This window comes from Glycine max, chromosome 11 (assembly GCF_000004515.6).
Source record: "Glycine max cultivar Williams 82 chromosome 11, Glycine_max_v4.0, whole genome shotgun sequence".
In the NCBI taxonomy this organism is placed as follows: Eukaryota; Viridiplantae; Streptophyta; class Magnoliopsida; order Fabales; family Fabaceae; genus Glycine; species Glycine max.
In genome coordinates, this window is record NC_038247.2 from 31,201,568 (window position 1) to 31,273,656 (window position 72,089).

Here is a 72,089-nt window from a genome sequence, read left to right on the forward strand (position 1 = left end):
TATGAATTCATCACTCCACTACTACTCATATGCTTATAACAATAAGGTTAAATCTAATAACCTTATTATTTACCTTATTATATATCTACATATATTTTTTTTTTGTTTTTAACTAATTCTTTTTGTATAACCAATTGAACATGTTTCTTTATGGAGGTCATCTTTAAACTATCTAATTTCTGTTGGATGTACTGAAGTTCTTGAATATTTTGTAATCTTATTAACTCATGTATTCTTTTGTTTGATATTTGTTATGAATTTATTCATTTACATAAGTTGATACTTAAATATATGATTACTTTTTTATTATTAGATCGTTTAACTCTTATATTTTTTATTGTTCTGATGAATTTCTTATGTAAGTTTCCTTATAATTATAATTAGAATAATACTTCTTTAGAAATATGCTTCATTAAATTTCTCAGTTATTTTTATTATTCATATATATAATGAAAAAATAATTAACCATTCATTTAACAATTTAATTATATAGAACTGTAACTCTTTTTATTATTTTTAAACAAAATGTTCAGTTCAAACTTTATGAATAAAAAAAAAAGTTGTTAAGAAACAAGCTATTTAGTTTTTTACAAAAGATTAATTTTCTGTAACTAAGTGCTGCAAATGAATTTTCGTTATTCTTAAAAATTCAAATATATATATATATATATATATATATATATATATATATATATATATATATATATATATATATATATATATAATATTAAAATGTTATCTTTTATCAACAATCAATATTAAAATTTATTTTTCTTTTAAATACTTTTGTTATGTCTTAGACATTTATACCCATGCGTAGTGACACTAGTATTTTCAAAAAAAAAAAAAGGCGTGTAAATATTGCCCATGGGATGGACAACTCAACATATACGTAAATATACAAGACTTAATTAAGTTTTTCATACTTGGAATATAGATCATTTTTATATTATTACTTAACATTCATTTTTTTCAATCAAGTACCTAAAAAAATTTTGAGTTTCATTTTACTACCTACCGTTAGTCGCTTTTCGTTAAGCGATGACATGACACACGAAGTGTCATGTCATCACACCTTGTCACGGACACCTCATTGTCACGCCATCACCTTCGATGACATGGCAATGACGTGTTAGTAACAAGACGTGATGACGTGACACTTCGTTTATCATAACATCGTTTAACGAAAGGCGATTGACAGGAGGTAATAAAATGAAATAAAATTTTTTTTTTGAGGTACTTGATTAAAAAAATGAATTTTCATGTAGTAATATGAAAATAGTCTATTTTTTCAAGAATGAAAAAATTATTTAAACCATATATAATTAGTGTTTTGCGGTCTATGATTAATGTATACATATAAGGTGTTATGTCTTCCCTCACTCTTCCTTCATTATTCTTAGATTCTCTGTTAGTTTTGTCCAAATATTAAATATATGCATCTTAACTCTTTAATTTCACCATTAATATTATCTTATTAATTAAGTTCAGTTGATTAAACATGATAAATTGATGTGAGTTATTATAAATTTCAAATAGTATTTTTTATTCCTATCAATAAAAAATATCTTATTAATTTAATTTATATTCTTATTTTGAATGAAGAATTATCTTAAAAAAATAAATAGGATAGAGTAAATTACATATATGTTCATCAAGTTATTTTATTTAATTTTTAGTTTTTTGACAAGCTAACAAATATTTGATCAAATAAAAGTGTTTGAGAAACGATGTTTCTTATTAACTTATAAGATTTATTTTTAAACATAAATTTTATGATTACCATTTTTATTTTTATTTTTAATAAAATAATAAAATTTATCATTTATTATTTTATCTAAAATTAAATTATTTATTTTGATAAAACTCCTCCTTATTATTTGTTAATTAAAAAATTGTTTTTCATTGACTTGATTAAATTTTTCAAACTTGGGAAATAAAACGTTTCCCAATTACTACCTAAAACTCCTCCTTATCATTTGTTAATTAAAAAATAAGTTTTCATTGACTTGATTAAATTTTTCAAACCTGGAAAATAAAATGTTTTCCAATTATTACCTAAAAATTCATTTTTTGTCCAATAACTATCTTGAAAATTTTTCAGCTTCACTTTAACACCTGTTGTTAGTCATCTTCCATTAAGAACAACTTATATTTTAGGTATAAAAACTTAATTAAGCTAATATATAAAAATACTTTAAAATTTTCGGTAATGTTAAAGAATCACGCAGCTTCTATAAATCATAATATGGATGACTTGTTACAAGAGACAGGAAAAGGGAAGACAGATAACGAAGTTGCTCCGTTTTCATCTGTGAGTGTTCGTACACAAACTTGTAGATAGGTTGCTCCCTAATTTGTATAAAGATTCGTTTATGTTCCTTGGCGAAAGGAGATCAGTTGAACCCTTGAACTATTTCTTACATATGATGTCCTCTACACTCTAAAGGCGTGGGTACCTACTTTGCTAATTGCTATTGGCGTTACAGGGTTAGCTTGGGCGAAAACAAAACCATGTATTTGCTTTGCTATTCGTGTAATTTCAATAATGTTAAGATTTATCAACAGTTTTGTTTGTCATTTATACACTTCCATGCATTTTCTTTTCAGCTGTATCAGTTTTATAGCTTTGCAAGAGAGGAACATTCTCTGTGGTTGGTGGTGATTGCTGGCCAGGGACATCTTCGTCCACATTCTCTTCGGTTGCTTTTCCCCACATTACTGTATAAAATCCGATCGATATTACTGTGGCTCCCACTAGACTGCAAAATGATCAATGCAACTACATCATAAGATTGCATAACCCGGCCACGGATATTTCGACATAACTAATGTCTAAAATCTAGGACCCCACATGCATACACAAACATAAGGACTCTAATGAAATGAAATATAAGTAACATAACAAAATATTTAAATTAATGATATATTTATCTTTTTAAATCAACTTTTTAAGTTTTTTCAAATATATGAATTGTACAAAGGTGACTGACAAAAGTGTGTAAGTCAACAAAAATAATTTTAAAATTAAACACCTAATAAGAAGGTGTCAAACAAGTGTAGGGCGTGTTGGTGTCAGAAACATGTCCAACATGGCAAACGAGAGATGTCCGTACTTCATAGGTAAAGATCATAGGTATTTAAAGTGCAAACTATAATAAATCATTAAAGGGATATAATGAATATAGGCAACCGATTGAAATTATCTGTTTTGGATAGTTTTGAAATTATTGTTGCAGCTCTGTAGAGAAGCTTAGCTTAGTTGCTTTGGAAATTAAATATGGGGGATTGGGGACGGAATACAGACTGTGATTAGAAATGTTTGAAGCAGAGTGAGTCTCATGAAAATCATGTTATTTTTCTAAAGGAAAACTTCATCATTTGTTTTTGTTTCACAAAGCACATCCCATAGTTTTTCAAGTATCTGGAACTGCTACCAAAATTACGGTCACATGGCTGCATTTTGCTTGCAATTTTTATTAATCATGACCGCAACCGCAAGTTAAAACCAAATACAAATGTCAATTTGTTTGGTTAGCTTTATGTGCATGAGCATGTGTGTTACCAAGTTTATAGGAAAAAGGCATATCGAGAATTGAATACAATCACAACCATACCTTCCAAGGTGGAGTGTATCACCCAGGAACATGACTCCCAAGGCAACAGCTATGGCAATTGAGAGTGGCTTGAACATTGCCACATAGACAGGACCCTTTATACGTAGTACCCATGTGTGAACTGCGTTGTTCACAAATGAACCAAAAATTCCCTAAAAATATCGAATGCACTTTAGAATAATTAGCATATACTATAGAACAAAGATCAGAGTTTCTGCGTGCAATGCATCTTACAGAGCAAACTATTGAAGCCAATGCTGTATCTAGTCCTATTTTCCAAGCTCCTGCATTTGTCTCTGTAAATATAGCTACAATTGCAGCCATGATGCTTACACATAAATTGTAAAAGAAGATCACAGTTAGTTCATTGGGGTACACCTTCATGATTTGCACCTGCAGAGCAGAATTAAATTAGAAAAAAAAATGTTTTGAGAAGTAGCTGTTGAAACTTTGTATATAAACCTAACATAAAAATTTGTACCTGTACAATGTACCATAATGGAACCAGAATATACTCTGCTGTCAGTAGAAGGCCACCAATTGCCCAACTTCGATCTACCGAATTCAGAGTGTTAATTGGTTGATGAAGTGACAAGGAAGGTGTATGAACAATGATGATTGGTGGTCCTTTGTAGAAGGTCACTACGAATGCTCCAGTTATTGATACTATGGTACCCAATACCTTGGCTTGACAAGTTGTATTTCTTACAATCACCTTTTCCATCCTAAAATAGATCAAGAGAAAATAAGACTACATAATAGAATAACAGAAAACATACAAAGCTATGAAGCACAAACTCTGACGCCGGATATTTTGACTTGACAAATGTCTAAAATATAGGAATGAAGACACCACATACACAGACAGAAATTCTAATTAAATGAAATATGAGTAACATACAACAAAATATCTACATGATAGTATATTCATTTTTTTAAAACAACTTTCTATATTTTTATAAGTATATTAGTTGTGTAAAGGTGACAACTTAACTATTCAAATCAACAAAAGTAATTTTTGAATCAGCCATCTCATAAGAAGTGTTGAACAAGTGTGTGTCCCGGTGTGTCAGTGTCGTATCTAACATGACAACACTTCAAATAAAAGAGGTATTTGTGCTTCATAGCTTACGAGTAGTCTGAACCCACTTCCACAATTCTAAACATAGCCACTCATATTTTAAGAAAGGGGAGGATTAGGAACCTGAAAATGATGGCAAGCAAAAAAGTAAAAGCGGGCACCAAGTTGCTTATCGCCGAGGAGAGAGTGGGGGAACTGAAACTGATGCCTGTGTATCCCACGATCTGAGAAGCACACCTGAAAATCAGAGTTCAGACCAAAGGAATTGCTAGATTGTGGGTTAATTAAGGTTGAATTTATTTAAACCTAAAAAAAATAACTTTAAAATAAATATTTATATAATAAATATTTTTTTAAGGAACAGATATAATTTGTTTCTTAAAATAAAAAGAATTATTTTTTTAAGCAAAAATAATTTAGACAAATATACTAAAAAAATAAAAAATAAAATTATTTATTTTATGAAAATAAATATTTATTTCAACAAATAAATTTAAAGAAACTGGTTCAGGAATAGTCTCTGAATTCTGATGTATGTACCCTATTAGCCCGAGAAGACCAATTTTGCGTAGTAGGGGGAAACTGAGCGGAGGAAGCACTCTTGATCTGCACCTGGAGCACATATAGAAAATAAAAACATGACATTCATGATTCATATCTTACTTTTTTTCATAATTAAGCTAATAATTATCTGTCAACTACTCAACCACGTACCTTTGGGAGATAAAGGGTCCAGGAATGAGAACAATAGCAGCAACAGCATAAGCATAAACAACAAAGACATGGTAACTCATCCCTCTCAAGGTAGCTGCTTTGAACAGAGTATTCAAGGCTACGTTGAGGCATTCCATGGTCACCATGGCCCCAAAAGGAACCAAATCCTTGTACAAGAAGACCCTTTTTGCCATACCTCTCTTCTTCAGATCTCACACAAAGCAAAGCAAAGCCTGATCTTTCCGTGTGGCCAAATACTCACAACTCGACAAGCAGTGGAGCCATGAGAACGCCCAATTTGCTCGCGTCGCTTTCGAGATAATGCAATTTGAAGTCATTTTGCATTGTTATTGGCGCTTTTTTTTTTTTAAGTCATGGTAAGGTAGTGGTAGGAAGTTATTTTTTTATCAAAAATAAAATAGTAACCAATCTTTTGGCAAAATCACTAAATTGGGTCCCTTTTACAAATTTATTACTAAAATAGGTCTGTTTTATAATTATTTATCAAGGGCGTCTATTTTTTTATTATAAAGCGCTTACCTGAGTAGCGCGTTCCACAAGAAGATGACACGTGGCGTGACGTGACAAGTTGACAGGGGACGATGAGACGGGGGGAAGTGGTGGCTTGCTAGGCGCGACCACTAGTGGTGTCCTGGCACGACCACTAGTGGTGGTCTGTCAGGCACGTCCACTAGTGGTGGGCAGCCAGACACTTCCCTCTTCCCTATAATCATTGAGATGAACTGAGTTGAATCTAACTTGTTGCTGTTATATGCATTAGTGTTGAAGCGCTTTATACCGGTTAAAAATTTTGCTCAAAATTAATAAATATTTTTTATCTTTGATACTTTATAGCATTAATTAATATTTATTTTGTTGCTGATAATAATGATTATATTTTATAGGTGCATAAACAAATTGACACGGACTATAAAATGAAATAGTAATTTTGTTTATATTTTTTGTGTGATAATTAGTAATTTTTTGTAACTTAATAATTTAATTTTTGGTTATAATTATGCTATATTTGTTTGTTGATGATAATAATTATTTATTGTAGTAGTTTTTATGTCCAACACATTATTATTATTATTAGTTAAGCTCATAATTATTGATGTTGTTGGTATATTTTTTTAATAGCCAAAATTTACATAGACATTAAAAATAAATGCCGATTGTTATGCGTCATGAGTGTGCAAAGTAGGAAATTGTTGTGACAGTAATTTAATTTATTTTGAGTAATTTGTTGTTGTTAATTTATTTTAGGTTAATAATTTATGTTATGTTAATATATTTTTTATATTATTGTTTGTTGACGACATTAATTATTTATTGTAGGTATATTTTGAAAAATGAGTTCAATTATTACACTCGTCTATTTAAATGGTAAGATATACGAAATTGATAATGATATCACATTTGAAGGTCCTAAAAAAGCTATTCAAATAAAGCGTGGTATTAGTTTTGAGAGGTTTAAAAAAAGGATACACGACAAGGTAAAATTACAAAAACATGTAATGAAAAATGAAACGATTTCGTAATGAAAAATGAAACAGAGGAGAGGAAAATGGGTTTTATAGGGAAGAGGGAAGTGTCTTGCTTCCCACCACTAGTGGACGCGCCTGACAGGCTACCACTAGTGGTCGCGCCTGGCAGGCCAACACTACTGGTCGCGCCTGTCCCATCGTCCCTTGTCAACTTGTCACGTCACGCCACGTGTCGTCTTCTTGTGGAACGCGCCCCTCAAATAAGCGCTTTGTAGTAAAAAAATAGATTCCCTTGATAAATAATTATGAAACAGACTCATTCTGGTAATAAATTTGTAAAAGGGACCCAATTTAGTGATTTTGCCACCAATCTTTATGAGAAACTTAAAATAAGATAAATATTTTTCTTTTTATATAATTTATTTTATATTTAATGATTAATTAAAATTTAAACACTAACCACTTAGTTAAAAAAACATAAATCCCAACCAATTGTGTCAACATTGATTGTTATTGGCGCTTTAATTGAGTGACGTAGAAGGCAAGGAGAGTATTACAATAATGCTGACTACTAGCTTAACAATTATTATTCGAAAGCCAAATATAAAAATGCAGGAGGATAAGGAAATGATGTCAAACGAATCTTCAGAGCAATAATTAATGAATGAATATCTCGGAGTGGGATGAGTTATTATTAAATGTGTGACTGGTGATGGGCATGCAATTTTCATTTTATTTTTTAAATATCCACGGTCACCTCTTGCGTGTAATTAAATTTATTATTTTAATGAGCAAGCAACTTTGTTTAGAATTTAAAAACCATGCCATTTAAATAATACTTTTTCTGAGTTCATTACATAAATATATTTAAATAATATTTCTTGTGACTCCAATAATTGTTTACTAAGTGGAGAGGCATTTTGAATTTCAGTGATTTAGTTTAATTAAATTACCTAATAAAAAAACTTCAAAAAAATTTACTTGATAAAAATAACATAATTATAATTTCTTTATAAATGATTTATCCAAACAACTTATTTCACTCAAAAAAATTATAATTTCCTTAAAAAAATGAATTGCCCAATTTTAATATTCAATCCAAAGACTTAGGAAAATAAGCAACAAAGATTGGTCTCCCACTTAGGGATGACAACAAGACGGATTTGTTTATCCTCATTCTGAGTCACCCCAAACCATGGGACATGTGGGTTTATAAAAGGCGGGGTGAAAAAATAAAACTAAATCCCATTTCTGGTCTTATCCGATTTGGAAAAATTCGTGGGAAATTTATCTCACTTTTTTAAAAATTATTTATTCGGATTTCATTACATGGGACAAGTTTAGGTTTGAAAAAATAAAACTAAGTCCCATTCCTTTCAGGTCTTATACGGAAAATCTATCTCACTTTTTTAAATTATTTATTCATATACTTTAAATAAATCATACATTAAAGTATTAATTACATTTTAATTCAATCAATATTATATATATATATATATATATATATATATATATATATATAATTTGATAAAGCATAAATAACATAAACATATTTAAGAGTTAATTTATTTTTTTTGTTAAAGGAATAATTTTTAATTTAGTATTATAATTATAATGCCATTTTTTAAATTATAAAAAATAAAATATAAAAAGTTACATAATTATATATATATATATATATATATATATATATATATATATATATATATATAGGGGAGTGAGTATAAGGAAAGACATACCCAAACCCGATTTCATTTTCCCAAGTCGGGAAAAATTCGACCCCATCCTCGATCCAAACAGGTTTTACTCATCAAAATTGGGACCGGGTGAAATGAGTACCAACAGGTTCAACTTTTATTGCTATGCCCACTCCCATTGTGGTATCCTAGATTTTAGAGCATGAAGATTTCATGAGGATGTCGATTGCATTATTCTAATATTTTTATTCAGGTATCTGCATGTCTACAATATCTCACATTTCAAAAAAGGCCAAAATCGTAATCACCAACTTTCTTCCCCCAACCTAGAAACCAGCAGAATAAATAGAGTAAATGATGAATATTTAAATGAAGCGTAAATTGTATTTTGCTGATTCCTTCCCCATCCTCTGCTTCTCTAATATTGTGTATGTGAAGCCTTTATCTCATTGACTAGTGCAGATCATATAGCACCGCAATCTCATAATGAACTAGGTTTAATACCACTTAAAAAAATAAGCTGAGGCCACTAGGAGTAATTTAAATAACTTTCACCAAAACTTTTTATGCCTTCAGGTCATCCGACATTGTAGAAGGTATACAATGTGTGGTTAGGATGTCTAAGGTTGCAGCCTTAGCAATAGTGGTGAACCCACGTGTATCCCAGGGTGGACAGGTGCATTCCCTTAATAAAAAAAGAGGCTTATGGCTTTTATGTTAGTGATGATGATTGGTGCACCCTCTAAATAAATTTTTGTCTTTTTCTATCCTTCTTCCACAAGTTTTTTATTTTTCTTTCATTATTTTAAATTATTTGTCTCTTCCACTTCTACTTTCACATTTTCTAGTGGGCTGTTCCGCTTTTACTTTAAACTTTTCCACATGTTTGCGTAGAGGAGTTAGAAAAATAGAAAGCTCATGAGCTTATAAGGGTTATACGAGGTTGTAACTCTGCAAGTCTACAAGAGTAAGGAAAATCACAACAACTCAACAAGTAAAGAAAGATTTAGGTACCAAATTACCGATAATTGTTATAACTTATAAGCATGTCTCTCAGTCTTTGGTTATGTGTTTTTTCACAAATCTTTTTCTTTTTTTTCCCCTTAAGTTTGATATATAAATAATATAATTATATATTAATTATGTTTGATGAATTTATACATTTTTAATTTTTATGGATATTTTAAATTTAAATTATTAATTTCTTTTAAATTGTAAATAGATCATGGATACATTTTTGAAGAGGAAATTACCATCAAATGAGCAACAATCTTCATCAAAATCTTGTGAATCAAGTCTCCAACAACAACAAATTGAAATTAATTTGGAAGACTTGCCATTAGATCCAGGAAAACGAATTAAAATTTCAGCATATCATCCTAATGATCGAGATAAGATACGAAGAGCATATTTACAAAGAGGACCATGTCAACCTACTCAACATAATTTTCCCCAAAGAAAAATTGGAAAGTCTTTAAGAAGATTTTGTCCTTCTTGGTTTAATGAATTTGGCAACTGGTTGGAGTATAGCATAGAAAAAGATGTTGCATTTTGCTTGTGTTGTTATCTTTTTAGGCATGATTTTGGAAAGCAATCAGGTGGTGATACATTTGTGATAGAGGGATTAACAAATTGGAATAAGAAAGAAAGACTTTCATCTCATGTTGGAGGTCCTAATAGGGCTCATAACATTGCTTGGAGGAAGTGTCAAGATTGAATGAATCAAAATCAACATATTGAAGTTGTTATATCTAAGCAATCTGAACAAGTTCGTGACTTGTATCGAAGGCATTTGACAATGTCGATTGATTGTATTCGTTTTCTATTAAAGCAAGGATTAGCTTTCCGTGGTCATGATAAATCAACCAATTCTGCTAACCAAGGTAATTTCCTGGAACTTCATAGATTTCTTGCTGAACACAATGAATCAATAAATCATGTTGTGTTGGAAAATGCTCCTGAAAATCATCAATTAATTGCTTCAAAAATCCAAAAAGATATTGTTAATGCTGCTGCATTAGAAACCACTAATGCTATTATTACTGATCTTGGAGATGAATTAGTTGCTATCATTGTTGATGAAGCACATGACATATCAAACAAGGAGCAAATGGATATTGCTTTGCGTTATGCTAACAAAAAGGGAAGTATTGTTGAGCGTTTTTTTGGTATGGTTCATGTTAAAGATACTACAGCTTTATCATTGAAAATGGCAATTGATGAATTGTTTTGTAAACATGGGCTTAGTATATCAAGAATTCATGGACAAGGTTACGATGGTGCTAGCAACATGCAAGGGGAATTTTCTGGTCTTAAAAGTTTGATCTTAAAGGAGAATTCATCTGCTTTTTATGTACATTGTTTTGATCATCAATTACAACTCACATTAGTTGCTGTTGCAAAAAATCACATTCAAGTTGCCTCTCTTTTTAATTTGGTGTCCACTTTATTAAATGTTGTTGGGGGATCTTGCATATGACATGACATGGTTCGTGAAAAACAAATAAATTATGTTAGAGAGGCATTGGGAAAAGGAGAAATTCCTAGTTGACAAGGTTTGAATCAAGAAACTAGACTTAAACGAGCTGTTGATACTCGTTGGGGTTCACATTATGCAACTTTGATCAATTTGATATTGATGTATTCTTCTATAATTGATGTTCTTGAAATTATAAAAGAAGATGGATCAAATGCAGATCAAAGAGCTAAAGCAAATGGTCTTTTACATTTGCTAGAAGATTTTGATTTTGCATTCACATTGCATTTGATGAAAAATGTCTTGGGTATTTCAAATGAATTATCACAGGCATTGCAAAGGAAAGATCAAGACATCATCAATGCTATGAACTTGGTTAACATCACAAAGCTACGGTTGCAAATTATGAGGGATAATGGATGGGAGTTTTTATTGCAAGAAGTAAATTCATTTTGTGATAAGCATTTCATTAACATTCCTAATATGGAAGACATATTTTTTTCTAAGGGGAGATCACAACGTGGAGCTAAAGCTCAAGCTATCACAACTGAGCATCATTATCATGTTGAATTGTTTTATACTGTTGTGGACATGCAACTTCAAGAACTTAATGATCGTTTTATAGAGACAAATACTCAGTTGCTTTTTTTGCATGGATTGTTTGAATCCAACCAATTTATTCTCTGCTTTTGATAAGGCAAGGCTAATTGAATTTGCAAAGTTTTATCCATGTGAATTCTCTGCAATTAATTTAGTGATGCTTGATAATCAACTTGAGACTTACATCATTGATATGCGTAGCAATGTAGAATTTTCATCTTTGAAAGGAATCAAAAATCTTTCAGAGAAGTTGGTTGAAATTGGAAGACATATTGTTTATCCATTAGTTTACCTTCATTTGAAGTTAGCAATGATTTTGCCTGTTGCCACATCAACTGTGGAAAGAGCCTTTTCTGCCATGAAAATTGTGAAAAATAGATTGCGTAATCGGTTGGGAGATACATGGATGAATGATTGTCTAGTGACTTATATTGAGAAAGATGTGTTCAATAAGATTGACAATGAACTAATAATTCAACGATTTCAAAACATGAAATCACGTAGAGGACAACTATAAGGTATGTAATTTATTTGAATAAATACATTAAAATTTTATGATTTTGGTACTTATGTCTTTATCTTCATATGCATAATGATAATTATTATTAATTTATATTATTTGAAAAGTAAATTGCCCTCATTGACTCGGGGTCTTAGATCCGCCACTACTTAGCAGTGCTGGTCTTCAACACTACAATTTGCAGAAAAAAGTTATTCAAAATTTCAAAACAACATTCATATAAATTCATAGAATAGCAATAAATTTATAGTACAAACTTACTTATTTGATAGATTTAATTTGAAATAGGCAAGAAAAGGATACAATTTATAATAAATATGTCCAATTCTAAAAAGATTAGGGGAAAAAACACATAAGAATTTTTTAAATCTCCGTTCCCTCTTTTGACTTTTGAGTAGTTTCACAAGATTTTCATATATGCAACGTTCAGAAAGAAAACAACAAAGCACAACTTAAACAATACAAATCTTGATATTAAATATTAATTCACAATAATAATACCTTCTTATTTATAATAGTTGTGAAACTTGTTAGTAACCATATGTTTGAAAGCCACCTTAATTACGATCACCCCTAGTCTACCTTAGTTGCTGCCTTAATTGCAGCTTCAAAGGCGGTGTGTTTAGTCCCAAATTAACTAGAGATGAGGTTTAAATAGAGCTAATAAAGCTTAAGTAGTCATTACCTTACAAACCAATATTTTGAGGGGTTGAGTTAGGCCTTAAGCCCAAATTCTAAGACCATAAAAACTTAGAACAATTTTTTTTTCCAAACTTAAGGACATATTTCTATTTAACATGAGAGACACAGAAAAGAATGAACCGATTGGAATAGGTCAATGAGAGAAAACCTGTTGGTATTCCAGATCAAAATTTAGATAATCATCATCGCAGCTCTCAACCATGTTGTCCAAGCTCTTCAGATTCTTCACAGGTTTACCATTGAAAGCAAGAACCTAGACACACAAAGAACAAAACTTAATGGACACTTCAATAATACAAAAAGTTAATATCTACGTAATATTCTCTTACCAGAGTGTTAACTATCTCCTCATATCCAATATCGATGTCAGACACAAGAACCTAACGACATAGCAAATTTTAAGCACGAGCACGTCTTATTCTGGTGATAAAATGGTAATAGACAAGCTAAAAAATTTGGGGGGAAATCAATGCAGAAACCTGAGAAACAACAACAAGTTGCTCATCAACAGACTATGCCCTAGAATGTAGATGTTTGTCCAGAAGCTTAACTGAAGCATCAAATTCATAATCTTTACCATACTGGATATATAAAAAAAATCAGAATTAAAATTAGTAATAAATGGAAATTTCTTTGATTTTATCATCAGTTTCACATTCTTACATGCAATACATACAGCCAAATATGTAATGCATTTATAATAAAGATCTAATTGCTAAACAATAATAACATTCACTATTTCTAAATTTACACATTGGATAAAATAAAAACAGATATTGAATTGGGGATGCAACCTTCAAATATGGGCTGAAGCCAGACAGATCAACCTTAAATGAAATAAATATTCAGGTACAAGTTAGACCAAAGTAGAATGCCTTTAGGATTTACTACACATAAAATGCTCTAACACAAATAAAAGGATCATGCCATCACTCACCCTTCCAATAAACAAAAGGGCCCCTCCTCCTGCCTGGGCCATTAAGTCATGATAAACGTGTACAAATTGGTTCAGGTAAACCCAATAACTTGACCCAAACCGATCAGTTTGGGTTGGGTTTTTCTTTTTTGAGTTAAACTCAAACCAACCCAGACAAACCTTAGCATGTTTCATTTGGGTAATGGGTTTAAAATTTCAAACCCACAAACCAGTCAACCCAACCCAATGGTACTGTTAGGAATCTTACTCTAACAAAGATGATTATCACACACACAAAATCGGTGCAGTAGGCAAATCAGAGTCAAAGAGAAAGAAGTGAAAAAAGATTGAGAGAATTATCTAGAAATGGAAAGAACAAATGTACACAAGTGTACCCAAAGGAGCATTCTCCTTTCACACTGGATATTCCCAGTTGTATATGTAAGTTTTTACAAAAGATCCTCCCATCTCAGTATTTAGAGGCTATTTATAATAGAGAACCCCCACACTAAGCCTACTAACTCTTCTAACTGCCCCTTTTTAAAACTAATTTCCCTTTTTATTCTTCCTTCTATAATACACTTGTAATTTTTTGAGGAATTGATTTTCATGCCTAGCAGGTACGTAATTTAAAAAAAAACCGCCTACTCAATATTCACCCTCAGCGTCTCTGTTTCAGCTAAAGAGAGTACCGGAGTTTGCATTTTTGTCCACATGTGTTTCATGACAAGACAACTATTAATGTGTGTATATTACAGTGTTATCAAACCCAGGATAGTAGCTTCCATGAAAACGCTATAGCAAGACAGCGGATGGCAGGATGACCACTTTTCTGAAAATTTTTATACAATTTTATAATACATACAATATACACATATATCCTCAAATGATAAGAATTATTAAAAATTCATGACATTCATAGTGATCAATAAAAAAAGTCATATGATAGGTGTCTTAAACAAAGGCAGAGGAATTGAGGAAGCAGGTCACCAGTGACAGAGGCAGAAGGTCTCACTGGAGACAGACATGGAGCAAGTGTCACAGAGAGAGAATAGACAAGAGTAGAAGCAGGATTCTCCTCTTTTTTTGCTATGCTTTTTGCCAGAAATCCCTAAAATACCCCCCCAAAAAAAGCCCAAATATCTAAGGAGGGTTTTCATGGAATCTCAGCAGCATAGCCCTATCATGCTGTGATCCACCATCCATGCTATTTCCACTGCAAAAGTAGTCGCGGAAAGTGCAATATCAAAGCACTTCGTGACAACATGCACTGTAGCGGCAAGGAGCCTCTGTGTCCATGCTGCGATGGCGCTGCACTGCTATCATGGGATATTGAAAAATCAGGTATATTATTTAAATTTCTAGAGTTTTTTTGGCTCTATAGTCTATACCTCTATAAGACAACTATGAAACCACTATGCATGTATTATGTATACAAGACTCCTGGATTTAACATCTCTCCGTGTATTTTTGTGTGTGTGTGTGTGTGTTGCTCATCAGTAATTAAATAGCTTTAATTGTTTTTAAATGTTAGAATCATTGTTAATGGTGTGAAACTGAATTTGGAATGCTAAAACAAAGTGTTTTAGAAATTTTTTGAACAATGTTTTAAAAATGATCATGGACACAACTCAACCCTCATCATTTGAATCAGCTACACAAGTGTTGAGATGTGACTAGCATCATCTACCTTGTGGCATGATATAAAATGTGCCATCTTGTCAAACCTATCCACCACCATAAAGATAGAGTTTACACCCCTTTGGGTCCTAGGAAGCCCAAGGGCAAAGTCCATACTAATATTTACCTAGGGTGTGCAAATGCAATGGGTAAGGGTGTGTATAGCCCATGAGGTATCACCTTAGACTTGGCTTGTAAACAAGCCACACACCTAGTGCAATACCTATGGACATCTTTTTTCATATGGGGCTAAAGGAATTTTTCCTTGAGGAAGACAAGAGTCTTATCAATTCCAAAATGCCCCATTAGCCCACCTTCATGGCTCTCTTTGACCAACAACTTTCTAATGGATCCTTGGGGTATACAAAGCCTTCCCTCCTTGAACAAATACCCCTTACCAAGAGGAACACTTTAATCAGAGAGAAATCCTCAGAATGCTCCTCAAGGATTCGGTGGAGAAAATCTCCCAATCCTCCACTTCATAGCTTCTCTGAGGTAATCTTGATTTCTAAACCCTTCTCCTAGTTAGTTTGAGTTCCTCTTAGTGTCTCATGTGTGTTGGGTACTATAATAAGGTGTTTTTATACTTCCTTTGAAAAACCTTGGAGAATGAGACATTGTAAAAGTTATCTTTTTATAACATTGATGTTATTTTTGTGACCTTCAATGAACCCCGGTCACATTGACGTGATTGGAATTTCAATATGATGTTTCCTTTTTGTAGAATCCAAAACACCCCTCAGCCCTTTATGTTTGACAAGGGTATTTGACTTTGAATGTTGTCATTACCTTGTTTCTGAAATCCATATTAAATTTCCTTCAATTTGACATATAGAACCTTGCGTTTGGACTAACGAGCGTGAACAAGAGAGACCTTTGAGCGACGCAAAGACGAACCGAAGGAGAGCTCACGATAGGTGAGGGGAGTTTATTATAATTTACCATTTTTGATACCATAGTTGGAGTCAGGGAACCTAATTATAGGGATGTATGTCTGTCCCTGTTGCATGCTGGTTTTCAAGAAAACAATATTTTTGACTAATGGGGTGCGATATATCTATTATTGATGAATAACATTATTGTTTTTATTAGACTTGTGTTGTTTGAAGACCTGGGGAGTGTGAATCTCAGGCATGAACTACATATGTATATGCAGAGTGCGACTTCTGATGATATTTCTATTGATGACATTAATTGATATGAGGTGACGTTGATGTTTATGATAATATTGATATGAGGTGATGTTGTTATTATTGACTATGTTAACATAAGTTGATGTTGTTATTGATGACTATGTTAACAATAGTTGATGTTGTTATTGATGATTGTGTTAATATGAGATGATGTTGTTGTTGTTGTTAATGTCATTAAGATGAGATGATGTTGATGTTGAAGATGATATTGAGATGAAATGTGGATGATGTTAAAAATGCATTGTGATGATGTATGTTGTGTATATACATAGGGGGTGCATTAACCTTGTTGGATGTCCTCGGTGGGGAAATAGAGTGGTTAAAGAGTTTTAAGCATCTCTGGAAGGGGATGACTTAGAATCTTTAATTATCCACGGTCAGTGCATTGATGGTGTCCATGTTTTATACGTTGTGTGATGTGTATGTTCATGGGGGGTGCAGTGACCTTGTTGGATATCCATGGTGGGGGAAATAAAGTGGTTAAAGAGTTTTAAGCATCTCTGGAGGGGGAAGGCTTAAAATCTTTAATTATCCACGGTCATGCATTTGATGGTGCCCATGTTTCATACATCATATGACATGGAAATAGTATAAACTTTGTCAGTAAGTACTTGTAGTTTCTCGTGAGGAGGAATACTTGTACTAGGGGGTATGTCACTCGGTTTGGAACTTCCTTGAGACTCAGGTTGATCACCGTGGGGGGGGGGGGGGGGAGTTGCCTATGCACGACAGGGTGATGCAATCCTACCTTCCAAGGGCATTGGATAGAAGACTCCAAGAAGATTGGGCCAAAGATGTAAGAGAAGGCCCTAGGGTTCTCATGAGCCTTAGGGTAGATTTCGGGCCCATGGGCTAAGTATGAGCCCACTTATCTTTGTACATTAAGGTTTCATTAATTTTGGGCCTTGAATTCTAGATACATTTGTTCATGTATTCTTGTCATTCTTAGCCTATCTTTTGAATTTTGAGTCTAATTCATGCATGTTATTTAGTTCATAACATGTTCTAAATCAATTCCTAGAAGTAGTCTTGTTGTTGAACTCGTTTTTTTTTTTTTGTTTTCTAAGTTTCCTACTGATGCCTATGATGAAGTTGAGTTGTGGCTGGATTTGTCAATAAAAATAAGTCTTAATCTCTCTTGAATTGTGTTATTCAAGATAATTGAGCATAAGCAAATACAAATTGTAATTATCCAAGCCTTAAGCAACATAAACACTACTCTTAATTTCTAGGTTGAAATCGTTGGTGCTGACAGCTTGAACATATGAACTTGTATAAATTACTGGGAATTGGTCACTACGTTTTTTGAGCTGAAATTTTTACTGAATTTTCTACTCATCTGGACCAAAATTATGAAAAAAGAACCAAGAGATTTGGATTAAATGAAAAAATAAGAAAAATCACACAAGTTGGCTGAAAAATCAGTGTCCAGGGAAAAAAAAGTGAAAGGGAAGTGTGCTTGTTGTTTTGACTCAAAATTTGTTCTATAATTGGTGCCTATTTTATACCAATCCTAGTTCTGAAATTTCAACTGAAAATTATTTTGAAAACAAGTGCCAAAACTAGAGGTTTCTTGAGTCTTTTCTTTTTTAGTTTTTCTACTCTACTCTAGAGCCATTCTAGGTTTCTCTTTGAGTCCTAGCTTGCTTTTGTGTGCTTTTTATTGCTTTAATTGTTGAATAATCCTTGAAAAATTGTCTTGTTAAAACTCTATTGATTTAGCTTTCATTTCCTTTTTTTTTTGTCTTTGGTTATTGCTTGTCTCTTTGTTTCCTTGCTTATGAGTAGCCATATAGGGAATTGGAAAGGAGGATTGGTGTCATACCTTGAAGAATTTGAGTCAAGAAGTAAGGGGCCAACCACCTTAAGAGCTATTGGACTAAGAAATACTCCAAATTGAGTGAAACACCAAAGAGAGAATAGCCTCCACAATTGAGGACTTTTTTTTTTTTGTAATTTTGTAATTGACAATTTGTTTTGTTTCAAATTTTGTAACAAAAAGGCCTTTCATTGGAAGTAAGTTGGGATCCTCCAATAGGTCATCCTACTTCCATTTGTGTGTAATAATTTTAGGCAATTTTCCTTTAGGATAGTGAGTGTTTTGTTGGGAGCCTTAAATGAGGTCATCCAAACACTCTTAGGATCCGCCTAGTTTGCATTTCTTGAACTTTAATTTCTTGCTTACTTTCATATCTTATTTCCTTTACCCTCCATTGTCAAACCGCCTAGATAGCTTGCCTTTTACCAATTATTTTTTACCTTATCTTTCACACCTCTTTTAGTGTTTATTTTGGCTACTTTCAACCATAGTTTCTTTTACCTTTTGTTTTCAAACCGCTAACAAGAAAGAACCATAACTTAGGAACCAACATGAGTCTTCATTCTTCATCTAGTGTTAATGGTGAGGGTTCTACTCCTAAGGACCCCTTGTATAATATATTAGATGAGTTGAGATCCCTTAAGTTGTGGTAAGAAAAACAAGAGAGAAAAGAAAAAGGAAAAAAAGAGTGGAAGAAATAAGTCAAGATAAAAGAGAAAATAGGAGAGGAAGAAAGAAGAAAAATAATGAAAGAAATGAAAAGAGAAAAACATGCCTCCTATAGTAGTCATGACTCTTGCAAGAGTTTAAGTGATGAACTTAGCTACTATTATAGAGGGCGCCATAGTTCACATACTAAACATCACTCCTAAAGAAGAGAAAAGGATAGAAGGCCTCAAGAGGTTAACATTAGCCTCCTATATTTCCATGGAAAAGATAATTTTGAGGCCTACTTAGATTGGGAAATGAAGGTTGAACAACTCTTTGCTTGCCATCATATTAGCGAAGAGAGAAAAGTTCCATTGGCTACCCTTAGCTTTCAAGGGTATGCCCTCTATTGGTGGACTTCCCTTGTTAGGGAACGAAGGATTCATGAGGATCCTCCAGTAGAGTATTGGAATGATCTTAAGAGTGCCCTTAGGAAGAGGCACATTCCCTCCTACTATGAAAGGGAGCTTATGGACAAGCTCCAAAGGCTTAGACAAGGGAGTATGAGTGTTGAAGAATATAAACAACAAATGTAACTACTCCTTTTAAGAGCTGGACTTAGAGAGGAGGAAATAACAAGCATAGCTAGGTTCCTTAGTGGGCTTAATATGGAAGTGAGGGACAATGTTGAACTCCTTCCATATAGGGACCTAGATGAGCTAGTCCAACTTTGTATAAGAGTGGAGCAACAACTTAAAAGAAAGTCTTCTTCAAAATCTTATGGCTTTCACTCTTATCCAAGGAAAGACCAAGCCCAATGAATTTTGGGGGTTGCACCTTCAAAACCCAAGGAAGATAAGGGTAAGACCATAAAGAAATACACCCCTAAGACTAGTTCCCAAGAAAGGACTAGCAACATTAAATGCTTCAAATGTCTTGGGAGAGGTCACATTGCCTCTCAATGCCCCACAAAGAAAACCATGATCATGAGGGGTCAAGACATTTATAGTAGTCAAGAGGAGACTACTTCTTGCCCTTCCTCTAGTGGAAGTGAAGAGTCAAGTGAGGAAGTCTACCCCCTGAAGAAGGTGACCTCTTAATGGTTAGAAGGCTCATTGGAGGTCAATCTTGCGATCTATCTCAATCCCAAAGAGAGAACATCTTTCATGCAAGATGCAAAATTTTAGATAAAACTTGTTCTCTCATTGTGGATAGTGGATCTTGTTGCAATTGTTGTAGCACAAGATTAGTTTCCAAGTTGAACCTCATTATCATTCCCCACCCAAAACCTTATAAACTTCAATGACTCAATGAGCAAGGGAAATGATAGTTAACCAACAAGTGAAGGTACCTTTCTCCATTGGGACATATAAGGATGAAGTTAATTGTGATATAGTTCCCATGGAGGCAGGACATATTCTTTTAGGAAGGCCATGACAATTTGATAGAAAGATCATTTACAATGGCCTAACTAATCAAATTAACCTCACCCATCTTGGCACTAAATTTGTGTTGCATCCTCAAACACCTTCACAGGTGGCCAAAGATCAACTAACTATGAAAGATAAGAAGGACGAGGAAGAAAAACTAGAAAAATAAAAGAAAAAGAAGGATAGTAAAAAGGATTCCTCCAAGAAGATTGTTAAGAAGGAAAATCATTTTGCAACAAAAGGTGATATTAAAAGGGCACTCCTTCTTAAACAATCTTTCTACTTTCTCCAATCAAGGGAAACATCCCTTAGCACCGCCATACCTCTTGAGCTTGAGGTTATTCCTCAAGTAAAGGAGTTGTTGGATGAGGGTTTGGCTCGCAAGAGCTTAAATCCTTGTGATTTTTTGGTGTCTAAAAGAGATATTATTAGGCATCAAATCCCTATGATAGGTGGTATGATGAATGTGTTGAGTGGTGCAACACTCTTTTATAAAATCACTCATGCACCCAACATCTTCATGATTTGTATACATAGGGACTCATTAGGTAGGTTTGTTCTTATTTTTTGTTTCAATGCAAACCTAGGTGCTCATGTGGGATACCTTAGGTTTGTCGTAATTTTTTGTAGGAATAATCAACATGAAAATAAAGAAAAAGGTATGTTTTATTCCAATACTTTCCTTAACTTTTTAAATAGTGATCAAGGGCTTCCCATGGACCCTAAGAGAATAAAGGTCATTTCTGAGTGGGCTACTCCACCAAGTATAAGGGAAATTTGGGACTTCAATATCTTAACAAACTTTTACAAAAGGTTTGTCCCATATTTTCTATACTTGTAGCACCACTTATTGAGTTGGTGAGGAACTATATTCTCTCATGGGATGATGGCCAAGAAAGGGGTTTTCAGTCCTTACCGTACTCTAACATACCCAACATCACTAATACATATGTTTTTATTCTTTTTACAAGTGTTGAGGAAAGAATCCATGAGTTTTAAGAACCTCTGGATTTGAGGTCAAATCCTTTTCATGGTGTAAGCTCCATTGGAGCTTGTAGGCCTATGATCTTCTTCATCAATGGATTCCTTTGCTTCTTGGAAGATGAATGGAAGCGAAATGGAGAAGGATGAGAGAGAGGAGACGCCACTTCAAGGAGAAGATGAGTCTAGAAGAAGCTAACCACCATAGGAGGCCATGGATAAGAGCTTGGAGAAAGAAAAGAGATGAATGAAGGGAGAGGGAGAGAAGAGCACAAAATTTTGTGCTCTAAGAGAGCTCTAAAATCTGAAGTTTAATCTTCAAATGATCAAAGTTGGAAAAATTCACACACACAACCTCTATTTATAGCCTAAGTGTCACACAAAATTGGAGGGAAATTTGAATTTCTATTCAAATTTCACTTGAATTTGAAATTGAATTTGTGGAGCCAAATTTTGGAGCCAAAATTTCACTAATTATGATTAGTGAATTTTAGATATGGTTCAGCCCACTAATCTAAGATCAAGTCCAAGATTCTCCACTAAGTGTGCTTAGGTGTCATGAGGCATTTAAAGCATGAAGGACATGCACAAAGTGTGACTATATGATGTGACAATGGGGTGTAGCAAGAAAATGCTACACCCCCTCTAAAATTTAATTGGATGGGCTTCTCCCAATTCAATTAAATTTATTTCTCAACACACACATCAAATATTCACTTAATGCATGTGAAATTACAAAATTACCCCTAATACAAAAACTAGTCTAGGTGCCCTAAAATACAAGGGCTGGAAAATCCTACATTCCTAGGGTACCCTACCTACATTATGGGGCCCTAAATACAAGGCCCAAAATTAATGAAACCTTAATTTAATATGTACAGAGATAAGTGGGCTCATACTTAGCCCATGGGCCCGAAATCTACCCTAAGGCTCATGAGAACCCTAGGGCCTTCTCTTGCATCTTTGGCCCAATCTTCTTGGAGTCTGCTATCCAATGCCCTTGGGGGGTAGGATTGCATCATAGGGTGACCTCGACACTTACTGCCTAGTTTTCCTAAGTGAGAGTGTCGTGTGGACACGCTTAGGCTATTTTCTTGGGGATGGTACCACATTGCATTTGAGAGTTGAGATCAGGTGCATGTATCATACTGAGCATGATTGATTGGAACTGTGAACTGATGATGACTATTTGTTGAGTGTGTGTTGGACTAGTGAATGTTTGTGTAAGCTCATGATATTTGTTAATGTTTTCTTACTAATTGTGGTTATTTGATTTATACATTAATTTTCTTTTATAATAAACTCACCCCTCGCAATTTTTGTACCGTGTGGTTGGTACCTATGATGCTCGCGAACCTTCGTTCGTGGGAGCAAAATGACAGCAGTAGAGGACAAGAAGTGAGATTCTTCTGGGGAGCCACCGAGCTGACATGATGACGTTGGGATTATTTTGGGAAAAAGTTGTGTTTTCTTAATCACAAATTTACTTTTTGTTGTTTTGAAGATGTAAATCACAAATTTAATTATATGTATGAACAAATTTAGTTTTCATTATGTGTATGATGTGTACTGAGTTACTATTCATATATATATATATATATATATATATATATATATATATATATATATATATATATATATATATTCACTTAAGTAATGGTGCATTGTTTGGTGAATGTATGTCGAGAAAAAAAAATACTTTCATTTTTCATAAGCAAATTAACAGAGTTTTTCATCTAAAAATTAATTTTTTTTTCGCGGTTTAGAGTGGTGTTATCGTAGCAATGAGGCGGATCGTTACACCCACAGCTAGCATAAATGAGAGAGTAGTACTCATCACAAACATACAATTCTCTTAGGTTATCAAATCCTAAAATTTGAGCTCCAAGAGAAGAAAGCAATGTGTGTCTCCTAGAAAGAGCATATGCAACCACACTGGTCTTTCCTTTTTTGTATTTGATAACATATGGAAATTGATCTAGGAACTCTACCCATTTTTCATGCCTCTTGTTTAACTTGCATTGCCCTCTAATGTACTTAAGTGATTCATGATCACTATGAATAACAAACTTCTTGGAAACAAGGTAATGTTCCCAAGTTTGGAAGGCTCTAACTAAGGCATAAAGCTCCTTATCATATGTGGGGTAGTTGAGAGCGGAACCACGAAGTTTCTCAATAAAGTAAGCAATAGGGTGTCCACCCTGCAACAACACAGCTCCCACACCTACACCAGATGTGACACCCTCTACCTTGACATATATATAAATAAATAAAATATATAAAAATATATTGGTAAACAAAATCACATGGGTAAAAGGTTCACATTCACTTCAATTACCAAATAAAACTTATTAAAAACAAATTCGACTCAAAATAAGGCCGTCAAAATTTACAAAAATATTTTGTTAAATCAGTGAGGTGAAATAAAATAGACTAACATCAAAAAATTAATATAAAAACTTATATCCCAACGTCACATCTTATCAGAGCGTTGTGTCCCGACGTCCTTTAGCACAATATTCCTTAAAGCAGTTCACCTAGTCATCTGCTCCCCCGAACACAAAGTTCAAGATCATCACAGGATCCAAACACAAACAGCAAACCAGGAGTGAGTTATCACATTCCTAACTAATAGAGAAAACAAGACAACTAGATATACATATCATATAAACCAAATAAAACTTACTTACACGTAATTCACGTAATTCCACCACTTTGTCATCCAAAGTTCACTTTTCATCCATCAATCACACTTTTCAATCATCAATCACATTACACAAGAATCACACACTCTGATCAAGACATAATAACACCTCAATTTCATAATAAACAATTAGCAAGCGCATGAGACAATTATGCTAAGACTCAAGCCTATATGCAATGTGGTACCATGTTAGTGAAAAACCACTCTGGGGCGCTTAGGAGTACATAACAAGACACACCACACAATGGGTTTGTCAGGTCACTCTCACTAAGTAAGATCATAGGGAGACCAGTCAGGGTCACGATGTTTTGCGAGAATGCTCCAACCATATGGGATCAGCATAGGCTTAAAGGAGCACTCAAACCCGGTGACCCCCAAGGCCTACACTCCGAAGAGTCCGTCAGGGCCTCTCCCTCCTGATTCAGGTCCAACCCCTAAAATCATTTTAGTACACAGACACTACTCGTGAATTATACAATACCCATGACCTCACACTCGTGTGTTAAACACGTACAACATATTGTGCTACAATTTAACACTGGTTCCTAAATAGGAAACCTACACTTTCTCTTTAACAATGGTTCCTAATTACGAAACCTACACTTTCTCTTTAACACTGCGCATTTACACTTTTCTTAAGATAACACTAGTCGGGTTATTGTACAATTCACAGCTTACAACACAAATAATGTCACATCAAGAGTTAATCACACACTTATTTACAACCAAAACTCATTCACAATTTCACATCTCATAATGTCACAATCCACCATCACATGTTTTCACGTATCTCACAATTCAACACATGTTCTACTTTACACTTTTACTCAATCTCAATAACAATATTATAATCTCAAGGCAATATATTATTCCATAATTCATCACATGTTTCATTTATAAACACTGCTAACGAATTATACAATACCACGACCTCACACTCATGTTTCAAACATGTTTAACACAATTGCGCTACAATTTAACACCGGTTCCTAAATAGGAAACCTACACTTTCTCTTTAACACTGCGCATAAACACTGGTCGGGTTATTGTATAATTCATAGCTCACAATATAATTAATGTAACATCAAGTGTTAAACACATCCACTTATTCACAATCGAATATCATGTCCCAGTGTTGTTAAATGGCGGCCATGGCGGTTTTTCGTGGCGGATTTTCAAAAAACGCCACCGAATAGCGGTGGCGTTGCGGGTTTGGGATGGCGGCCGCCATAGTCATGGCGGTCGTGGCGGGGTGGCGGAAATGGCGGAAATGGCGGAATTTGTTTGGTTTTTGTCCGCGGTAGGAGTTGGGCCGACCCGACCCAACCCTACCCGGTTATTCATTAAATAAAAGACTCCAAAAGCTTGCCTTCAGAACAGACTACCTGCGTCCCTCCAAAAGCTTACCTTCAGAACCTCCTCTGCCTGCGTAACTCCCGCACCCGCCGCACCCATCCGCCGCTGCGACACCACCCCTTCCCGCAGTTTGCACGCGCACGCATCGCGATGAGCCCTAACAACGCACGAACGGCAGCGATGAGCTCCGACGACAAGCCCCGGCAACGCACGAACAAGACGAAGAAGACGCGCGAAGGAAGAAGACGAAGTCACGAAGAAGAAGACGCGGGTCAGACCTGATCTTTTTTTTAATTTTGTTTTGGGCTTTTTGCTGTTTGACACCCCATTTTTCTGTCTACAACTTTTTTTCCTTTTGCTATTTGACACCCCTTTTTACTGTTAACAGTCCTTTTTTTTTTCGTATTTGACACAACAAATTTTTTTTTTCTGTTCAGTCCTCTTTTAAATGGATGAACCATCATCCGATGCTGCTACTGCAAGTGCAACGAGGAAAAATAAGGCAGACCCAGGCTGGAAATATTGCCATTCACTAGTGGAAGGGGATACAAACACCATTGTTTGTAATTTCTGTGGAAAAATCACTAAGGGAGGAATAACCCGAGCCAAACAACACCTGATTGGGAAGTCGGGCGACGTTGCAGCTTGCAAGAAAACTCCCCCAAATGTAGTCGAAGAGTTGAAGGAATATATGGCTACAAAAAAAAGTGGGACCACTTACAGTACTTCTGGCAGTGGTAATATGGCAAATATAAGAGACTTTGAATTTGGTGAACCGATTGGATGTGATGGAAGTGAAGAAGATGAGTTTGCAGACTCTTTTAATGCTGCTGCAAGTGCAAAGACAAAGTGTGGGACTAAAAAAGGACCAATGGACAAATTTTGTAAGAATCTAGAAAATGCAATCAATCGGAGAAAAATGGAGATGCTGAGGCAAATGAACATAATAGAGTCAATGGATAAGAATGAAGTATTGAAGGTGCATCAACATATTGCTCGCTTTTGGTACCAAGCAGGTTTGTCATTCAACCTCATTAAATTGAAAAGCTTTGAGAACATGGTTGCAGCCATTGGTCAATATGGGCCACATTTGCCCATTCCTAGCTATCATGACATCAGAGTTCCACTCTTGAAGAAGGAAGTTGAATATACTGAAAATTTGATGAAAGGCCATAGGGAGCAATGGGTCAAGTATGGTTGTACTATTATGTCCGATGCATGGACTGATCGGAAACAAAGATGCATCATTAATTTTTTTATTAACTCTCAAGCTGGTACCATGTTTTTGAAGTCTGTTGATGGCTCTGATTTTGTAAAAACAGGTGAAAAGCTTTTTGAGTTGCTTGATGCCATTGTGGAGGAAGTTGGAGAAGAGAATGTTGTTCAAGTTGTAACCGATAATGGGAGCAACTATGTTTTAGCGGGTAAGTTGTTGGAGGAGAAAAGGAAACATATTTATTGGACTCCTTGTGCAGCTCATTGTATTGATTTGATGCTTGAAGATATTGGGAAGCTTCCCTTGATAAGGAAGACAATTAGAAGGGCAACTAATCTAGTTGGGTTTATCTATGCCCATTCTAGTACCTTAAGTTTGTTGAGAAATTTTACAAACAATAGGGAATTGGTGAGACATGCTATTACTAGATTTGCCACTTCTTATCTAACCTTGGAAAGGCTTCACAAAGAGAAAGCCAATATTAGAAAAATGTTTACTTCTGATGAATGGACCTTGAACAAGCTATCTAAGGAGCCTAAGGGAAAAGAAGCTGCAAAGGTAGTGCTCATGCCTTCTTTTTGGAATAGTGTGGTTTACACTCTTAAAGTCATGGCTCCACTTGTGAAAGTGCTTCGTCTTGTGGATGGTGAAAGGAAACCAGCCATGGGCTATATTTATGAAGCAATGGACAAGGCAAAAGAAACAATTATCAAGTCTTTCAACAACAATGAAAGCAAGTACAAAGATGTGTTTGCAATCATTGATAAAAGATGGAATTGTCAGCTTCATAGGCCATTGCATGCAGCTGCCCACTTCTTAAATCCAGAGTTCTTTTATGACAACATTGACTTGGAGTTTGATTTTGAGGTCACCAATGGTTTGTTTGAGTGCATTAAGAAGTTGATTCCACAATTTGATGTGCAACAGAACATTCTAACCGAGTTGCATCTTTACAAGATTGGTGCTGACCACTTTGGTTCCGACTTTGCAATGGCTCAAAGGAAAACCCATTCTCCTAGTAAGAAACTTTTATCATACTATTTTTTTATGTATTAGTGTTATAATTCAGAATTCTAAGTTATGATCTTGGTTGGTAATTGGTATTGCAGCATATTGGTGGCGAATGTTTGGGTCACAAACTCCAAATTTGCAGAAGCTAGCTATTAAGATTTTGAGTTTGACTTGCAGTGCTTCAAGATGTGAAAGAAATTGGAGTGTGTTTGAGCAAGTAATTGTGACAAAACTCTAACTATACTTTTTAATTTTATTTAATTTTGATGATCAAGTTTTAGTTGGAGTATATTTGAGATTGAAATCAACATTTATTTGTTATGTTGTATATTCATTCCAAAAAAAGAAATAGGCTTTAGCACAAGAGGTTGCATGATTTGGTGTTTGTCAAATACAACCAACAATTGAAGCAAAGATATAATGCAAGAGATGAAATTGATCCAATTTCTCTTAATGATATGGATGCATGCAATGAATGGCTCGTGGGAGAGATGGATCAAGATGATGATAATGATGCTGGAAATGATTTGGTATTTGAAGATGATGATGCTCTAAATTGGGCAACTGTGTATCAGGCTTCGGGGGTTGGAGAGTGTAGGATGTATACTAGGCGGAAAAAGCAAAAAACAAGTGTTGCTGCTGCCCAAAGTTTTAAAAAACAGGCAATGGTTGTTGGATCTTCATCAAGGAAGCAAAAAGCAGTCCAAGAAAATGATGAGGATCTAGATGTTGAGGAGAATATTGATGTTGAATCTGAAGAAGAAGAAATCATGGTCAATTTTGAGGCGTCTGATGGGGAAGAGGGAAAGGGAGATGCTCCATTACCATATGATAACAACGAAGATGATTATGTTGGGATTGGAGAAGATGATTAGAGCCTCAACCTTCACTTTGCACTTTGCATTATGTTTTTATCATTTTCTTATTTTGAACTCTTTAATGAGTTTATTTGGTGTTGGTACTTGATTATTGTATGAACTCATGAAACTTTTTTAGTTTATTTGAATGCAATCCTTTGTTTTTTTCAATTTCAATGAGTATATATATATATATATATATATATATATATATATATATATATATATATATATATATATATATATATATATATATATATATATATATATATATATATGTTTTTTTTTTGTCCGCCATGACATCCGCCATTTTCCGCTACGCCATCCGCCATATTTTTATGGCGGATTTTTGACTTTCCGCCATGAACCGCCATCCGCCATTAACAACATTGTCATGTCCACACTTTAACATCTCATAACATCACATCAACCATCTCATAACATTCCTAATGATATTCATAAGGTACAACATACACATGTTCATCAAATTTAACCATAATATTCTCAAACTCCAACACTTAATAATTTTTGGAATCATACTATAACACTCTACAATATTATTTACATAAATTATTAATATAAATAACTACCTCTATATATATAAACTAACATACATCATATTGAATCACAAACTACAAAGTAAGCTTTCAATGCACAAATTCTAAATAATTATATGAACACTTTGGTCAATTTCAATTATGATATTAATTTTTTAAATTATATAAAAACCTAAAAAGCAAGAAAAGAGAAAATACAAAATCAATATCTCTCTCTAAATTTCTCCTTACTTTATTTCATCAATTCATATTAATTAGAAAAAAAATACTTGATTTATAGGGTTCACGCTCAACACAATAGCATATCAATTTCACAACAATTGGTCTGTCAAACATATATAATTCACTGTAATAATTATAAGGATAAAATGAAAATTGCAAAAACACCCAAAAACTCATTCCAATTGATATCTCTAATGATCCCTACACATGTTCTCACTAATTCCCAATTGTGAATAACTCATCCCTTACCTCTGAGCGGACTCACGTGTCTACAGCCAGCGATAGCAGCATCTCTAGCGGTTCCCTAAGATTCCTTCAGTTATTCCTCCGACAGTTCCGATAGAATTCCCAAACGTCAGTGAGACGGAGAAGAGATTGAAACCTCCACTTGTACTGTCTTCATGCGATTCCTTTTTCTCCCACCACGAATATTATCTCGCAAATCCCAACGGTGGAAGTGTGCACAATTGAATTTCGAGCAACATATCCAAATTTCATAAAAATCAAACGGTTAAAGAAACCGGGATCATAGTTTTACCGAGACAGTTTTGGGTTTCTGCGGGAAATTAAAAGGCTACAATGCTAAGGGTTTTACTATAAGATAAGACATGATTTTGAAATTCTCAACGGTGAAAATTCTCGGAATTGGGTTGTGAACCCGGTGTTTAAATTTCACGACGATCCAACGGTGAATGAGTCCCAGATCGTCGTTTTTCTGAGACAGGTTTAGTGAGCTGTGGGGAAAAGAAAGGGTTTTGAGAGGAGAAGGGGAAAAACGAAAATGAGAGGCAGAAGAGGTTAAGGAGTCAGTCTGAAAAACCTAGCATGTTGCTATTTATAGCTATGGGCATTTACGACCTATTATTTACTCTATTTATTTATTTTTATTATTTTTACTAAAAAACTTTTTAAATTTATTTATGAAAAAAATGGGATGTTACACCAGAGGCATCACACTCTAGCTCAAAAGTTTTAGAAAAGTCAGGGAGAGCTAGAACGAGTGTCTTGGTGAGCTTTTCTTTGAGCAAAACAAAGGTTTGCTCTTGTCTCTCACCCCATGTGAATGCCACATTCTTCTTCACCAACTCATTGAGTGGCGAAACAAGTGTAGAGAAATTAGGAACAAACCTTCTACAGAAACTAGCCAACCCATGAAATATCCTAATATCTCCTACACTTTTTGGGGTAGGCTACTCTTGGATGGCCTTGATTTTCTCAGGGTCCACATGGACCCCATTTTTGCTAACCACAAAACCTAAGAAGACTACACTATCAGCACAAAAGGTGCATTTATTTATATCAGCAAAGAGAGTGTGTTTCCTATGAACCAAAAGAACTTGCCTTAGATGTCCTAAGTGATCATCTAGGTCCCTACTATAGACTAAGATATCATCAAAATAAAAAACTACAGACCTACCTATGAACTCCCTTAGGACATGTTTCATTAGCCTCATGAAGGTGTTTGGTGCATTAGTGAGCCCAAAAGACATCACTAGTCACTTATACAACCCAAACTTGGTCTTGAAAGCGGTTTTCCACTCATCACCTTATTTCATCCTTATTTGGTGATAACCACTTTTAAGATCAATTTTGGAAAATATATTTGCACCATGCAACTCATCAAGCATATCATCAAGCCTAGGAATAAGGTGTCTATACTTCACAATTATGTTATTGATGGCCCTACAATCTGTACACATTCTCCACTTACCATCCTTCTTGGGTACCAACAACACATGCACAACACAAGGACTTAGGCTCTCTTGGACCCAACCCTTCTCCAAAAATTCCTTAACTTGAGATTCAATCTCCTTGGTCTCTTGAGGATTAGTCCTATAAGTTGGCCTATTAGGAAGGCTTGTTCTTGGGACTAAGACTATTTGGTGTTCTATACCCCTAAGAGAAGGTAACTCAGGGGGTATTTCTTAGGGAAATACATCACCAAATTCTTGTAAGTGTTCTTGGACCTTTAGGGGAATGGTCTCAAGTGGGGGAATTGTGGCAGTGCTAAGGGAAGTCTCCCTTGGAAGGTGAAGCTAGAAAGGTTGCTTGAGAAGAAGAGCTCTCTTAATATCTCCTTTTGTTGCAAATGACTCTCTTTCTTTACAACTTTCATAGAAGAACACCATCCCTATTTTTCCTTCTCCTTGACCTTTGGAGCTAAGGCCTTACTATCCTTCTTTTTCTTTTGTTTTTCTAACATTTCCTCATCCCTCTTGTCCTTCATTGTAAGTTGATCCTTAGCGACCTGTGAAGGTGTTTGAGGATGCAACACAAATTTAGTGTCAAGATGGGTGAGGGTAATATCATTAGTTAGGCCATTGTAAATGATCTTCCTATCAAATTGCCATGGCCTTCCTAAGAGAATATGCCCTGCCTCCATGGGAACTATATCACAATTAACTTCATCCTTATATGTCCCAATAGAGAAAGATACCTTCACTTGTTGGTTAATTATCATTTCCCCTTGCTCATTGAGCCATTGAAGTTTATAAGGTTTTGGGTGGGGAATGATAATTAGGTTCAACTTGGAAACTAATTTTGTGCTACAACAATTGCAACAAGATCCACTATCTCAATGAGAGAACAAGTTTCATATAAAATTTTGCATCTTGTATGAAAGATGTTCTCTCTTTGGGATTGAGATAGATCACAAGATTGGCCTCTAAGGAGCCTTCTAACCATTAGGAGGTTACCTTCTTCATGGGGGTAGACTTCCTCGCTAACTCTTCACCCCTTACTTCATCATCACTTCCACTAGAGGAAGGGGAAGAAGTAGTCTCCTCTTCACTACTATAAATGTCTTGACCCCTCATAATTATGGTTCTTTTTGTGGGGCATTCAGAGGCAATGTGACCTCTCCCAGGACATTTGAAACATTTAATGTTGCTAGTCCTTGCTTGGGAACTAGTCTTAGGGGTGGATTTCTTTATGGATTTTGAAGGTGCAACTCCCAAAATTCATTGGGCTTGGTCTTTCCTTGGATAAGAGTGAAAGCCATAAGATTTTGAAGAAGACTTTCTTTTAAGTTGTTGCTCCACTCTTATACAATGTTGGACTAGCTCATCTAGGTCCCTATATGGAAGGAGTTCAACCTTGTCCCTCACTTCCATATTAAGTCCACTAAGAAACCTAGCTATGTTTGTTCTTTCCTCCTCCCTAAGTCCAGCTCTTAAAAGGAGTAGTTCCATTTGTTGTCCATATTTTTCAACACTCATACTCCCTTGTCTAAGCCTTTGGAGCTTGTCCATAAGCTCCATTTCATAGTAGGAGGGAATGTGCCTCTTCCTAAGGGCACTCCTAAGATCATTCCAATACTCTATTGGAGGATCCCCATGAGTCCTTCTTTCCTTAACGAGGGAAGTCCACCAATAGAGGGCATACCCTTGAAAGCTAAGGGTAGCCAATGAAACTTTTCTCTCTTCACTAATATAATGGGAAGCAAAGAGTTGTTCAACCTTCATTTCCCAATCTAGGTAGGCCTTAACATTATTTAAGAGGAACTTGATCATAATCAGGACTTGTCAGTATAACCAAAGTTATTTAAGAGAGCATGATCCTAACTGTGACCTGCCGGTAGAACCAACACGACAAATTTCTTTAACCCAAGAACAAAGGAGAAGCTCTCAAAATAGAAAAACCCTTAATTTGATTAATCTAAAATTTTTTCTTTAGAAGCTTACAAGAGGCTCCTATTTATAGGCTATTCTAGGTAGGCTGGAAAACTAAAGAAGTAAAATTCCACTAACAATCCCACTAGGCATTAACTTCCCACTAAGCATTGACTTTCCACTAACCATCACAATGGTTCATTGAGTCCCACTAACCATCATAATGGTTTAGGAAGCCTAAAAACACTAAAACTGGCCTAGGAAAGATAAAAATGAAATAACAGATATCACACTAGAAAGGGGGGGGGGGGGGGGGGGAGGTCCAATAATGTTTTAGGTAATAGTTAAACTTTTTTTGAAAGGTAGAAGTTTTCACAAAACGATTTTATCACAAGTTCAAAAAGAAAGCTCTTGATAGGAGCATCTAATATTTAAAACTAGATTTTAACAAAGATAGTTTTTACAAAACTTGTGCATCAATATATAAGATAGAAGTAATAGAAGACAAACAAGTTATAAAGGAAGTTTGAGTAAAAGCACAATGTTTATACTGGTTCACTCAACCTGAGCTACGTATAATTCTTCTTCATAGACTGTAAAGGGTTCCACTAATCACAAATGACTACAAACGAGTTTTGACTTTGCCACCCCTGGCTACAACAAGTATTATCTATGCCACTTCTAGCTTCCCCTTAATCTCCCTTTAAGATTAAGAACACCCAAGTATTCTTTGATCATTAAGCTGGATTTCTAAGCAATAGTTTGAATGAATACAATTCAAATATCTCAAAGAGAGGATAAACTTTTAAGCTCAAATATAAAAAATAATTTTTCTACACAAAGGATAAACTCTCTAAGTTTAGGTGTTTGATCGTCCAATACTTTTGATAAAATTTCCGCACTTGTGAATTTTTCTCGTAGTCCCTTCCTTGTTTATTGCTGAAGCTTGAGACACCTTTTATGAACTTCAGTCGAATTATCCGTTATGGGATTAGAGCTTTCATCTGATAAAATCGTTGTCTCACAACTTGTCTTTTTGGCTACCTGGAATCTTCTTAAGGAGAGAGAGAGAGAGTCAGAAGGGACAACATTACACTAAATTTATGGCTCTTTGCTCCACTACTTGTTCAGATGATATTGTCTATGTGATATCCTTCCAATTTGTCTTTACCTTTGTACACTTGAAATTCAAATGTTAGCAATTCAAATTATAAGAGGCAAACATGAAAATCAACGATATAAAAATATTCATTTTCATGACAATTAACATGAATCCAGTACAACAATGGACATAGTAAAAGCATAAGAGTATATATATGTTACCATAGGTGCTTATACCATTGTTTCACTTAAGGTAAACCATTAGTTCATCAATAATTTATATCTTTTTTATCATAAAAACAATGGGTATTTTCGATTGTCCAAATATATCATATTGGACCATCCACTTCTAAGAAAAAAGACATGATCTTATGCCCCCAAAATTAAGAACGAAAATAACATGAAAATAAGTAAATGGGCTTAATTAAGTATTAATTCAAAAAGCTAAGTAATACACCCAAATAAGCTTTAGCCCACATATGCATCTTGAGTATTCAGTGTTGGGCTAATTTTGCTCTCCAAATTATTGTCTTCAAGTCTGCTAAAATAATCTCGAAATTGTAGATATAAGATAATTCATGGATTGGGCTATAATTTAGCTAAATATTTTTTAGCTTTCACATGCCTAAAAATCAAACCATTGGGGTTGGGAGCAACAGTGTGTTTGATGGGGAAATCCTTGATCACTGGTTCCCTTTCCCTATATACTCCAAGAGCATCTCCCTCTTCTTCTGGATGCATTAATCATAGAGAATAATTGAAGGGATCAATCTTGGGATATGATCCTTCCAAAGCTTGACTAAATCAAGTATTTCAAGTCAACTTGCTGCATTTCAGGGTGGAAGATGTGAGAGCTAACACTGCCTTTCTCTTTCCATACTATATTGCAAGTCTATCACTCCGGGACTCTATGGCCTCTAAAGCCATGATAATATTGAACATTAACGTTAGGCTCAACAGGTACAATCTGTAGAGGTGGTAGAGGCATGGTTCTTGAAGGAGGAAGCCATGTGGTGGCTTGGTACAAATCTTTCCTCATCAGGCGATGATCAAGTCTTTGAAAAAGATCCATCAATATGATGAGTTTTTCAGTCATTTGAAGCACTTTTCTCCTTTCCAAATGTACTTGCATCTCCTTCATGTTGACAGATGCAAAAGACCCATATATACTTTCAAAATGTATGATCATGTCTTCATCCATTTCTTCAAACAGTACAACAACGAGTGCTTGTTTGTCTGTTTCAGATACTGGCCTTGGTCTGACTAGTTCAACACCTGAGTCTGTTTCAATAATATCATCTTCAAGATCGTGAAGACATGCTTCAATAATAGACCAAAGCATAGCTTCTTCAAAAGCATCTTTCTATGTAAGGTCCAAGTCTTCAGAAACCTAGCCACTTCTATTTTTGCTTGTCTTTCAGCAATATCTTCAAATAGAAGTACAACACCATGTTCCAATGTAGATTGAACTCTTAAGCTTCTCCACTTCTAATCTTTTTGGCTTTTGTTCTGACTGTTCTTGGATTGTCTCAACAATCATATCTTCAGACACTGGATCACCATTTATCTCCATCATGGTGACCTCTTCAAAAGCTTTCCTTTACACTTCCTCAATAGATAAGGACTTTAGAGACTTTAGAATAACATCTTCTCGAATTTCTTTAGATACCTTCAATAATTTTCTTCTGATGCTCTTCAACAAGCAAAGCTTCCAGTGTAGCAATGATGCCTTTTTCTTTTTCTTCTTCTTCTTCTTCTTCTTCTTCTTCTTCTCCTTCTTCTTATTCTGTGGCATTCTTCCACTCCAAGATCTGGTCACACTTGGCCTTCTTTCTTAACTTAGCCAAGAACTTATTCTTTGCCTTTACTAAGGAAACAACTTCCTTCTTGCTCATGGGGGAGAAGTTGATTTGGGTGAGGGTTGAGAAGTCTAAGGTGGAAGGGCCAGAGAGGGTAAAGGTTTAGGGGTTAGAGTGTCGAGAATTTCAACATCAGGTTCCTTGGCCTTGGGTGGTGAGGTTGGCTTAGATGAAGAAAAGATTATAGTGCCAAATGCATAATGCAGTGCATGAAGAGCACCACGATCGTGGTGAAATGGGTGATTACGGTTGTGGTGGCTCAGATGGTCAGGTTACAAGAATCTCATATTTAGATTCTTGTGACTTGGGAGGAAAGATGGGTGTAGACTGAGGTTATGGTTGAGGATGTTTCATCTTAATGGTTGGTCTTTTTGGTGAGGGTTAAGATTCAGGTTCAGACTTAGAATCTGGAGCCTTCCTCTTTGGGGTTGTTCTAGGGTCTAAAGGTTTGGGCTTAGATGAAGGTTGTTTCTTGGGTTTCTTGGTTGGGTTTGAGGGATCAGGGTTAGATGTTAGTGGAGGTGGGTCTTTTCTTTTGATGGGGAGGTTGGATCTAGGTTGGCTAGGTTTGGTCTAAGGGGTAGGTTTGGGTTTAAGTTTAGCTTGAGCCAAACTCAAGATCAATAGGTTGCTTTGAGTGCCCATTGTTTGTCCTATCACAGAATGTGGTTTCTTCTTTGGCTCCTTCTTGACTTTTCGCTCAATATGCTTCTGAGCATACTCTAGAATGTTGCCACTGATGCATAAAAATAATACCCGCGCAAGGGCAAATGTACCCTATGTAGTAATAATAGTGGACTTAAAGTCCAATTATCGAACCCTAGAGACCAGTTGTATTCCCAAGTAGTCAAAATTATTAAACTAAACAATTGAGATAATAAAAATAGACATTGAAGTATTTTTTGTAATTTTTGATTTAGGAGAAAACAATAAAACTATTTCAAAAGAGAGATTTGAGTGATATTAAAAGCGATTGGGGAATTATGATTCACTAGTACTAATTTCCCCTAATCCAAGTTCCTATGAAATTCCTACCATAGTTAATTACCAATTCCCAAAGTCAATCAAAATCCTATGATCAAGGTCTAATGATGCTCTTTGCCTTAAACTAATACTCCAGTGATCTTAGATATACTGTTTCAAGTCAAAGGATATAATCAAAACAAGAGATGATCAATTATGGATTAATTAATCTGTCGGAGATTACTTAAACAGTTTGATCATGCATTTTGATATAAAACATTCTCTACCTAGATCTACTAAACTTAGACAGATGATCACCACAATACATTCAATTAAGCATAAGAATTATCAGTTCTTAAATAAACAATAGAGATTAGGAAGATAATTAATTAACATAAAACATTAAAGAATTTAATTAAGAACAAAGAAAATGGTACATTTGGATAGCTACATCATAACCCCAGACTAGGGTGACTAGCTGCTCATGATCAAACCACAACTTGAAAACCTATATGAAATAGACATAGACATACCAATAAGGAAAGAACGATGATCACGATTTGTCCTTACGGAGTTGTCCATGCTTCAAAACTCTGAAAACCCTCAAAGTGCTCTCAAATTCATAACTAAGAAAAAGCTTAAAGATACAGACACTAGCACCCTATTTATAGCTTCCTAAAGATAATTATTCCAATTATGTGCACTACGAAAATGATGAAATCCACCAGAGCAGTGATTAGAAACTAGTGGCGCTAAAGCTCAAGGGTGTAGTGGAACTTACTGATGAAAGCTTGCTTGTGGAGCTTCTATGGTGGCTGGATCTTTGAGCTTCAATGAGGTCCTTTAATGGTGATTTTCCACAATGGAGATGCAGCGGAAGACAAAGGAGAAGAGGTGAGAGGAGGCACCATCCACTAGGGAATAAGCCATGGAAGAAGGAGCTTCACCACCAAGATGAGCCTTGGATAAGAAGCTTGGAGAGGGTGCTTCAATGGAGGAAAAGAAAGAGGGAGAGAAAGAGAGAGGGGGGAGCACGAAATTGAAGGAAAAAAAGGGAGAGAAGTTGAACTTTGAGTTGTGTCTCACAAGACTCTCATTCATCAAAGTTACAACAAGTGTTACACATGCTTCTATTTATAGACTAGGTAGCTTCCTTGAGAAGCTTTCTTGAGAAAACTTCCTTGAGAAGCTTCTTTGAGAAATCTTCCTTGAGAAGCTAGAGCTTAGCTACACACACCCCTCTGATAACTAAGCTCACCTCCTTGAGAAACCTCCTTAAGAAGATTCCTAAAGAAGCTAGAGCTTAGCTACACATACCTCTCTAATAGCTAAGCTCACCTCCTTGAGATGAGAAGTTAGAGCTTAGCTATACACAACCTATAATAGCTAAGCTCACCCCCATGACAAAAAACATGAAAATACAAAAAAAAGTCCTTACTACAAAGACTACTCAAAATGCCCCGAAATACAAGGCTAAAACCCTATACTACTAGAATGGCCAAAATACAAGACACAGACGAAGGAAAAACCTATTATAATATTTACAAAGATAAGCGGGCTCATACTTAGCCCATGGGCTCAAAATCTACCCTAAGGCTCATGAGAACCCTAGGGCCTTCCCTTGGATCTCTAGTCCAATCTACTTGGAGTCTTCTACCCAACGCCCTTACGGAGTAGGATTGCATCACTTACCACCCTTGTGATGTTGACCACGACCCTTATGGTGTTGACAATGACCATCATCGAAAATCTGGCATTGTTCATATGGGCAGTCATCATTTAGCCATGGTTGTACTGCTTACCATGGTCGTGATGAATATACCACAACCATAATCAAGTGACTGAGTCTTCAAATCTTAAAAAATCATGGAATTTCCAACTCTTTCACTTAGTTGAGCAGTTATACTGCGACAAAACAAAACTAGTGCCAAAATGTGATTTATGCCTAGAAAATGCATGAAAATGACACAAAATATCAATAAGTGGTTTATCATCCTCCCCACACTTGAGCATAGCTTGTCCCCAAACAATTGTTCTAGTTCCCAATCAAAATAAATACTCCCAAGTTAGAACTCATGTATAAAAAATCCCCATTTATTCAAAAAGTGAAACTCACACATTGGGGCATTAGAAATTAACTTAGGAATTTATTAGGCTTATAATCAACATGCAAACAGTCTTAAAGAGCTTCAAGTTCACTCTGCTCACCATCTCTCATTGTTATACAAATAGACAGTTGTACTTAAGATCACAATTCAATAAACAAGTTCACAAATATGTAGATCAATCAACTCAACTTTGGCAAATCCCAAAAATTTAGAACAAGTGGGACATATTAGGTTGTAATGGGGCTAGACATGTAATGTGAGATAGGTATTGAAAGAAACAAGCTAGCAAAGGGTTCCACTCAATCATATGAAAACATTCAGAAAGCAAAGGAACTTTCCCCTTACTTTTGCACCTTTCTTTTCATTAAAGTTTTTTTTATCCCTTTTTCCTTCTCTCTTTGCTTTGGGGGTACTCATTTTTTTATTTTTGAACTTTTTTTTCGTCAACCCCCTTTTATTTTTAGTTTCACAAGAGAAGGAGTTGGGATTTACTCACTAGCATAACCTGCAATGTTTATTAGTTCCCCCTTCCCTCCTTTTCCTTGCATCAACAATTCACAATATAGTTCAAAGGACCAAAAAGAGATAATCATTCAGGCTCAAAGCGGTCAACTAGGGGGGAAAACTTATCACAAAAATGATTCAGACGTTTAAAGAAAGCCTATCAATGTCTCAACTTTTCAGAAAATTCAAAACTCATCCAAGGATATGCATATCAAAATGAAGAATAGAACAATTCTATTGAAAGGATAAATTCACACATACCAAGAGAATCAAGACTCAAAACTCACATATATGAGGGTAGCTCTAAGAACATTCCATAGTCATGGATGCTAATGTTCCCTCTTGAAGAAAACTCCAATTACCCAAATGCACACACTTAGTATTTTTTTAACAAGGGAATAATTGAAAACACAAAATTCTAAATCCAAGAAGTTTTCACAATGATAAACCAAAATAATGCAATGGATCACATATGTCACATAAAGTTCAAAGTTGGGGGAGCACTGATACCCCTCCCCACACTTAATACATGCAGTGTTCTCAATGCATCAAAACAAAATAAAATACAAAAATAAAATGGACTAAACTAAAATTGAAAAACAAAGAACGATGAAAATAAAAAGAAAGTCTCCTCAAGATGGAGGTGGACCTTGGAAGAAGTGGTCCTGCAATTGAAGCGGTCCTACAATTGCCTGAGAAAATCCATCAGACCACAAAGTTATGGACAAACTCCCAATTGTGAAGATTCACCACAACCGTAGTGAAGTGATTATGGCTATGGTTCCATGAGGCATAAGAAGAAGATGAAGGATACCACGACCGTACTGAAAGTACTATGACTATAGTGCTAAATGCATAATGCATTGCGTGAAGAGCACCACGACCAAAACATGGCCATGACTGTTATTTTTGGAGTTATACAAAATTATACTTCCTCGTGCACAATTAATGTGGCACAAAATACCATTTATTGCATATTCCAATCAATGGTGTACAAGTATGATATAGTATTAAGGGACTGATATTTAATGTAAGGCTATATGAACCTCCTTATCATTCTAGGTTATGTGAAAAATGGTTTTTCCTCTTCAAGCTCTTGTTCGTATGTTGATTAGCTTGGAGGTACCAAGATGTGTTCTTGCCAAAAATGTCAACATTGTAGCTATATGCATATATAGCTACTCAATGAGGTTACTCAATGAAGAATTCTTGCAACCTGAAATCATATTAGAAAAATATAATTATAAGGAGTCTGATATATTGCAATTGCAAGTCTGTAGAGTCGTGTGCTCTCTTTAGTCACTGCAGTCTCCTCCACTAGTTTAGGCATTTCTTTTAATGATTGACCTTATTTCCCATTTTTAATGCAAATCACACACATTAATCTTGGCATTACCGGTGTAGTTATGGAAGAAAATAGTGATGAACTACTTTTACATGCTTTCGGCATGATTCACAACTGTTACAAGCTTAAACAAAATATTTACAATTTTTCTTGTGACAGGGCAGCCCTGGGCAACCACAGGATTTAGGGAGAAACATTTCTATGTGGATGCTGCTTGAGAGAGTGAGATTTACCTTAGATGGTATTGAATGTAACAAAATTGGTGTCAGCTATGAAGCTTTTAATCAACAACCAAACTTTTGCTCTTCTCCCTTTTGGACCTGCTTGCATAATCAATTGTGGAATTTTCGGGAGGTTGGTACTTCAACAATAATTTTTTTCTTCTTTAATTCTTATTCTCATCTTACTTTTTTGGTTTCATTTTTGTCATTTTCTTTTCACTTCTATTTTTGCAAAATGGATTGGGAGAAAAACTTCATTGATAGTCATTGAAAATTTGAAAGAAACTTTCTTGTCCTTAACAGGCTGACCTGAATCGAATAAGTAGGAATCAAGTGCCACTCTATGGTTTGGAAGGAAGGTTTGAAAGAATAAACCAACATCCAGTTACGTTGCAATAATGTTGTATTTATTTGTCTGCAGAGTGCTGGGAGTTATTCTTTCTCCATAGGAATTACAGAGGTTCTTAATACAAACCTTGTGCTAGAATTAAGTGTGAATGATGTAGAGTATGTTTATCAAAGGTATAATATTTACTTGGTATATACATATGATTTCAAAACAGTCACGAGTGACTTGAAACTTTTGTTCTTTTTGTAATATTTCCATGTGAAAGTTGATGTGTAAAATTGATTTGTTATCTTGAATGAGATTGTAAGATGACAAAATCATTTTGAGATGTTGGACTTTGTAGTCATTCACTGACAAAATTGTTTTACCATATGATGTTGAACTCTATTTTTCTTTTCTTTTTTGGTGGGGGGTGGAAGGCCATTACCTATCACTTTTTCATATGCTGAATACGAATGGCCAATAATGAAGTATACATAATGAAGTTCCTGATCATAAATGGATGTATACATTTTGAAAATGAGATGGGCAGAGAAAATATTTGAAAAATGATTGTGAGAAGTTTCTGCAATGTAGCCAATTTTGTTTCTATTGATCCTAGGGTGTGATTTTTGGTTTTAGAAACCTATAATGTCCAGCAGCATTATTGTTTTCATAGTAAAAAAAGCATTTTCTAAATTTGTCTGACATGGTTCTTTTTCTCTAGGATCCCAGGAAAGATAATAAGTGTTAGTGTCCCTACATTTGAAGCCTTAACTCAATTTGGTGTTGCTACAATCACAACTAAGAATACTGGTGAGGTGGAAGCGTCATAAAGTTTGACGGTAGTCTCCTTCGCTATATTGTGTTTCATGGCATCTGTCTTTGTTATCCAATGCTCCTTATACTCGGACAATGGAATGTTTGATTTGATTTTTTTTTTTGTATTCAATGTCAGATATGCATTATATTAATTTCTATACTTGTGGCACAGTTCTTTAAGGCTTGAAAGTGTTAGTGGAGTTCTGTTCTATTTTTTTTCCTTATAATGTCTGATAGGAAACTGGGTTGTGATAAGTTTTTTATAAAATTTTCTGACCGGTGCTCATTGTTGATATGAGGACATGATTGTTTAATTATCATGGTACCTAAAAGTCGCACACCACATATCACTTCCTCCTTGCGTACCATAACATTCAGGGGCAAAATTATTGTTTGGTTAAATTATCTCTAGTTAGTTGAATTGACTGCATGACATGAATAGGAATTTAACAGATGCATGCTACTCTTGATGCTTTAGTTTTATTATGGTTACAAAATTAGGTTCAAATATATTTGAGGCTTGCATTGCAGTAATTTTCGTTAGGGTCCAACAAGCTGTAGTTTTAGCTTTGCTATATCGTGTTGTCTTGCAGTTTAATTGCTCCAAGGATATCACCCTGATGGAGGTATTATGCTAAAACATATGCCAGAAGTTTGTTTTTTGCCCCTTTTTGTTCTATACTTTCATAGGTCTTCTAAATGAGGTTACAACCCAATCATGCAAGCCAAATGAGGTTACAACCCAATCATGCAAAATCTACCCAAGCACTGATCAGGCTTCAAAATATTTTTGTGCGGGTAAAGTTGAGGCTTTGGATTTATACGTTGTTATCTATTCCGAGGATAAGGAACACATTAACATTTACTGTGTCCTTTTTTTGGATGAAGCCCGTATTAAAGGATTCTGATTATAATGAAGTTGATAGAGCTGAATGTCAATTTGCTACTACGACAACTGTTCTTGACAACGACACAAAGGTATGTTCTTTCCTGGTACCTGAATTTAGTATGCTTTATTTTCTATGACATGAACACAATGGTATTATTTAATCCATGTATCTGACCCAGATTTGTATTCTCATAAAATGTGAAACTTGCTCAAATCTGGATACTATGTTTCACCATTGCCCATTGGTCTTTTCATCAAACTTTAACAACTATAGTTATTTTGAACTGTTGGACAGGACGACAAAGAAGACTTTACAACAGTTCTTTTATCTGCAGTATCACTACATAAATACATTTAATATTTTGTTTCTAATTACTTAAAATGGTTAGTAATAAGCTCTAGGTAATCAATAGCAGATCAGTCTGAGTCTGAGACATGAGTTTGATATTGTAGAATTGTTCCCCGTAGATAAGTTCATTAGAAAGTTAGTCTTCTGATTCTTCACAAAATATGCTAATTATTGGTAATGTTATGACAACAAATTGTGAATTACTAAATCATCTATTACTGCAGGGTATGCCTTTTCAACCACCAGAGGCCAGTATAAACAGTTTCTTTGATTTTATCGCAAGCATATGGAATAAAATATGGACAAGCTTAACAGAATTTATCACTGGAAAAACTTATAGGTATTATCTTCAACGATACTTTTCATTTGCAAGTTATGAAATTTAAATTCCAACATTTAAAATATAGAAAATATGAGTTTCTTGAAATTTTGTATATTTTATTCATGGGGAATATTGAGTTGCTTTGATCGGTATATGAATATATATTTCTTTATCAACACCACCCACATGTTTCGAAATTCTACTTATCAAACACGGATGAGTAGCACTGGCTGCTGTGAACAAGTGGAATGCATTTTATTTTTCATGAAGGCAATCATTCAAATATTTTGTCATTAATAACATAAAGGATTAAAACTAGGATTATTTTATGCATAAACTATTATTCAACAATCTATTCAGTAACAGAATGAAACAAAAGTTAGTGCACTTATTCAAGATTGTTCTTTAGTTGCATTTGGATAAATTTTTTTCGTATTTTCTTCATGTTCTTTGAAATGTGGTAAACTGATACTGAGTTTGTGCCATATTTCTATTCTTAAGTGATTTAAATATTTTGTTATAAACTTGAGTATAAATCACCTACAGTTGAAGCAGAGTATTGGAAGATCAATAACTATATGTTGCTTTCTTAATCATAACCTTTTCTTAATATTGATTCATCTGTGTTAACTAATTATTTGATCAAATCTCTTCCTTGTTCCTCAGTTTGGGTGGGAGAACAGAGAAAAACGCTCTGGGTTTTTTGACTTCAAGTGCCACATACAATATGTTTGCTTGAGTTGGGTAATGATGTTTGGTCTGTTTTTTGACAATTTTTCTGACAGGTATGACTTCTATTCAATGTCCATTAGTATATTATAATTTGAAAATTCAGCAGAACAACTTAAAATAAATACTCTCTTCTTTGAATTGCAGTGCTTGTGCTATTATGGCTTTTGCGCCAGAAAGGTCTATTTGATCCTTTGTATGACTGGTGGGAGGATATCTTAGGCGCTAATGAACAAACATCATGGATAAAGAACAGAATATCATAAGCAAGAACATAGGCGCTGGTGGGAGGTCTATATCATGGATAAATGTAAATTCAAAATTGACAAGGGGCATCACCATATTCATGATAACAAACATCATAAGCAAGAACATAGGCACTCTAACTATAGTGCTCAAAATAGGCGAAGGACCACTTATGAGCATATGCACAAGCATTCTGAAAGGAACTTCGGTTATTTTGATGATTTACACCATGTTCATAAAGAAATGCACAAGTATGGACATAAAAAACAGAATATGGATAATGTGCAGCATATTGTTGACCATCCTGCACATCACAAACACAGAAAGAAACGGGATAGCTCAAAGGGGGAGTTAAAGAGATGAAGCTAAAACCTGATAAAGTGAGGCAAGAAAATTATGACAAACACAAAAAAGTTCTGCTAGATGAGCCAGAGGCTGAGTAGATTGAAGCCCGGATGTATAATTTAATGTACATACTTTTTAATTTCTGACACTAACGTTTTATAGCAACTTGTTACGTATTTCATAGAATCATAGTTACGGTTTTTATCCTTTTACCTTCTCCCGTTTCCACTACTAGTCTTCCTTCTCGCTTTCTCTTACATTTTAATAGGATGGGGCGGACAACAATTGAGGAACAAAACTTATTGAAAGATAGATTTAGAATGTTATGTACATAAAAGATATTTTTATAGGAAGGAAATAGCTAATCTACAATTTGATCTATAAAAGTAAGGACTTGTGTTGCTTTGGTTTGTCAAATGGCAAACTTCCTAAAAATAACTTGGCAAGCTTGTCAACATTAAACAATTTTATCCTCAATTGACTACTTTATATAGACTAAAACCTTTAAAGATGCAACTTGCAAGCAGTAAAAATTGTGACTTTCAAAGAGAAAATTGTATATTAACTCAGGATATAATCTGAAGCATTTACACCCCTTGTTACCAAAGTACAAGTTTCCTTCCCTTCCCCCTCATTGCATTTTTGCAAGGTAAGGCACGTCATATTTTGGTTTTGACCCTTGTTTTCATAAAAACCCTGTAGTATATTGAGAAGAAAATCTAATAAAAACATAACTTTTAAGAGACCTAATCAAAACTGAGTGAGAGATCCTTATGGTTGCTTTTCTGGCTTCCATAAGAATTTCATTGCCTTGTGTTCCTTGAAAATGTCAAACCTAAATTTCTACCATATATGAGTCTCTCTTGCGGAGTTTTGGTTGTAATGGTATATCCTGGTTCCTGCTGTTTCCTTTGATCTTTTTCCATGATCTGGACGTGAAAGCCATTTGGAAACTGTAAACCCGGAGTTCGAAGGATGTTTCCTCCTTTGATGGGTCGCCACCTAAAATATTCATATATTAATTACTTAGAGAGATTTTGCATGTCAATTTAAGTTCACACGCATGGCGTTGTCATTTCATAATCTTACCTGTACTTGGTTACCAAGCTATGAATAAACATAGCCATCTCATAATCTTACCTGTACTTGGTTACCAAGCTATGAATAAACATAGCCATCTGAACCTTAGTGAAGTCCGTTCCAACACAAAATCTCATGCCTCCACCGAAAGCCATGAAATGTTTGCTGGCACCTTGTAGTTCCACTCCCTGAAAGCCCATTTTTTCAGGGTCACTAAAAGTGTAAAAGAAAGATGGAAAGCTAAAATTTACCTACATTAGAAAGAAATGGCAACACCAACATAGAAAAAAGGGGCAAAAGGAAAAAGAAAGCTAAATAATAAAAAAAAGAAAAAAGAAAAAACACTAATCACTATAGAACTACACTAGTAAAGATTCTGCAAGGAATAATTAGGAAAAGAATACCATTAGAAAAATTAAACAACTGAAAATAAAAAATAACTAATAAATCATAGTTGTAAACTAGTGTGTGTGTGTGTGTGCAAGAAACAATTCAAGCCCACAATAACACAACCAAACCAGTGTGTGTGCAACTTGTGCGAACTAGTGTAAACCAATGCAGACAGACCATTGAAGTCAACACACATTTCATGAACTTTCAGCTTGCACTGATTTCTTCGAGGTTCATGAAAAAGGGATGAAGAGGAGATGAGTCTCTCAGCACTCAAGAGGAAGGTGGATTGTATTGCATCAGGAAGAGGGACCATTTTCTATGTTGGAGACCTGGAGTGGGCAGTGAAAGCAACTTCAAGTCAAAAGGAGGAATGAAAAATTTGTTGCTATATAACCCTGCTTATGATCTAGAGGTTCAAATAAGCAAGTTGTTTTCTATTTTAATGCTGCAAGATAGAAATTTTCAATGGACAAAACAACCGTTTAATGGTTATGTATAAGCATAGAGAAATACACCAAAAAGAAAAAAAAAATGAATATAAAGCAAGCAAATATATATATTTATATATATAGACAACCAACAAAAGCTAAATTAATCAAGAAGACTGCACTCACAGACTTGGCAGGTGTTGGTGACTCCTTTTGTCAGGCCTAAGTTGAGCCTTTCATTCATAAAACACAATCTTGGCACAGGTTATAATATAAGTTTGGACCCCTGTTATGTCCAGAATTTTCTGTATCTCCGACACCCTTATGGCATCATGGTATGAAGATCTCCTCGCCTTTCAAAAACTAATAAAGAATTGAAAGAATACAATAACAACCCATCAAAGACAATTTTTTTAGGATCAATCAAAAAGGGTTGGATCCTAAGAAAGTAATAATGAAGGAAAGTTACGCAATCAGATTACAGGCATCCAAATCCTTAGTTTGGCCTTTTGGGAGTTTAAATCCCCACAAAATTGCATCAAAATGAGTCAGATCCTCAAAGACAATTAGTTATTAGTTAACAAAATTTTAACCCAAAGTTTTTACCTGAATAGCTTTGTGTTCTTTGTGACAAGCAAGACAGGCTGAACAAAGGGCTCCATTCATACAATCCAAGCAATACATGTTGCATTCACTTTTGTAGAAATCTGTGCATTGAACAAAAAAGGCTTGTTTGGAGAAATGGCCTAAGCCAGGTGGCCACTTGTTTTCTTCTTCATTCTTTCCAAATTCCAATTGTTGAATATGCTGCAAATTTCTAGAATCATCACAATAGAATTTTCTACAAGAAAAAACTATGCTAGAAAATACTCTCATAGAAATAGATTAATCTAGAAAGTTCATGTATGAAAGTCCTAAAAACTGAGGTCTTGAACTAGAAAATGAATTTAAGAAATAGATAATCTAGAAGTGAATGTGCTTGTAAATACTAGAAAGATGTAAACAGTAAATACTAAAAATAAGTCGGTGAATGAAACACATAAATAGGTAATGTTGTACTAATTATAACTTGTGAGAAATCAATACAACCCCTTCTATTGTTCAAGAGCTACACGACCACTTCTATTGCTTGTCTTCTAAAATTTCTAACTACACTTCCTTCTTAAATCCCACCCCACTAACTACCATTCAACAATTGACCAATTTTCTATTCCCCTAAAATAGTAACACCAATATCATCATCTTCATTGAGGCCTCTCACCCCAAATACACCTCCTCCACCCTCTAATTCCATATAATAATACAATCAATAACAAATGACAATTAGCAAAATACAAGAAAAATAAATAAGAAAAATGAAAAAAAAGTAGATAAATAAATGCACCTGTGGTATATGTGTGAGGGGTTACATTGATTGTTGGTTCTAATAATACTAACCATGATTCTTGTTGATGTACTTCTGGATTTGATTTCTCTAATGGTGGGTGGTTATTGGTCCTTTATGATAACAGACAGAAACAAAAAAAGAGAAAAGAAAAAGAAGTTTCTCTCAATATGCTTTGCATTTTGTTGCTAAGTATGTACAGTCTCTTGACTATGCCAAAAGCTAATGTTAAAATCATGGTTGTTTGGTTGGTTTGTGAGGTAGACGTGAGGTAGTGTCTTTCTGCTTCACATTGCAGATTCACATGTTGTGCAGAAGGAACACTAAAAGGAAAAGATATAAGAAAATGTGAGTTCAGGGTTTAGGGTTCCAATGTTCAAATGGGGGGAAATGTAGTCTATCTATTATAGTTACCCTCTATGAAAAGAAACAATCTCAATCCAAGAAAATCGAAACAACCTACAACTAACAACAAACTCAGCAACAACAAAAGTGGCAAACAATAAAAGAGGAAAGAAAGCGAAGAGGAAAAGAGAAATCAAACCTGTAAAGTGAATTCTCCAATCATTGACAATGCTCCAAGTGAAACAACCAAATTAACGCCAAAAATAAAGAAGACAAGGTGGAGACAAAAATAATGAAGAGAGGAAACAAAGATGAAACTGTGTTCAAACTTCACAAGTCAATTCTTTTATTTGATTTCAAATTTTTCTTTTATTTTAAGTTTTGTTAAAATTATTAAATAATAAAATAATATATTATAATCCAGCGGTTGTCACTTGGATGTTCGTTACTGTTCGATTGGACACGGATTTTTTTTCTTCTGTTAGACTGTCACCATTAATAAAACTAACAAAATAATTATGGTTTGAAAGTACCCACCTACAAAGGATCATAATTAAGGTGGGCCTACCGTACTTCCATTAGTACAAAAAAAAATCGTATTTTCCATCAACTTGCAAGTTGAAGTTGACGTCTTCACAACTTTTAGCTTTTAATTTTGGCAAAATTGATAATTTGTTATTCTAATTTCACATCTTCTTTTTTCGTTTTGATTTAGTTTTATTTCAATATTTTATCTCTTCTTTTAATCCTTGTTTGATAAAATTATTGCAGCAGGAATTTGAAGATAAATTTTTAATAGTTAGTGTAGGTTTCACATTTTCACCACATAGAGATGAATTCAAGATTAGAAGATTAATTGATCAATTTTAAAAATTAAAAATTACTTAATAAATATATAAGTCTTAAATTTTATCATATAACTATATAATTATGTGCTTTTTCTTAAAAAAAATCGATAATAGTACATCCTATTTTTGAAAGGCTTAAAATTACAAATGCCATTTGTGAGTTTCAAATGTCACTAATAACTATTAATTTATAATAAAATTATATATATATTAACAGTAAATTTAAATAAAAATGTCATATTATTTATGTTATAAAAAATTATTGAACTAAAATAAATTATGTTACTTAAATTATTATCTTTTAAAATAATAGTAGTTAACAATGATTGAAGAAGAAATTGCTATCAAATTGTTAAAAAGTAAAAAAAAAAAAAAAAAAACTGTTGTATTGCGACAATGGCTGAGAGAACAAAATTAAGTAAACCTCTAGAGCACTCAAAGGCCAAAACCATAAGCACATTATTAGAGCCTAAAAAACAACGACAATAATAATAAAGATGAGAGAAAAAAAATAAAAAAGATTATAAGAAGAATAATAATAGAGAGAAATTAATAATGTTTGTTCCATGTATCTAAATTTAAGTTGTCAATCTCTTATATAATGTGGACAAGTTTGTCTCATTTGCAAATGTTAATAAAAAATAGTCATTATTTACTAAATAATTATAATGAAATTAATATAAAAGAGAAGGTCATAAATTATTTTTTTGTTACAAGTGATAAATTCATTTGATTACAACTATAATTATTTAATATTTATAACATTTAAAATAAAAACAAAAAATTATAAAAGAAATAGACTTTTTTTAATAACTATTTGATTCAAATGTGATTTTTAGAATTAGTTAGAGGATGAAGTAGTTTAAAGAAATGTGTCACCAAAAAAGGTAATTGTTTATTAATAATTATAGATAAGATGCTGTCCATAAAACATTTACTTGGAAGCGGATCAAAAAATGAGTAGAAAAGTTAATAAAATCACAACAATGAACTATTGATAAAATTTATTATCAAAGAGCCCGGTTTTGGTGAAAATTTAGACCAATTAAATAAAAATATGTACCTTTTTTTTCATAGAATATATGTTTATATTTTAAAATACTTATGTATAAGAGTCTCTAATATTGTTTCGTCCGAGCTCATAAAATGTTAGAATCATCCTGCAAGATCCCCTTATGCATTCTTCCATAGAAACACGAAGCTTAAAATGACACAGATCAATGAATAAGAGTTATATATATATAAGAACATAAATATAATCAATAAAAAATGTAATGACAACCCATCAAATCCATTATATTTCTCAGTGTGTTGTTTTTGTGAATCTGACATAAATATATATGAATACTTTACGGCGGCATAAATTTTTAATTAATTTTAATATTCATTATAAAATAATGTTATTTAATATTTATGAATGTAAATTCGTTAAAGTATATACGTACATTAAAATAATTAATTTGATGGAATAACCCATGTTCAACCCACGCTCCACGTTCCTTTTCTCTATTTTTTTCCGTTGTAATTTTTTTCGGAATTTTGTTTTCTAAATCTGATTCATTTTCTTTCCACGTTCAATCCTTATCTTAGCAACCTTAGTAACAAATTCACGTAGCTATTCTCAAGTTATCATTTATTCAGAGTGAGTAAGGGTTTAAAAGAACAAAACTATCTTTGGATTCGTGTATGCGTTGCTTCGTGTTCAATCTGCAATAGCTGGAGGTACGCTCGTAATATTTAGTTTCTACTGTTTGATCTGAATATGTCATTTAAATTGATTTGCATGTTTACTGTATAAATTTTATCATTTGGTATTAGAGTCATTCCAGTGCCTCTGCCTTGCTTCTATTCTGTTTTGTTCAATGGAGAAGAAAAATGAACAATATTTTTAAAATAAGGTATAATATGACGCCGAAAGCATAAAAAGGAAGCCTGAAAGCTTAAACTTTTATATATTAAAATAATATAATACACTGCAGGAAGAAGACGCGCTGCTTGAACTTATTTATATATATATATATATATATATATATATATATATATATATATATATTAATTTATTATTTCTCTACTTAATGCAATATGATTTAAATATGAGTTGTTAATTGGCTTTTAGTGTGTTTGAATTATTTATTTATTCAGATTAATTGTATGTTTATTTTGGTATTTAAGCATGCTAAATAATTTATGCACATTAAATTTAATGGTTAAGAGCTTATATTTTTTAAATATTGGATAATTATATGCATATAATATTTATTTAATTTTGAAGTTTTGTGTGCATGATTCATGATTTTATACATTCGAAATTATCTTGAATATTTTATGCAATGTTATTCAGTTTATTTACATTATTTAGAATATTATGTAAATATTTAGCTCTTATTAAGAATTAATGTTAAGTGATTAATATGATTTAATTAATTAAAGAATAGTCATAATATCTTTAATTGATTAGATTTATATGTTAAGTACAAAAAAAATCACATTTAAAAACATTGGTTGTGATTAATCATATTTAATGTGATAAAATATACCCACAGGAATTTTATTATGTTTGTATGATGATTTAGGATAAAATATCAGGTTATATTTCTTAATTTATCCACAAGAATTAAGAAAAGGAAACATAATTTGATAGTTTTATCATAAGTATGAATCTAATTGAGTAGGACTTTGGCCCACAGACAAGTTGTATGTCACTAGGTTCATGAACTAATGCATATTTTACATTGGTAAAACATGACAATTTATTGAGTCTCAAATTATGAATAATGAGAATGTATTCTTGAACTTTGCAGTTAATCAATCTGCAAACATTTCTGATATTAAGTATGATATTCTCGAACTGAAAGGGGGCAATTATAAGGTCTGGAGGGAAAGAATTCTCCTTCATTTAGGCTGGATGAATATTGACTATGTTATTAGGAAAGACGAGCCTCTAGGCATTATTGAAACTAGCACTCCAGATGCTATTGATCTTTATGAAAAGTAGGAGAGATCTAATAGTCTATCCGTAATGTTCATAAAGACTAATATATCTGCTAGTATCCGTAGTTCCGTCGATCAGCATGAAAAAGTCAATGATCTTTTGAAGGCCATTGATGATCAGTTTATTAGATCTGATAAGGCCCTTGCCAACACCCTTATAATGCAGTTCTCATCCTTAAAGCTCCAAGGGATAAGGGGTGTACATGATCACATCATGCGCATAAGGGATATAGTGGCTCAACTAAAAGCCTTGGAGGTTACCATGTCTGGTTCTTTCCTAGTACACTATATTTTGTGTACTCTGCCCTTGCAATATGCTCCTTTCAAAATCTCTTATAACACACATAAAGACAAATGGTCAATTAATGAGTTGATGACCATGTGTGTTCAAGAAGAGGAAAGGTTAATTATGGAAGAGGGCGAAAGGGTGAACTTAACTGTTCATGGAAAGAAGATAGTGGATCAACCCAAAAACAAGGGCAAGATTCCTGCTCAGCCAATCAAAAAGAAAGAGTCCAAGTGATTCTTTTGCAAGAAGAAAGGGCACATGAAGAAAGACTGCATAAAGTTTAAAAGCTGGATGAACAAGAAAGGTACTCTATTTGCTTTTGTTTGTTATGAATCTAATATGGTTAGTACTAATCATAACACATGGTGGATTGATTCTGGTTCTACAATCCATGTTTCTAATACCTTGCAGGGTATGGAAAACCTAAGGAGGCCAGTGGGAAGTGAGCAACACATCTATTCAAGAGGCAAGATGAGCTCACATGTGGAGTCCATTGGGACGTGCAATTTGGTTTTAAGCAGCGGTTTCATTTTACGTTCAGAAAAGACTTTTTATGTTCCAAGTTTTTCTAAGAATTTGATTTCTGTATCAAGACTTGCACTGTTGGGTTTTTCTTTTAATTTTTCAGATTCTGGTTTTACTTAATTAATAAATATGGAATTATTGGTTCTGGTGCATTACTTGATGGTCTTTACTATATTGAATTGCAAAATGATGTTGCTTATAATTCTATGCATGTTATCGCTGGGGTTAAATGATGTGTTGTGAATGAGGAATCCTCTATGTTGTGGCACCGTAGATTAGGACACATCTCTATCGAGAGAATTAAGAGATTGGTAAATGAAGGAGTACTTAGTACTTTGGATTTTGCTGATTTCGAGACTTGTGTGGATTGCATTAAGGGTAAACAAACTAACAAGTCTATAAAGGGTGCAAAGAGGAGCTCAAACCTATATATTAGAAATCATACATACATATATTTGTTGTCCAGATATGGATGCAAGTAGTCCAAAATACTCGATCACCTTTATAGATGATTATTCACGATATATGTATCTCTACTTACTTCGTACTAAGGATGAAGCTTTGGATGCCTTTAAAATTTTTAAGGCTGAAGTCGAGAAACAATGTGGAAAGCAAATTAAGATCGTGAGATCTGATTGAGGTGGAGAGTACTATGGTAGATACACGGAGAATGGACAAGCACCTAGTCTGTTTGCGAAGTTTCTTCAGGAACATGGGATTATTGCCCAGTACACTATGCTTGGTTCTCCGGATCAGAATGATGTGGCAGAAAGAAGAAACCGAACTTTAATGGACATGATAAAAAGTATGAGAAGTAATAAAAAACTTCCTCAATTCTTGTGGATTGAAGCATTAAAGACGGTTGTATATATATTAAACCGGGTTCCAACCAAGGCTGTCTTAAAGACACCTTTCTAGTTATTCAAAGGTTGGAAACCGAGTTTGCGACATATATGCGCTTGGGGATTCCCATCTGAAGTGAGAGTTTATAATCCACAAGAGAAGAAACTAGACCCAAGGACTATTAGTGGGTATTTCATTGGATATGCTAAAAAGTCCAAAGGGTATAGATTCTATTGTCCATCACATAGCACTAGGGTTGTCGAATCAAGAAACGCAAAATTTCTTGAGAATGACTTGATTAGTGGGAGTGATCAATTTCTACTTTAGAAAAAGATCACTATGAAGCTTAACCCTCTAGCTCAAGTGATAGATTGGTTGTCATTCACACCCCTCAAGTACAAATAGGTGTTAGACAACCAATGATTGAAAATCCACAAATTATTGGAAACAATCATACAAATCAAGTTATTGATGAGGAATATCAAGATAATGTTGAACAACCGGTTGAGCAACAAGTTCCTCAAGAAAGTGATGAGGTAACATCAAGAAAACCTACTAGAGTCAAAAGGTCAGCAATTCCTAGTGACTATGTAGTGTATCTGCAAGAATCAGACTACAACATTGGAGCTACAAATGATCCTGAAACGTTTTCACAGGCCATGAGTTTTAAAGAATCAAACTTGTGGCACAATGCCATGAAAGATTAGATGGATTCTATGGCGTTTAACCAAGTCTGAGATCTCGTATAGTTGCCTAGTGGTGTAAAAGCCATTGGATGTAGATGGGTTTTTAAAAACAAGAAAGACTCACAAGGCAACATTGAGAGACATAAGGCAAGACTTATTGCCAAAGGGTTCACTCAAAGAGAAGGAATTGATTACACAAAGACTTTTTCTCCTGTATCTAAGAAAGATTCTTTCCGAGTAATTATGGCATTAGTAGTTCATTTTGACTTTGAGTTACATCAAATGGATGTGAAAATGACATTCCTTAATGGTCATTTAGAGGAAGAGGTTTACATGAAACAACCTGAAGGATTCTCCTCTACTAAAGGTGAGCACTTAGTTTGCAAGCTTAATAATCTATGGCTTGAAACAAGCCTCCCGCCAATGGTATCTAAAGTTTCATGATGTCATCACTTCATTTGACTTTGAAGAGAACATCATGGATCAATGTATATACCAAAAGGTCAGTGAGAGTAAGATTTGCTTTCTGTGTTAAACGTGGATGACATTTTGCTTGCAACTAATGATAAGGGTTTGCTATATGAGGTGAAACAATTTCTCTCGAAGAACTTTGATATGAAGGATATGGGAGAGGCATCTCATGTAATTGGCATTAAGATCCATAGGGCAAGATCTCGAGGCATTTTGGGTTTGTCTCAAGAGACTTATATTAACAAAGTTTTAGAGAGATTTAACATGAAAAATTGTTCACCAAGTATAGCTCCCATTGTGAAGGGTGAAAAACTCGCTTTGAGTCAGTGCCCGAAAAATGATTTTGAGTGAGAACACATGAAGAATACTCCATATGCTTCAGCTGTTGGAAGTCTTATTTATGCTCAGATTTGCGCCAGACCTGACATTGCATATGCTGTTGGAGTTTTGGGAAGATATCAGAGTAATCCAGGTATTGACCACTGGAAAGCTGCAAAGAAAGTGATGAGATATCTTCAAGGGACAAAACATTACATGCTCATGTATAGACAAACTGATTGTCTGGAAGTGATTGGCTACTCCGATTCAAACTTTGTTGGTTGCGTTGATTCACGAAGATCAACATCCTGTTATATTTTTATGTTAGCCAGTGGAGCTGTATCTTGGAGAAGTGCCAAGCAAACCTTAACTGCTACTTCCACTGTGGAGGCTGAGTTCGTTTCCTATTTTGAGGCTACCTCGCATGGTGTATGGTTGAAGAGTTTCATGTTGGGCCTTAGAGTTGTGGACTCTATTTCCAAGCCATTAAAGTTGTACTGTGACAACTTTGCTGCGGTGTTTATGGCTAAAAACAACAAAAGTGGAAGTCGAAGTAAGCACATCGACATCAAGTACTTAGCCATAATAGAACGTGTTAAAGAAAAGAAAGTAGTCATTGAACACGCCAGCACTGAGTTGATGATTGTTGATCCTTTAACTAAAGGTATGCCACCAAAGAATTTTAAGGATCATGTAGTACGAAAGAGACTTGGTTTCATGATGTAATTTCATTGTACGTACATTTGTTATTTTCAATGAAACTCTTATTCAGTTAGATATTTTCTCATATGATTTTGTGCACATATTTATTTATTTCGAGAAAAATCATTCAGTTTAGATCTAGAATAAACATATGGTTTATTCATTAAGTTGAGAGCTAGTGTTGAGAGACTTGATATATTGTGGTACATGGAAGATATTACTCATCATCAGAGGACCTATTGCCATGACTCATATATTATGTTTCTTGTTACAGTTGATGTTGAGTTAAATGGACCAAGTGGGAAAATGATGGAATGACCCAGGTTTCATGTTCCTTTTTTCTACTTTTTCCCGTTGCAATTTTTTGGGAATTTTGTTTTCTGAATCTGGTCCATTTTCCTTCCACATTCAACTCTTATCTTAGCAACCTTCAGTAACAAACTCACGTACCTATCCTCAAGCCCACGTTTTGATAACAAATTGTTTGAGCTCTGTGATGGACAAACTTTATAAATAGGATGGGGTGCTCTCATTCTTGTATCACCAAACCTACTTCTCTATTCAGAAAAATACACCATTTATTCAGAGTGAGTAAGGGTCTGGAAGAACAAAGTTACCTTTGGATTTGTGTATGGGTTGCTTCGCGTTCGATCTACAATGACTGGAAGTACGCTTGTAATATTTAGTTTTCGGTGTTTGATCTGAATATACCATTTAAATTGATTTGCATGTTTAAATCATCATAATTAGTTTACAAAGAAACAGGTGACCCATCTCATAACTCAAACACTCTTGTTAGTGTATACTGTATAATGTGAAGTCTCTCTCATTCGGCTTGCATGTGATATTGTGATGTAAATGGAAATCCTCTTCCCTCCTACATTAGCGGGGGGGTTTTGGTGTTTGATACTTGCACGAATCTTATTCTATGTGCATCTGGATCCATGCACTTTTTTTTTCGTGGACAAATGAGGGAGAGTGTGCATGTCTGGGAGACCAATTAGATACACACACCACATTTTTATGTTTGGTAACTTATTCCTCACTTTCCAACCAAACACAGCATAAAGGAAAGTAAAAAACCGCCAAACCGCCTTTGAATCTATTTTGGCGGTTACTGTCACGCACTGGCACACCCATGTATTATGTATGGGCAATTAGAGAACTAATGCATAACAATAACAATGGCATTGCGTTCCGCTATCACCCTAATAATCATCTTCATACTTTCTTCCTTCGATGTCGTCGGAATTCAAATCATCTCCAAATCTAAGCTGGAGAAGTACGAGAAGAACTCCAATTCCGACGACAATCTCAATTGTACCACCAAAATCATACTCAACATGGCTGTTCCCAGTGGCTCAGTAAATAAATCACATTCACATTACGCTCCTCATTGTGTTCCTGTGTGTTGAGGTTGTTGTTTTGTGATTTTGCAGAGTGGCGGAGAGGCGTCGATTGTTGCGGAATTGGTGGAAGTGGAGGAAAATTCAAGCAGGAAAATGCAGACATTGCGTATTGCTCCTGTCAAAACGGTCAACAAAACTTCTGCATATGCCTTGTATCAGTTAACATACATACGAGTATGATACTTCTCTTCTGTTACTTTTATTCACTCTCTGTAATCTACTCATTTTTGTTGCATTAACAATAATTTATTATTGTTATTATTAATTTATTATTATCATCGTTTGTGGACTAATCTATCATCATCTTATTATGGTTTTGGAGAATTATTTTTTCAAAGCAAATTGCCGTAAGAGGATTGCGTACATGTGGATGTAATATTTTGTATGATTAAGTTTGTGTTACTCGTTTGCATGATGTTCCTTATAAACCTGAAGAGTATTATGTTAAGACACGCAAATGCGAGCCAAATGCTAGTGCAAATGTCGTGAAGATATGTGAAAGGCAAGCCATGTTTATTGCTATTTTATTATGAACTAGACACTGACTAGAGTTTAGACAATGCTAATTTCACTGCTTGGTTTCTGCTACTTGTGTTGCAGACTGCGAGATGAAGAGGGTCATATTATCGAGTACACTCAAGTGGCCTTCTAACTCCTAATGTTAAAATAAATTATTCAAAGAGAAGAATAAGAAAAAGACATTAGTGTTTGATCCCACCTCCCTCAAATATTCTTTGGCATTTTTACCTTTCACTACGGATTCAGGTTTAACATATCTCTCTTTCCGTCTTTAATGTAGCCAATATGTTGTCCATGTGGGCCCCAGCAGCAGATGCCTTCATCATGTGGAAACTTCTGTAAGTGCTTTGATGTTGCAACATTCTGTAATATTTTAGGAAACACAAAACTAATAATTATGGGTGAAATTGTTTAACTAGTTGACAAATTGACAAAAGGAAAGGCCAACACTGCATATTGTGTGTGTTTCCCTGGTGATTGGTAAGCTTCCACCCTCCCCGTCCTTTTTTAATCCAATTGTGGTTGATTTGGCCACCCTGGTTTATATTTGGTCTTAATTGGATTTTGTGCTGGACTTAGGTGAACATACGGAAACCATTTTTACATTGAACCGTTTACATATACTGATCAAAACCCCATTCTATGTTATCTTGTCAAGATATTTGTTTGAAATTTTTTGTTTTCATTGTGTTTGAACAATTTCAGATTATCTTTTTTTTTCCTGTTAGTTCCAGATTTTTAAAAAGTGTCAGTTGCAATAATCAAATAGGTTTAAGTTTTGTTGTAATTTTAGGGATTAGATAGAAAGGGGAGAAAAGTGCAGTGGAGTATATTGATGTATTATACCCCTATCTATATTATATTAATCATATAGGTTATGAAATATAACTAGTAAAATTAAACTCTTAACACTGATAACGTACGAATATTTAATTTAACTCAAAAATACTGCTTAATATTAAATACCCTGATATTCTAACAATTTTATGAAGAAACATTGTTATTTAAGATTAGTTATAGTGTAGTTTTTTCATCATGTCATGTCTTAATTGTAATCACCTCACAAATTTGCCAAAGTAAAAAGTCACTTCTTTGTTTTAATCATCAGTCACAACTCAGATTTCCTTCTTTCTCTCTCTCTCTAAATCAATTCAAGTTTCATGTTTTTGGCATTTGGCAGCGAACATTGGGATTTAGTGTTCGAATACAGGTGAAGAGTGCAACTAAAGTTTTGGTATGTAATTATTGGTTTCCTTATGCAACAATATTAAATTTAAACCTAACAAGCATCTTTTTCCATAGACTATGTATTTTGTCTCATGATGCTGGATATATTGGTTTACAATTTTCTACATGTTCTCTTAGTTTTCTAATTTATTCAAATGTTGGCTTCTGCATCAAGTTTTTGGTATCACATTTCACATAGCATATAATAGATGTAAATGCACTCAATGAGTCAAGTCAGGACTATTTTTTTTACCAATTCTGTGTATTTCTAACACATATTTTTGTCAGTCCATAAATGGTCGGCATGAAGTGGTTGTGGGTCCTGAAAACAGAATAGTGATCTCTGATGATAATTTTTTGAGGGTTAATCTTATTGGAGATTTTGTTGGGTTTACAAATATACCATCTTTTGAGGATTTCTATCTGGTCGTTCCAAGGCAGGTATGCTCGTTTGAATGGTTTCACCGTAATTGACCTCTATTGAGTTTAGTTATAACAAAATTGAGGTTCAATTAAGATAAAGAATTGGTATGTTAGATTGGTTTCTTGAAATTTTTTGTTACTTAAAAGTTGCAACTCTCCTTTAGATACTTTTTGGATATTGGTCTTTTGCAAACAAATTGTCAAACATGTTTTTATGAATTGGAATATAATAAAATTTTACAATGAATAATAAATGGTGCTAGCTATCTTTACAAATATCAGAGAAATAAATTATTAAAAAAAATAAGAGAAAAATAGTGTAGAATGCATTGATTGAATCAATTATTATCATGTTTGTTAATCGTACAATTCTAAATTTTGAGAGGTCACTGTTATGGACAGACTTGAAAACATGGTCATGACTGTTATTTTTGGAGTTATACAAAATTATACTTCCTCGTGCACAATTAATGTGGCACAAAAATAGCATTTATTGCATATTCCAATCAATGGTGTACAAGTATGATATAGTATTAAGGGACTGATATTCACCACGATCGTACTTGACACTAATGTTAACTAATTGGGCCAATGTTAGATGACCACAGTTGTACTTGATTCTAACGCTAAATGCATGGGTCATTGATACGCACGTTGAAGATAAAGGTATGCACCAGAGGCGTTCAGCTAGGATGAAGCAGTTACCCAAGCATTGAGATATCTACCAATTAGGATAGAAGGGCCTGGGGAATGGGGGTAAAAGCTGTGGGTAGATCATTGGCGGGAAAAGATAGTTACGTGTTGTTCATATTGTTAGGGCTTAGCAACAGCAGCTAACCATTTACAGTTAAGCGTGGGTCCTCACATTATAAAAGCTGTAACCAACTTGAAGAGGATATGAATAATAATCTAGAAGTTTCCTTTCTCTCTCGTGCTCCTTCTCTCTTTCTCTCTGAACTCGCGTCTTCTTCTTCCCTGCGAGCTTCGAGCTCTCTCGCGGGTCACGCGCAGTGTGGAGGTTCCCTAGCCCTCGAACGCTAGGTATCAGTCATGGTTAAATGACCATGACAATAGTACTATGAGGTAGTTTGACTTAACAAATGAAAGGAAATAATGTGAAAAAAGCATAAATAAATGGATACAAGTCATGGGTTGCCTCCTGGATAATGTTTTTTTATCGTCACAAGCCTGACGGATGAAAAAGAGAATAAAATCAACCACCCTTGAAGAGGGTGATTTTCCTTTTTTGCACTGATCTTTTAGTATAATCATCCACTCCATAGCCAAGAGATTGAATGGTGATGCCATCTCCCTTTTTCTTACTCCATCCATGGTCTTTTGGAATGACTTTTTTCCTTGGAGGGTCTTCCTTCCCCACACTTGGGTGAGGCTTAGCCACAATAGTCTTCATCTTGTTGGAGGCTTGCACAAAATTACATATAGGAGAGGAGGATGAATTAATTTCTGGATTAAACACTTTAAACACTTCTTGCTCATCACCTAGCCTCCATATTATTGTTTCTTGTTGAAGATCAATCAAAACCCCTCTTGTGTAATGGAAGGGTCGTCCCAAAATAATTGGGATTTCTTCATCCTCCTCTATGTATAGAATCACAAAATCAGCTAGAAAAATGAATTTTGCAACTTTAACAAATAAACATGATTTTTGTCTACAAGTAAAAGATAAATGTTAGTGGGTTGGGGTTCTTGTAACCCCAACTTCTTATAGAAAGAATAATGCGTCAGATTAATGATAGCCCCCAAATCACATAAAGTTCTATCAACTTGCAAGTAGCCAATAGTACAAGAGACTGGAATACTCCCTAGATCTTTAAGCTTAGGTGGCAACTTTCTTAAAACTACAATAGAGCACTCTTTGTTGAGACCAATTAGCAAAGTCTGCCAACTTTCCGTTAATACAGAGCACTCTTCAACGTACTTTGACATTTGAGCAATTGCCTAGTGAAGGGGATATTAATCTGCACCCTTTTAAGTATTTGAACAAATCTAGCAAATTGACAATCCTCACTCTTGTCCTTCAATCTTTGAGAAAATGGAGCACTTACCTGAAGAGGTGTCACTAACTCCTTCTCACCCTCTTTGTTTGCCTCTTGGCCTTCTTTAGTAAGAGCCTCCCTTTTTGGTGGTGGAGTGGCTTTCTTCCTCTTCTTTAGCTTAATCATATGTTGTCCACTCTTTGCACTCAAAACATTCACTTCCTCCTCAGGATTGGATCTAGTCTATGAAGAAAGGTTTCTTGGCTACCTTTGTGACAAGAGAGATTGTATAGTAGTCAATTGGGACTCCACCTGCTTTATTCTCTAATTATTTTGGGCCATATACCGAAGCATAGTTTCTTAAAGAATAGGGTTTATTTCCTTTTGTCTAAGGCTCTAATTTTGCATGGGTTGTGACCTAAACATTCCCTAATTTTGCCTGAAGCCATGTCTTTGGTTAAAATTGCCAAGGTACTAATTATAAGAATTGCCTCTTCCCCCAACAAAGTTGATCTCATCCATGAATGCAACTAGCTTGTCATTAATAGTGCATTCTCTTAGCCCATGCACAATTTCACATTTATCACAGGTTGGGAATTGAGGTGTAGTAATGGGGACTTGAGCTTGAGCTCTCATGAGTATCTCAATCTTAAGTGATTGAGCTTGCATTTGTTTTCCCAATTCAATTTGGGATTCATCTATCTCTGCCCGATAGATGCCTCTCTTCATTATCCTCATATCCCCTGAGTTGTTGTAGGGGCTAGAGCACATGTCTTCAATGATTGATGGCATTAGCATGAGGCTTTAACAATAGGTTGGCCGCATAAGCAGCATTCATGCTCATCCTATTATGTGAGGACACTCCACCATAAAAGATATTGACCAGCCTTTGTTGAGTAATGCAATGGTGTGGACAACTTCTAATCATCTCTTGCTACCTCTCCCAAGCTTCTGGTAGACTCTCTTGCTCCTGCTACACAAATTTTTCAATGTCCTTGATATATTGATCCATCTTTATGGGAGAGAAATACATTTGTAAAAAGGAACTTGTGCACTAATTCCAAGTAATGTTGCTATTCTCAGGTAATGAGCATAGTCAGTCACATGACTTCCCATTGAGAGAGAAGGGAAAAGCATAAAGTCTAGAGCACTCTGTTGATACACGATTCTGTCTAACCATGTTGGTTAACTTGATGAACTTCCTTAGGTGCTACATAAGATATTCATGGGCAACACCACTAAATAGGTTGTTCTCTTTCATTTGTAGGAACTAATAAACATCAAATTTACCAAAATTTCATATGCATTTTGTGACGTTTATTTGACATTTTAGTTAACTTTAGGCTTTATTTTGAATCAAATTAGCTTTAAATTCAGTTTTTACCTTGTTTTATTTAGAATTTTATGTTCTAGTTATTTTTAATAAATTCTTGATAGTTTTTAAGCAAAATCAACATAAAGTTCTGGAAGGAGAAATTGCGGAAATTGAAGATAAAAGCTAGGAAAATCAAGAGCAAGATATTTTTCAAAGATAAATCAGTTGAAGAAGAAGATAATTACTTGAACTAATTAGAGATATTATTTGTTTGTAATTTCTTGTGATTATCCCCTTAATTAAACCTCGCTACAATTCTGTAAATAAAATGCTAGGCATTTATTGTAATAGTGTAGTAGTCCGAAGCAATTCTAAGAATTATATTTTAGACTTTCACCTACTAGAGGCCTCCATTATTCCATTAGAAACTCTAGGTTTCATTGTATTATTTTTATAAGTGCAATTCCTTCCACATGGGAGAGGAAATGATGAACCTTGTTTTGCTTTAATTCTATCAATTCAATACTTCATCTTGAGTTCTTTATTTATTTTTGTACTTAATGCTTTTATTTGATAGACCATCTTATTGATGAATTAAAGGAATTGACTTGCGCTTTGGCGAGCCTTGTTGAAACCCAAACATGAATCAAGTACTTAATTGAGATTATCTCTAGGGATAGAATAATCTTGGTTAAGCCTCACTAATTCTCAACCATTAATGTTGATTGCTTGTGTTGGTATGTCCAAGGGATTGGGTATCAGGTAAGTAGTTTAGAATCTGCAACCATGCGGGAGCTGAGGTAGAATACATCGGTGAATTGGGGATGAGCAAGAGAGATGAGTAAAGAATTATGAAGTTATAGTGGATCGAGCGAATTCCAAGTCCAAACCTAGACATTCATTCATCAAGATTGACGCCACCATCTAAGCCTAGTATTTCTATTTTTACTTAATTATTTTATTGTCATTTAATTTTTATTGCAATTTATTTTATGTTATTTATTTCGTGAAAATCACAAAACAAAAATACAAAAACTTAATTATTAGTTAAATAATTACATGAAATCCTTCCTTTATTCCTTTGGGAGTCAACCTGGACGATAGTTCAATTACTACATCATGATTGAGAGACGACTTAGATGATAGTTCAATTACTACATCATGCTTGATGAATTCTTTTGATGAAGTTCATATTGATATCCAATTCTGAAGTAGTACAACTTTAACACTCTTAATACTTCTTCAAAGCTGCAAGCATTTTGAAATTGATTACTTCATAAAGACTTAGTAGAAGTTTAATAGCTGGTGTGCTAGTGTTCTGTCCAAGGTTAGACTGAGTAGTATGTTTTAGTCCTTTACTCTAATGCTTCTCATCAATGTTTCTCAAGGACAACTTCAACTTTAAGCAGACTTGCATCTTTGGATGTAGATAGCTCTCACTTTATGATGTTGATGGAAGCTTGCTTGAGAAGCTTCTATGGAGGCTAGATCTTTGAGCTTCAATGAGGTCCTTCAATGGTGATTTTTAGCCATGAAGTTGAAGCGGAAGATAAAGGAGAAAAGGTGAGAGGAGGCACCATCTACTAGAGAATAAGCCATGGAAGGAGAAGCTTCACCACCAAGAGAGTGCCTTGGATAAGAAGCTTAGAGAGGAAGCTTCAATGGAGAAAAAGAATGAGAGAGAGAGTGATGTAAGATCCATTGGAGCTTGTAGGCCTAGGATCTTCTTCATCAATGGATTCCTTTGCTTCTTGGAAGATGAATGGCAGTGAAATGGAGAAGGAAGAGAGAAAGGAGATGCCACTTCAAGGAGAAGATGAGTCTAGAAGAAGCTCACCACCATAGGAGGCCATGGATAAGAGCTTGGAGGAAGAAGGAGATGAATGGAGGGAGAGGAAGAGAAGAGCACGAAATTTTGTGCTCAAAAAGAGCTCTGAAATCTGAAGTTTAATTTTCAAATGATCAAAGTTGAAAAAATGCACACACATAGCCTCTATTTATAGCCTAAGTGTCACACAAAATTGGAGGGAAATTTGAATTTCTATTCAAATTTCACTTGAATTTGAAATTGAATTTGTGGAGCCAAATTTTGGAGCCAAAATTTCACTAATTATAATTAGTGAATTTCAGATATGGTTCAGTCCACTAATCCAAGATCAAGTCCAAGATTCTCCACTAAATGTGCTTAGGTGTCATGCGGCATGTAAAGCATGAAGGACATGTACAAAGTGTGACTATATGATGTGGCTATGGGGTGTAGCAAGCAAATGCTCACCTCCCCCTCTAAAATTTAATTGGATTGGGCTTCTCCCAATTCAATTAAATTTATTTCTCAACACACACATCAAATATTCACTTAATGCATGTGAAATTACAAAACTACCCCTAATACAAAAACTAGTCTAGGTGCCCTAAAATACAAGGGCTGGAAAATCCTACATTTCTAGGGTACCCTACCTACATAATGGAGCCCTAAATACAAGGCCCAAAATTAATGAAACCTTAATCTAATATGTACAAAGATAAGTGGGCTTATACTTAGCCCATGGGCCCGAAATCTACCCTAAGGCTCATGAGAACCCCAGGGCCTTCTCTTGCATCTTTGGCCCAATCTTCTTGGAGTCTTCTATCTAATGCCCTTGGGGGTAGGATTGCATCATAGAGAGGGGGGGGGGGGGGGCATTAAATTGAAGGAGAAAAAGAGGGAGAGAAGTTGAACTTTGAAGTGTGTCTCACAAGTTTCACATTCATCAAAGTTATGAAAAGCGTTACACATGCTTCTATTTATAGCCTAGGTCACTAACTAAATGAAAGCTTCCTTGAGAAGCTAGAACTTAGCTACACATACCCCCTCTAATAGCTAAGCTCACCTCCTTGAGAAGCTTCCTTGAGAGACTTCCTTGAGAAGTTAGAGCTTAGCTACACACCCCTCTAATAGTTAAGCTCACCCCCATGCCAAAATATATGAAAATACGAAAAGGTCCCTACTACAAAGACTACTCAAAATGCCCTAAAATACAAGGTTAAACCCTATACTACTAGAATGGCCAAAATACAAGGCCCAAAAGAAGGAAAACCTATTCTAATATTTACAAAGAAGAGTGGACCCAACCTTGCCCATAGGCTCAGAGATCTACCCTTAGATTCATGAGAAACCTAGGGCCTTCTTTAGCCGCTCTAGCCCAATTCTCTTGGAGTCTTCTATCCAATACCCTTGGAGTGCAGGATTGCATCATCCCCTCCCCCTTGGAAAGGATTTGACCTTAAATCCAGAGGTTCTTGATACTCTAGGCTTCTTCCTTCGACACCTGTAAAAAAAATAAAAACATATATATTAGTTGTGTTGGGTATGTTAGAGTAGGGTAAGGTCTGAAAACCTCTTTCCTGGGCTTCTTCCCATGAGGAAACATGGTTCCTCACCAACTTAATGAGTGGTGCTACAAGTATAGAAAAATATGAGACAAACCTTTTGTAAAAGTTTGTTAAGTCATGGAAGCCCTAGATTTCCCTTATACTTGGTGGAGTGGGCCACTCAGGAATGACCTTTATTCTTTTAGGGTCCATGGAAACCCCTTGATCAATATTTACAAAATTAAGGAAAGTAATGCAATAAAACATACCTTTTTCTATATTTTCATGTTGATTACTCTTACCAAAAAGTATGACAAACCTATGGTGTCCCATATGAGCATCTAGGTTTGTATTGAAACCAAAAATAAGAACAAACTTACCTAATGAGTCCCTATGCACATGAATCATGAAGATGTTGGGTGCATGAGTGATTTTACAAAAGAGGGTTCCACCACTGGACACATTCATCATATCACCTATTTTAGGGATTTGGTGCCTAAGGATACCTATTTTGGGCACCAACAAAGCACAAGGATTTAAGCTCTTACGAATCAAACCCTCATCCAACAACTCCTTTACTTGAGGAATAACCTCAAGCCCAATAGGTGTGGCAGTGCTAACAGGTGTCTTTTTACAAAGGAGAAGATATGGAGGTTGTCTCAGATGGGAAGTTTCTTTAATGTTTGTCTTTATTGCAAAATGACTTTCCTTCTTACCTAACCTCTTGGAGGAGACACTTACCTCCCTACACTCCTTCTTAACCATTAAAGGTTGTCCTTCTTTGATCGAGGCTGTACCCGAATCAAATAAACATTAAAATGTAGTAACTAGGAAGTGATCCTAGGTCGTTTCCCAACGAGCAAAGATAAACCAAATGTTCATAACAAATAGTAGGAAATAGTAACAAATTGGGGGGGGGGGGGGGAGTTGTTTGCTTTTGTAAATTAAACAGCGAGTAAAATTGAATTAGAAAATATCAGAATTAAAATACGTTGCTTCCCCTTGATTCACAAGCAAGTATCCTTTATCAGTTCAACCACTTAATCCAACCCTAAATTAAATTACTAAGCGAAATTTAACATAAGGCATTCATTATGTGATTAAGCAACACATACACCAATTACTCATATAAACGATCATTAAGCATGAACGTGAATTAAGCGCAGAGACAATTAATCAAGCACTAAGCATGCATGAATTAATAGCAACAAAATCAAAGTAATTAGTGAAGAGGAAAAACTGAACAGAATTTAACAGTAATAATAGAACCTCAAAGAGAATTGCGCTTGATCCTCAAGAGAAAGCAACGCTGGGAACTTAGCCTTCCATTAATCAATAGATAACGAACTTATAAATTGAAGAACGAAATTTTATTGCTACTGGAATTGCAAAACGAAAAAAATGTCTCAAAGAAAAAACCTAAAACTAGAAAACGAAAATAGGAGAGAGAGAAGAGAGAGGGCCTATACTAGAACCTTGGTGCTGTTATATAGTTTTCAGCCCCAAATCTTACAAATCTATTTTAAGTCCAAGCCCATAAATAAAATAAAATCTAGACAAGATAAAATAAGATAAAATAAAATCTAGATGAAATAAAATCTAAATAAGATATGATAAGATCTAGATGAAATAATATCTAGATTAGATAAAATCTAGATAAGATAAGATTTGATAAAATTGTCTGCTTTCTTCAAGTCCAAGCCCAATTCTGGATTCAAGCCCAATTGCTTATAATTCTCCTGAAATTAAATTAAAAACACAAAATTAGTCCAATAGACCCAAATGATAAAGCTGCATAATTAATTTGACAATTAAGACTAATCAATAATTAAAATGGTGCAAAAAGGGTTAAGAAATAGGAGAAAATAATGGCACATCAAAACCCCCTATACTTAGCCTTTTGCACTCCTGGGAAAAATGAAATAAAGAACAAAATCCATGGATATTAAAGAGAAACAAACAAAACATTTACATATTTCTCAATGAACATCAAGGAATGAAAGGAATGGGTAACATCTAACATGAAGAGATCCAAAGAGTCAAGACATTCGTGAAAATCATCCAAGCAACCTAATCATGGCAAAATAGTAAATCTGCTCAATATTGAAAAGTGATAAAGCCTCACAAGATATACACTCTAACTCTCAAGTGTCTAGGCTACTGTTTACTCTTGAAGCACCCATGAAAACAAACACCACATAGACTTGGAAAAATTCTAAAATTGACAAACAACTTGACAAACACATGCACATGAGGATCAAAAGGTCTTTAAAGGTTGTAATGGGGCCAAGGACAAGGTAGGGAAAAATATGGAATAAGTAGCTAAATCCCAAAGGAATAGAGGAGCAATGGGGAATAAGTGGAAATTAAGCACAAGTAGTAAACCCAAACCCTCTAATATCAACAAAATCAACCAAGGCTCCCAAATCAAGTCCTCATATCAAGACCTTATTTATTCAACTTTACTTCTTTTTTTTCTTTTTGAATAGTACGAATTTGCAGCAACTGAATTTTTTTTCATTTTTTTATTGAACAGTATGAAATTGAAGATTAAAGCAAGAACTAGGCAATATATATATACATCAAGCATGAGCAAAATAAAACATTAAGCATGGCTAAAAATCATATCTTCCAATGAAACATACTCCCCCCCACACACTTATTCACAAAAAAATTCCAAAGCTCCAAAATTCCTTAAGGGTAAGGTGATGTCATGGTTTTTCGCTTAAGGCTTGTAATGAGCTTCAAAACAAAGAAAGGGGACATAGGCTCAAAGGGGCTATCAAAGGAATTAATTCAAGGTAAGTCCATTTGGCTAGAAGCTTATAAGAACAAAATTGCCTAAATCATTTCCAAATATGCATGTGAATTAGGAAGCATCAACAAGAATCAAGCCAAGGCTATTGTGCAAGCAATCAATGGGGCAAAACACACCAAAAGATTATGATGATGGATGGCTCAAATTCTCACAAAGGTAAACTTATCACTTTCAAATTGAGCTTTCAAAACTATCATGACATGTAGAGGAAAAACAAGGATTTGAAATCATAAAATGTCAAGAGACTTTTATTTTCAGAACAATTACCCATTTCTTGAACATATCCTATAATTCAAAGAAAAATATGCAAAGTTGTACATGCAAACAGAATTGACCTAAAATATTAAACTAGAAACCCAACATACTTAAAAACAAAACTAGCAAAACCAAACTAACTAAAAAATATTACTAAACCAAAACCAAAGAACACTTCCCCCCATACTTAAACAACACATTGTCCTCAATGTAGCACAATTAAAAGAATAAAGGCAATTAAACCATCAAATAGAATCAGACGAATGTAATAAAAGTAAAGGAGGAGATAAGAAAAGAAAAAACTACCTAAGTCATGGTGGAAAAGAAGTAAGCTGAAGTAAGGAGATCTTTTGAGCAAGGACAACCCTCAATGTGTAATTGGATGCATCGCACATTAGCTCAAATGGGTCTGTCCAATCAGGTGCCTGAATGATAGGGGTGGTAGTCACCGAACGCTTGAGGCAATCAAAAGCCTCTTTGAATTTATCATCAAACTCAAACTCCACCTCCTTTTGCAACAAGTTGGATAGTGGAAGGCCTACCTTGCTAAATTCTCTTATAAAGTGCCTGTAGAATCCTGCATGACCAAGAAAAGATCGCACCTCTCGCACACAAGAAGGGTAAGGCAATTGTGAAATAACAGAAATTTTTGCAGGATCTACTTCAATGCCCTTATTGGAAATAATGTGGCCTAAAACTATACCTTGCTCAACCATAAAATGACATTTTTCAAAATTTAGAACAAGGTTAGTTTCAGTGCATCTATTCAAAACCTTTTCCAGACTATCCAAACAAACATCAAAAGAGGATCCATATACAGTGAAATCATCCATAAACACCTCTATGCAACTTTCTAAAAAATCACTAAAAATACTAATCATGCATCGCTGGAAGGTACCAGGGACATTACACAGGCCGAAAGGCATCCTCTTATAGGCAAAAGGGCCGAAGGGGCAGGTGAATGTGGTCTTTTCCTGATCCTCAGGAGCAATAGTGATTTGCATATAACCAGAAAAACCATCATGGAAACAATAGTGAGATTTATCTGCCAGGTGTTCAAGCATTTGGTCAATGAATGACAGTGGAAAATGGTCATTTTTGGTAACCTGGTTCAGCCTCCTATAGTCGATGCATACTCTCCAACTGTTCTGCACTCGAGTAGGAATTAGCTCCTCCTTCTCATTTTTTTATCACGGTGAGGCCGGTTTTCTTTGGAACTACCTGGATGGGACTCACCCATTGGCTGTCGGAGATAGGATAAATGATTCCAGCTTGCAAAAGCTTGGTTACCTCCTTCTTCACTACATGAAGAATCACCGGGTTGAGTCTTCTATGTGGGTGTCTTACTAGCTTAGCCCCATCTTCTAAATTTATTCGATGCATACATATGGATGGGCTAATACCAGGAATGTCCGCCAGGGTCCAACCTATATCCTTCTTATGCTTCTTGAGAATAGATAATAGCTTCTCTTCTTGCTCATCAGCAATGGAGGCAGATATAATTACTGGAAAACTTTTGCTATCATCCAAGTAAGCATATTTTAAATTTGATGACAGAGGCTTCAATTCTGGTGTGGGCGGCTGGATAGTGGTAGAAAGGGATGGTTTCTCAGCCTGTACCTCATAAAGAAAGTCAGAGGTATGTGTACTTCCTGAAACATGGTTAGTTCTATCTGACTCTATAAAATCAATCTCAAGAGGTAAAACATGTTAGACAAGTGGCCTCATATATCTTAAGAAGGGGGGGTTGAATTAAGATATTACAACTTATTTCCCCAATTAAAAATTCTATTTCACTTTCTATTCAAGTTATAAATTCCCTTAATAATGAATTTCTTAAATATTGATTCAAATAGAACAATTTGAATACGAATATAAAAAAATAATAAATAAAGGAGTTTAAGGGAAGAGAAAATGCAAACTCAGATTTATACTGGTTCGGCCACACCCTTGTGCCTACGTCCAGTCCCCAAGCAACCCACTTGAGAGTTCCACTATCTTGTAAATTCCTTTTACAAGTTCTAAACACACAAGGACAACCCTTCCTTTGTGTTTAGAATTCTTTCACAACAAGAGACCCTCGGTCTCTTAATCCCTTTTCAGAATAAAGAAGAAGAAAAGAAGAAATCTCTCTTGAAAGAGATAGATTGAACAATTTGAGCACTCAAATAATTCCTTATTGAATCACAAGTAATTTGGCCAAGGAATTTGTAACAGGATAAAACGATTTTGCTTTATAAGAGAAT

General features: G+C 34.7%; 2 protein-coding genes, 2 non-coding genes and 1 pseudogene across 9 annotated transcripts; 3 read left to right on the forward strand and 2 right to left on the reverse strand.

Annotated features, from left to right (window-relative positions):
* The first annotated feature begins 1,053 nt into the window (after positions 1-1,053).
* MIR4387A (microRNA MIR4387a) lies at positions 1,054-1,165 on the forward strand. The gene has a single exon (NR_048719.1). It is a non-coding gene; the product is annotated as a microRNA MIR4387a (primary transcript).
* Positions 1,166-2,237: 1,072 nt separating this feature from the next.
* On the reverse strand, positions 2,238-5,635 carry LOC100814137 (auxin-induced protein 5NG4-like). Its single transcript, NM_001253011.2, has 7 exons — positions 5,413-5,635; positions 5,239-5,310; positions 4,822-4,935; positions 4,099-4,342; positions 3,852-4,010; positions 3,618-3,769; positions 2,238-2,762 (listed from the first exon to the last, which is right to left on the reverse strand). The coding sequence occupies exons 1-7, from the start codon at positions 5,604-5,606 to the stop codon at positions 2,582-2,584; spliced, it is 1,116 nt and encodes a 371-aa protein (NP_001239940.1). The 5' UTR covers positions 5,607-5,635; the 3' UTR covers positions 2,238-2,581.
* A 4,186-nt stretch (positions 5,636-9,821) lies between these two features.
* Positions 9,822-12,189, forward strand: LOC100812175 (zinc finger MYM-type protein 1-like; annotated as a pseudogene).
* Positions 12,190-26,069: 13,880 nt separating this feature from the next.
* On the forward strand, positions 26,070-28,723 carry LOC100811646 (uncharacterized). The gene is made up of 3 exons (XM_014773117.2): positions 26,070-27,855; positions 27,947-28,065; positions 28,424-28,723. Exons 1-3 carry the CDS (start codon positions 26,070-26,072, stop codon positions 28,721-28,723), a joined length of 2,205 nt encoding a protein of 734 aa, XP_014628603.2.
* A 17,036-nt stretch (positions 28,724-45,759) lies between these two features.
* Positions 45,760-49,273, reverse strand: LOC100813054 (uncharacterized). Of its 6 annotated transcripts, XR_005887153.1 has the most exons (6): positions 49,056-49,263; positions 47,734-47,934; positions 47,314-47,490; positions 46,874-47,028; positions 46,316-46,494; positions 45,760-46,228 (listed from the first exon to the last, which is right to left on the reverse strand). It is a non-coding gene; the product is annotated as an uncharacterized protein (transcript). The 6 variants fall into 6 exon arrangements; XR_001387154.3 differs by having other exon boundaries at positions 46,367-47,028; positions 49,056-49,273; XR_416825.4 differs by having other exon boundaries at positions 46,316-47,028; positions 49,056-49,271.
* Between the last annotated feature and the right edge of the window lie 22,816 nt (positions 49,274-72,089).

Excerpts from the sequence above, each read along its gene's own strand:
- LOC100814137 (NM_001253011.2), bottom strand. The coding sequence starts at position 5,606 with ATGGCAAAAAGGGTCTTCTTGTACAAGGATTTGGTTCCTTTTGGGGCC. Across the intron at positions 4,343-4,821 it reads TTGCTTGCCATCATTTTCAG|GATGGAAAAGGTGATTGTAA; the intron begins GTTCCTAATCCT and ends GATCTATTTTAG. Across the intron at positions 2,763-3,617 it reads GATACACTCCACCTTGGAAG|TCTAGTGGGAGCCACAGTAA; the intron begins GTATGGTTGTGA and ends ATCATTTTGCAG.
- LOC100811646 (XM_014773117.2), top strand. The coding sequence starts at position 26,070 with ATGGATGAACCATCATCCGATGCTGCTACTGCAAGTGCAACGAGGAAA. Across the intron at positions 27,856-27,946 it reads AAGGAAAACCCATTCTCCTA|CATATTGGTGGCGAATGTTT; the intron begins GTAAGAAACTTT and ends TTGGTATTGCAG. Across the intron at positions 28,066-28,423 it reads ATTGGAGTGTGTTTGAGCAA|GCTTCGGGGGTTGGAGAGTG; the intron begins GTAATTGTGACA and ends ACTGTGTATCAG.